The 72,089-nt window shown below is 35.7% G+C and overlaps 4 protein-coding genes across 6 annotated transcripts; 3 read left to right on the top strand and 1 right to left on the bottom strand.

The window, feature by feature from the left end:
- The first annotated feature begins 20,770 nt into the window (after positions 1-20,770).
- LOC140893590 (uncharacterized) lies at positions 20,771-55,025 on the top strand. Of its 3 annotated transcripts, XM_073302672.1 has the most exons (35): positions 20,771-21,135; positions 21,283-22,052; positions 22,508-22,633; positions 22,710-22,795; positions 23,075-23,183; positions 23,374-23,469; positions 23,564-23,626; positions 23,723-23,782; positions 27,421-27,489; positions 32,831-32,915; positions 33,050-33,102; positions 33,175-33,273; positions 33,342-34,574; positions 34,980-35,960; positions 36,032-36,367; positions 36,870-37,128; positions 37,224-37,446; positions 37,539-37,929; positions 39,198-39,347; positions 39,456-39,677; positions 41,717-41,938; positions 43,371-44,024; positions 45,929-46,201; positions 46,284-46,631; positions 46,889-47,301; positions 47,647-48,073; positions 48,374-49,672; positions 49,838-50,098; positions 50,182-50,472; positions 50,564-51,034; positions 51,262-51,693; positions 52,742-53,020; positions 53,633-54,184; positions 54,272-54,481; positions 54,634-55,025. In XM_073302672.1, the coding sequence occupies exons 1-35, from the start codon at positions 21,078-21,080 to the stop codon at positions 54,751-54,753; spliced, it is 11,721 nt and encodes a 3,906-aa protein (XP_073158773.1). In that variant the 5' UTR covers positions 20,771-21,077; the 3' UTR covers positions 54,754-55,025. The 3 variants fall into 3 exon arrangements, with proteins under 3 accessions (XP_073158773.1, XP_073158775.1, XP_073158774.1); XM_073302674.1 differs by lacking the exons at positions 20,771-21,135; positions 21,283-22,052; positions 22,508-22,633; ... (3 more) ...; positions 23,564-23,626; positions 32,831-32,915 and having other exon boundaries at positions 23,763-23,782; XM_073302673.1 differs by lacking the exons at positions 20,771-21,135; positions 21,283-22,052; positions 22,508-22,633; ... (3 more) ...; positions 23,564-23,626; positions 23,723-23,782 and having other exon boundaries at positions 27,447-27,489; positions 32,820-32,915.
- A 1,125-nt stretch (positions 55,026-56,150) lies between these two features.
- On the bottom strand, positions 56,151-57,235 carry LOC140893585 (uncharacterized). Its single transcript, XM_073302663.1, has 3 exons — positions 57,105-57,235; positions 56,600-57,015; positions 56,151-56,481 (listed from the first exon to the last, which is right to left on the bottom strand). The coding sequence occupies exons 1-3, from the start codon at positions 57,187-57,189 to the stop codon at positions 56,182-56,184; spliced, it is 801 nt and encodes a 266-aa protein (XP_073158764.1). The 5' UTR covers positions 57,190-57,235; the 3' UTR covers positions 56,151-56,181.
- A 1,597-nt stretch (positions 57,236-58,832) lies between these two features.
- Positions 58,833-61,113, top strand: LOC140886570 (uncharacterized). Its single transcript, XM_073293211.1, has 2 exons — positions 58,833-59,135; positions 59,216-61,113. The coding sequence occupies exons 1-2, from the start codon at positions 58,967-58,969 to the stop codon at positions 61,087-61,089; spliced, it is 2,043 nt and encodes a 680-aa protein (XP_073149312.1). The 5' UTR covers positions 58,833-58,966; the 3' UTR covers positions 61,090-61,113.
- A 526-nt stretch (positions 61,114-61,639) lies between these two features.
- LOC140886571 (ferredoxin--NADP reductase, leaf-type isozyme, chloroplastic) lies at positions 61,640-65,695 on the top strand. The gene is made up of 9 exons (XM_073293213.1): positions 61,640-61,924; positions 63,401-63,635; positions 63,960-64,093; positions 64,168-64,246; positions 64,356-64,447; positions 64,570-64,647; positions 64,736-64,798; positions 65,076-65,310; positions 65,453-65,695. Exons 1-9 carry the CDS (start codon positions 61,820-61,822, stop codon positions 65,518-65,520), a joined length of 1,089 nt encoding a protein of 362 aa, XP_073149314.1. The 5' UTR covers positions 61,640-61,819; the 3' UTR covers positions 65,521-65,695.
- The last annotated feature ends 6,394 nt before the right edge of the window (positions 65,696-72,089 follow it).

Genomic DNA, 72,089 nt, shown 5'->3' with positions numbered 1-72,089 from the left:
AATCTGGACAGGGGAGGCCTCAAATGTGGTCTGGTCGTGTCTTGGGCTAGTCCTAAGTCAAGGTTATGATGTTGTGGTCGCATCGGTATAAATTGGGCTCGTTTTGAATAAGATTTGGCTAGGCTAAGGGTCTTTTACGTTTAAGGGTCGGAGCAGAAATTTTAAGAACAATGTGTGAGCTGTTAAGTGATGGAATAAACTGAACGTTTTGAACAACAATGGGTGCATGAGGCCTGGTCCTAAGTTAAATTTATGATGTTGTGGTCGCGTCGGTATAAATTGAGCTCGTTTTGGTTAATATTTGGATAGGTTAAGGGACTTTTAAGTTCAAGGTGTTGGTGCAGAATTTTAAGAGGAAAAGGGGCTGTCCGAATTTGGTTTTTTGGTCGATTTGCTTGGGCTGTCAAATGAAGTTACAAACTATTCCTATGGGTATTTTGTAGTGTTTGGAGGGTGTCGGTTCGAGCGGAGTCGAATTCGGTTAAGGTAAGGTTGAGTTAAGGGCTTTTCGGTTTGGTTGCTCGGGTTATGTCTTGTTTGTGAGAATGAGAACTAAAGTTGGGTAAACCACTTGGGGGCAGCCATTCACTCACCTAATACCCAAATTTTTTGTGTTGAGTCTCATTCCTAAAGTTTCATACTTGTGTGCTTGAGTCTTGTCTTTGAGCCGAGCAAGTGTTTACAAAGGAAGTCGTTTTTATTCATGCATGCTATTTTGAGTCGAGTCAAAGAAGGAAAAAGAAAAAAAAAATTGAACGAAGTGAATTGATTGTGACAAGACAAGGTATTGTTGGGTTGGGGATGCCTCACTCACTTGCCAAATAGACGGGTAGAACGAGATCGGGAGACATTCCGGGATCCCTACCAAAATAGACGGGTAGCGTGAGATCGGGAGAAATCTCGGGATCCCTACCAAATGACAGATAAAGGGGTAAGTCGCGTCGGGAGAAATCTCGGCGTCTTGCCGACATAGTGCACTGCAGTCATTGATCGATCCAAACAGAGGGTCACAATTCAAGGATCTAAGTTCTCAAAATCAGTTTTTAGTTACAGACAGAAATAGTTTGACTCGTCTTTATTTACTTTCAGTTCTAGCCAATGTATGAAGTTCAGTTAAGTTAAGAAAGTTCAAAAGGCTCATAGCGTGAGTTGGCGTGAGTTCATTATTTACAATTAGTCTCATTGTCATTTACCATGCAGCTTTTCAGTTTAAATTTCAAAGTATTATATGTACAGTACTTTAAGTATTGCCACATGTATTTTTAACTCTTGTTATTTCACTGCCTATACTTGTTGAGTCTTTAGACTCACTATGCTTGCTTGGTGCAGGTTAGATTATTGTTAAGATCAAGGGGCAGGATTATCGAGTGGACTGCGAGCGGGCACGACACATCCCTCCGACCTATGCTAGACTTTCGCAAAGAGTTTACTTTCATACTTTTAAGACTTTCTTTTGTTGAATGGTTAAGTGTAAGCTTAAGGATTTATAGAATTGTTTAAGGGCATGTAAAAGTTAAAATAGTTGAAATTTTGGATGTTGTAATTTCAGAAGTTTATTTTTATCATGATTGTTTTCCTTTTTGGTGTCTTTTACTAGTCGAATTGAATTCTCGAGTTGAGACAGGTGGGTTGTTGTATTTTCAAACAAGTCATGGCAAATTTTTTTATAAATCAGTATTTTCTTTATTATTTAATTTAGTTTAGAAATTAGGGTCGTTTCAACTACACATGGTGGAGGAAGGTATTTCATGACAATAATAGATGACTACTCAAAAAGAGTCTTGACTTATATACTGAAGTCTAAGGATGAAACTCCAACAAAATTTGAGGAATGGCTTCTGGAAATGGAAAACAAAACTAACCAAAAGGTAAAACATATTTGGACAGACAATGGAATGGAGTATCTGTAGTGACCTGCACCGTGATCACCTACTAATCAGAAGCTTAACCATGCATTTTTTTTTAAAAAATCAAATAATCTGAAATAACATCGAAAACCATAATTAAAATATCGAATAAAATACTGTTATACAACCATATCGAAAATTCAAATGTATTATCTCAAATACATTAAAACAGTAAACTTAGACATCACCGCTGGCCCTCCAAAGCCTAAGTCCTCCTGGAACCATCCGCCTTATCCAAACACAAACATGCTCCATGAAATAGGGTGTCCAAAAACAAAGGACGGGACGTGAGCATAAACGATCAGTACGAGAGTATGAGTATACGGTATTATAATTTATACGTGCATATATGCAAATGAACTGGGTACCAAGACACTCAGGTCAAGAAACTGGCTCATAGACCGAGCCCAGGGTATATAGCATGTTGTCCCATCGCCTCAGGAGGTGGCTCATATACCCAGTGGATAATGATGACCTGATACTAGTGCAAGTGTCCAACCATCACGGTGACCTGACACAAGACTTACGTATCCAATCATCCACAAACTCGTATGGTGAGCGCCCTACTACATGATACCTCTAGAATAAAGACTCAATATACTCATGTATGCAACATACAGTAATGACATGTTGTATATGAAAACATATAAAACATGCAATCACATAATACATGCAAACAAAAAATACATGCATACTCAATCTAGATATCTCGAATAATACTTATATACCTCACATACTTAGGCAAGCTAAACCAATTCTATGTCCAAGTCCATCGTCCGAACTACAATGCAAAGTACTCATGCATTATAATCTTATTCTAAAAATCTTAACTAAGCTAATAGCTACTTCTAAACTATTTATAGATTCTAAGGTTATACCTTCGTTCTTCGTCAGCCCTTTGATTTCGTTAGCCCCAGAACTTAGGCACAACTCTGCTACGACTTCCGGACGCCTTGCCAAGACCCGACCCTAGCCAAAGAAGGCTAGAAAACTCTAAAATATACTAATAAGTCGAGAGAGAAGCTATCAAATTGGTGAAAAATTCTGAAATTCGGGACTCCTATTTATAGGCTAAGATCGGTTGCTCCGATCTGCAAGTTTGGCCACGTGTCACAATCTCGTGACATCTGTCCCGCCATCACATTGGACGCTCCGATCTCCGTCACGTGTCAGCTCCAACTTGACACCTCATTGGACACCTAGCAACGGGTTCGGACGCTCCGTTTTTAGATCGGAAGGTCCGATCCTGTCCGAGTTCAATTTGCAATTTAGTCCCTGAATAAATTCCTTAATTACATTTAAGCCTCTTAATCTTGTAAAATGGAATCGGGCTATTACATTCTATCATATCAGTTTAATAAGTTGTGCAAAGAAAGAGGTATAGCAAGACATAGGACAGTAGCAGGAACACCCCAACAAAAAATGGTTGCAGAGAGAATGAACAGGATTCAACTTGAAATGGTGAGATGTCTACTAATCAATGCAGCCTTACCTAAAAGTTTCTGGGGTGAAGCTGTGTCTACAGCCTGCTACTTAATTAATAGGTGTCCATCAAGTGCTATAACTTCAAGAACCCTATGGAAGCATGGAGTGGAGAACCATCAGACTATAAAGGCTTGAAAGTGCTTGGATGCCTAGCATGTGCACATACTAGACAGGATAAGCTTGATGCTCGAGCCTTGAGATGAATCTTCATTGGATATCCCGAAGAAATCAAGGGATACAAGGTATGGAACCTGGAAACAAGAGGGTCTAAGTGTTTCAATACTAGAAATGTTGTCCTTGATGATTCAAAGATGGGCTATCTCTGGAAAGACAGAAATCAAGAACTTGAAGATATTGAAGGTAGTAAATCTTGTTGCTCAAAATACTTGATCATAGAGTATTTTCAATATATTTACAATATTTTCACGAGATTTATTGTAGTGTGCGCATGTACTGCACATAACACTTAATCAATTGACATAATATTTACACAATATGTTGAAGATATCCCCAAAATATGACACATTTTTTCTTAAAATCAATTGTCGTAATAGTTGGTTGAAGATAAATAAATCAACTAAGACAATATATTTATAATCTATATGCATATAATCTATTTTTTTATCAAACCTGTCTTGATTATATATTCTTGAAGTTTTTTTAATGCATATCTTCGTAAACATCATGTTACACTTCATGGGGCCCACATTATTTATTCATTCCAGATAATATCGGGATTTTCTACTAATTTGAGCTAATGATAGTGATATCAAATTTGTAAGCCAATAAGAATTCATAAAATCTTCTGGATCTTTGATTCAAACACCTTCATATTTATCGACTCAAGAACTTTTTGGGCTTCTTCATTAATATGTTTGTGCACTATCAATAGTTTATCAACTATTTATAGTATTTGAATGTTCAATCCAATCAGTTATATCAAACTCTTAAAGTATTTGTATCAATGATACTTTTGAAGCTCTTTAGCTCTTCTATAAATATTGATTTGTAATATACTATTTAAACCTTTCGAACATTCATATCAACATACGATGAAGAATTTTGGGTAGATATCAATGGTCTCCGATCCACAAACTTATATCTTGCTTGATAGATATCAATAAATATTTTATGTACTTCATGTACGATGGTGATACGAGATACTGATTTACATTTAGTACAATACTTGATTACGACGCATATCTCAATATTTTGTGACATTCATGATTCATATATCTCTCCATATGAGATAATATTTTTTTTTGAAGAAATAATCAATAATAGTATATCAATTGTGTTCATTGACACTTTCACATTCATTTAAAAGAATTGACCACATTAATTAATAATTAGACAATTTTCATAATTGTCTTTCCTTGAACAAAATACTATAAATAAGATATTATATTAGAAGAATTGGAATTGAAAATTCATACGTACCTTTTCGGATTCTTATATTCACCAAGTACATATTTTATCTATCACGAATGTCATTTCACATTGATTTTTTATTCCTACATTTTCAAAACATGTAAAATAATAATATGTGATTAAAATATTTTATTATTCATTCAAAAAATGATAGCATATAAAATGATTTTGAAAAATTCAAAATTTATATCCACAATCAAAATTGATGAATTTAAAATCTATAATAAAAATTTATGGAATAAACATTTAACAAACCAATATATCCTTAAACCATAAAAATTCTCAAATCATATAAAAAAATTATCACCAAATTGCATAATCAATATCTCATGCAATATATTGACCAATATAATAGATTCACAAAATTTTTAGATCTTATTTTATATCATCAAAATAATTTATATGAATCAAAACAAAACACATGCTAGAGTTTTCCACAATTTAGTTTAAACAAATACAAACTTAATTTATCAAAATAAATTAAAATAAAACGAGTTGAAATTAATCATAAATTGATTCATTGACATCTAGTCTACCATCAATTCATCATCTTTGATGCAATATAGATGATGATTTCAATTGATTGAGTTTAACATTTATTTTCTTTATCGGTTGAATATCAAATCACTTTCCATAAAACACAGTGACAAATAATATATAATGTTTTTTTCTAGATCATTCACAACAAATATATAATTTGAATCGATATAAAGTCAATATCTTTTGATATATATATATATATATAATATATTTAATAACATTTTCTTATTAATATTGACAATTTTAGATCATATATCGAGATTCTTTAAGAAATTTCGATGAATTTTTTTATTTATAAGATTCTCATAAAATCATTCAACCAGAAGCATTTTAAATTAATAATCTTCAAGAATATTTCTAAATCTTGGATCTTATATTAATATTTTTCATGAATATTATCAAATATTGCATCATTTTATCAATATTTCAATATTGATACAATCTTGCATCTTTTTATCAATATGTCAATATTGAAACATTTTGACATAAGATTTATTTCTTCAATGATATTTATTGATATTGGATATCATTTCAGATATCAATCATGATTTATTCAGTTTCTCGATATACAAAATCATATATCACATATTTATCATGAATCTATTCATATTCTCATTATGTTATATTATAATCATGAATCTCTTTCGATATATCAAAATCATAACAACAAATATCTCAAATTTCTCAATATGTTATATCATGATCATGAATGTCTTCAAATTATGAATGTAAAATCATGTTTTGCTACTTTATAGCCATCAACATATTCATGATAGTTCATGGACACCAACATATCAATTATTTTCATTATGCTATTTTTAGAGCACCAATTAATATCTTTTATAAAATTGAGTATTGACAACACGTCGTGCTTTCTGATAACATCAATAAAACGAGAATTATTTTCATTTTCAATTGGTTTTTATTCTTAATTGGTTATAACATCGTGTTGATAACTTGTTATAAATCATAATAAAAATAGAAAGATGAGTAGATAGAATTCATATGAATCAATACTCAGGTGCAATTTTCATTGATCCCAATCGCCATAAAAAGATGAGTAGAGAGAATCACCACAGAGAGATGAGTAGAGAGAATTCATACGAGTCATTACTCAGGTGCAATTTTTATTGATCTCAATCACGGTATAGAGATGAGTAGAGATAATTCATACGAGTCAATACTCGGGTCCAATTTTCATTAATCTCAATCGCCATAAAAGGATTACAAGATATAAATCTTTACAGATATTATCTCAATCACAAATCTTTAAAATCTAACTAAATAATATAATCATCTACATAATAATATATTTATAACACATGTGAATTCTTTTATAAATATTTATTGTTATACGGTTGTATTATGTATTTATTTATTTTGTACTTAAGATTTTATACATTTTATGCATTTTTGTGTAATTTCATTAACATTGGAATTATTTTCAATGAATTTATTTTATTTATTTGTTATGGTAATATGCTTACTTAGATATAGGAAACAACATACCGTCCAAACAGGATTAACCGCAACCCTCACTACCACAACCGCAACAACAACAATGGGAGCGATCCGTCCAAAAATGATTAAGTAATGGTCAAAATTGACTTTTGAATTTGATAAAAACAAATTAAACAATTTTCAATAGTTCTTGTATCAATTTGACATTTTATCAATAACTCGTGTATCAAAATAATTTTTACTCTCAAAATATTATAGCATCATTAGTACGCAATGCTTGCATATTTACTATTTTATAAAAGTTGAGAGACCTTTAGAAACTGCTCATTGAAGGACATCATATTTTGTTTTCAATTTTACCTCTCCTTCACGTTTGCTTCTACTTTTTAATTTTTTCCTATCCACCCACTTCTCATTCCACGTCTCACACAAACTACTTCACGTTCTCTCTCTCGGTTTCCATGCTATCGAGGTTTTATTCGGATCCAAATTCACGCTTCCTCTACCAACGCTATTGAGGGTTTCTTTAGCTCCAAATATACGCTTCCTCTCCCAATTTCCACGCTTCTGCTCGCTACGCTTCGATGCAATCGAGGGTTTCCACTGAAATCGGTACTTTTCTTCCTCTAAATCTTTTTTGTTGATTTTAATTAGTGATTTTCTAACGTTCCGTCTTCCATCTGTCACAACCGTCGCCCATGGTCCAGAATCATGAGTAATCAAGAGCTGTGCTGGCTCGAGGGTCTCCGCTGAAATCAGTATTTTTCTTCCTCTAAATCTTTGTTGCTGGTTTTGAGTAATGGTTTTCTAACATGTCGTCTTCCATCCGTCACAACCGCAGCCTACCGCGGCCAATGGTTTGGAATCATGTGCAATCAAGAGCTGTGCTGGCCCAAGGGTCTCCACTGAAATCGATTTTTTTCTTCCTTTAAATCTTTGTTGTTGGTTTGAGTAATGCTTTTCTACCGTGTCGTCTTCCATCCGTCACAACTACAGCCTATCGCCGCCCATGGTCCGGAATTAATTAATCAAAAGTTGTGTTGGCCGATACAGATGAACAACATCCCCTGGTAAATAATACATTTATTTTCTCCCCAATTCATTGGTTATTTCAAATTTTATTCATTCGTTATGTTTTTTCTGACCCATCAACTATTTGTTGTGAAGTTTTTTGGTGGATTTTGTTCTGTCCTATCAAGTGTTTATCGTGAGATTGATGCGAAGCTAATACTTAATGTGAATAGATCATTAATTGCGGTGTATGTTAAGAAGTTTACATGCTGCTATTTTTTTTTATTTTCTCACTAAAGCCAGACTTTGCTCTTTAGAAAAGTACATTTCAAAGCAGAAACATTCAAAGTTGCAATTTATCGTTTTGGGGGTGGTACTGCATCTTCTGTCATGTTATCAGTTTAAAAAATATTCATATCAACGCCTTTATTTTTCACATTTTATCTTCATTGATTTCATTAATTTTCCAATTTGTACCGCCACAAAAATTTTATTCATTCACAATTTTATTGCTGAATTTAATCTTCATTAACAATATATTTTTTTAATAAAAAACCATTTAATGTTTAATTAGGCATTTTTCCAAAAAAAATTAATTTTTATTCAATGTTTGTGTTTCGCTTGCATTCTATTTTATTCAAGTGCTATCTGATGTAAACTGCATTATCGAAAAATATTGGAACAAATATATTCCGATTATTTCGCAATCAGTTGAATTTTAAATTGTTTTTTTTTCAAAATGTTCATACCTTATTTTATTTTATTTTTGATTTTTTAGGCTTCTACTCAATCTGCATTTAAATTTTAAAAATTTTAAATTAGGAGTGAGAAGCCGTCATAAAATTTTATTCATTCTCAGTTTTATTATTGAATTTAATCTTCATTAACAAATATTTTTTAAAAACCATTTAGTGTTTAATTATACTTTTTTTTTCTAAAAAAATTTAATTTGTATTCAATCTCCGTATTTGTCTTGCATTCTATTTTATTCAATTGATATCTGATGTAAACTTCATTATCGAAAAAGATCGGAATAAATCTATTCCTATTATTTCGCAATTGGTTGAATTTTAAATTGCTTTTCTCAAAATTTTCATATGTTCTTTTCTATTATTGTTGATTTTTTAGGTTTCCACTCAATCTGCATTTGAAGTTTAAAGATTAAAAATTAGGAGTGAGAATCATAACAACTCGGAACACTATCTATTCTGGTTATTTATCGAACAATTTAAATAACGATCTGTATTTTAAATCATAACAGGTCGCACTAAATATTTTATTCTCACAATCTGCACGATTCCCTCGGCCGTTCCACTCAATATTTTATTCTCACAATCTGCATGATTATGTAATCGCTCATGTTCTCCTCCCTCTCCCAAATATTTTCTCTCTCAATATATTTTCACGAATTTGTATTTCCTTCACTAATTTCTCTTGCCTCTCATGAGATATGTTAGGAATTCGTCGTCCAACCAAGATCCGACATTCTTCAATCTTCCTTGGATCTAATCTGAACCTGCATAACCAAAGGCAAAGAAATAGAAAAACCAAAGAACAAGAACAATAACGAGATGGATATTACCGGTGCTCAGACGCTACGATCTCTCCAATATCACCAGCAATCCACGACGAAGACCAGAAAAGATTCTCACGCTCAAACTCACGACCACTGCCCCAAGTCTCTACACACAGTAGAGAAATCTATGCCCAACGAGAAAGAAGAGAAAAGAGAAGCAGCCCAAAGAATATGTAGTGACCCAAACCGGATCCAATATCTAATCAGAGTTATAATAAAGCGCATGCAATAATACTTAAAGCGTAAGGAGCGGATAATTTAAAATACAACAAATTCAATCGGCAGAATACAACCGACGATAACATAAGTGTATAAATACCATTATACAACCAAATCAAAGGTTCAGGGTAAAAAAATTTCTACCCTCTAAAACCTCACGCTCTCGGATCCTCAATCCTGCTGAGAGCCGCCTGGACCGTCCAGCCTCAAACCTGCCCCGCCACAAGATACACCACAATACCCAAATACAGGGGCGTGAGCGAATACGCTCAATACATAAGCAATGATATAAGTACAAATATGCGCACATAGATGATTTAAAATCACAGGTAAAACACTGCTCAAGGCGCCAGTAATATATAGTACCAGCTAGAGAGCGACTCCGCGAGATACTCGTATATTCTATATCAAGGCTGAGCCAACCCCATCCTGACCCGAATCCAAAACAGGATACAAGTCCCATATGAAAACTGTCATACCTGACTCGAATCCAACATGAGATCACTGTTCCCTATGGAGACTGTCAATGACTCACATCTCTCGGGATGCAGTCATACGTAAAATCGTGCATGTGCTAAGGCGGTAAAACATGTTAAAACATGATAAAACATATAGCACATACTCATACAACATATATGAAAATATATCACGCCGACTATCTCGGTCAGTACTTACGTACCTCTAACAATTGCAGGCAATTCCTAGCATCACTAGTCTAGATCCCACGCCTACTAGTCCAGTCTGCTGCTACTACAATGCAGTTACCCATGCATCAATAATTAATCTCTAAAAGCCTTAACTAAACTATTCTATACTCCTAAATATTTTTAGGAATCCAAAGTTATGCATGCGTCCGTCGTTAGCCCTTTGCTGTCGCTTGCCTCAAAACTAGGCCACAGCTCCGCTACGACGCCTGGATCGCTATGCCACTTCCGGATTCCCCATAGGACGCCTAGATCTCCCCAGATCTGAGTTAGAAGGCCTAGGAATCGAGAGAGAAGAGAGGAGAGGTGCGAGTGAAAATGAATTTCGGCTCCCTTATTTATAGCCACAGTTCGGAGCCTCCGAACTCGACTTCGGACCCTCCGAACTGGTTCGGATCCTCCGTTCCTGACTTCGCATCCCCCGAAGTCCCATCAGTGACCTCACCCGTGAAATAATATCTTCGGAGCCTCCTAACCTGGTTCGGAGCCTCCGAACCCTCCGAAATCTCGGAACCTTCCCGGTCATCTTCAAGTGTTTTGGATCCATTTTTGGACTCCTTAGACCCTTTTGAAAATCCCTTAATCATGTTTTACTAAATCTAAACATAATCACACGATTTAATTACTCATTAATCAGTAATTCTGGAAACGGGTCACTATAGAATAGCACAAAGCTAGTCTCTCTCTCTCTCTCTCTCTCTCTCTCTCTCTCGACAGCAAAAGAAAAGGGAATGCTCTGGCGGCTCTCCCTCACATCAGACAAAGCAGAATAAAAGGGAATGCTCTGGCGGCTCTACCTCACATCAGACAAGGGCAAGAGGGAATAAATATAAGGGCTTAAGATATGGGCTGGGAAATAACATAAGTTGGGCCAAAGCCCAACAAATCTCCACCTTTTGGCCCAGCATCGGTTCACTGGTTTTGGAGAATCACCTAAAGCATCATCATCGCCTCACAACAGAACATAAAGTTAGTACGCATCAAGACATGTAGCAAACACAAAGTAAGGTACAAGCTACAACACAAAGTTCACAAATTTCCCAACAAAGTTCACAAATTTCCCAACAGAATCTCACCTTTTGCAACCACGTCAAGAAGGTACTGCAATCTAACATCAAAATATTTCATCTCCCAATCAAACTGAAGCATAAACGCATGCATAATACTCATAACAGTAAACATTATGATAGGAGAAAATATTTCAGCCAGTTGCGGTAGCCTAACATTCTGTCTATCTCTATCCCTGGTTAATTGACAATCATTTAGATCACAAATATCATTTTTAGGCACATTTTCAACAATGTCCTCATTCACATCAGAATTATCAATAACATTTTCACACAGATTTTCAGGCACTTCATCCACACTAGTCACATTCTGAACATTTTCATAATTAAAACATAAACCAGTTAAGTGCTCCACCTTGCTTGGAGAGCGGCAGGTGCGAGAATGGGGGAAATGAGAAACTTAACTCTAGATTGTCTACCAAGAACACGAGAATCAAATTCAGCATGACAAACATATAAGTTTCTCCTTTTGGAGGCTTTGAAAATTATTAAAGATCCTTTCAAAATTTTCATCACTCTACTACCCCATTTACCATGCAAACCATCTTCTTCTAATGCAGCACAAGAAATCAGATTATGGCATAAATCAGGCACATGTCTCACATTTTTCAAGGTGTTACATAACCAGAATCAAATTTCAAAGAGACGTCACCAAACCAACAACTTGACATGATTTTATCATTCGCCATACAAACTAACCCATGGTTCACTTCTTGATAATTAGAAAATATGTTTTTAAAAGGAGACATATGGAACGTGCATGCAGAATCGACAACTCATTCGTTTTCACTCAAAGAAATAGAATGCACAGAGTTCACATTAGGAACATCACATATCTCAGTCACCGTAAAAACATCACCCAATTTTTTACTACAAGAAGCCATGTTAGCATTATCATCATGCTGATTTTTCAAATTTTGATTTTGGTTTTGCATAGGCCTATAACAATCTCGAATGAAATGACCAATTTCACCACAATTATAAAATTTTCTATTATAAGACCTCGACTGGTATCTTGACTAGAGATGGCAATGAGGCTGGTTCGGGGCGGGTTTGGGCAAACCCGAGACCCGCCGCCAACCCGTGGACCCGGCTAACCCGTTGGACCCGCCAAATTAAATATAATTTAAATTTTATTAAATAAAAAATTAAATAAGTTAAAAAATTAACAAATCATAATTAAATTTATTTTTTAAATTTATATTAATAATATTTAGGACAAAAAAAATTCCTACAAGTTAAAATATATCATTTTTTTATTTAATTGATAATTAATAACAAAAGAAAAATCATAATAATATATTTTCATATTAAAAATATCATAATATATTAAAATTATTTAAATCCAAAAATATTATAAACTCAAATTAGAGATAAAATATTGATTATATAATATAAATAATATAATTATATATTATTAATATATATACATATATATTTTATATTTATATTAAAGTATATTTAATATATATTTTTGGCGGGGCGTGTTCGGGGTGGGTTCGGCCAAACCCGAGACCCGCGCCGGACCCGCATGTGGACCCGCTTGGCCGGATCTAAACCCGCCCCGCCGGGTCGGGTTCAATGCAGGGACGGGTTTAGACCCGACCTATTGCCATGCCTAATCTTGACTTACTCTTACCTCGATTTTCAACAGAAAGGTTGTTTGAAGATCTTTGAAAGCGATTTGTGGACCTTCCTCTCACATGCATAACCTCACCCGAATTATTATTACCCTTATTAGTTTTTAAATCTATTTCTTTACTTTTCAAACCATTCACAACAGTTTCTAATGAAATCTTATCTAAGGTTGCGTTTACTTGCTATGATAAGTATAGGATTACATTAATAATCTTAAGCAATCACATGTTTACTTGCTTTTTGAGGGCCCGTATTAACTCATAAAGTTCATCCATAGTTATCTAATTTAAAATTTAAATCTTGATGATTTATCATAAATAAATGGTGTGATAAATAATCATTATGTTTCTAATTGAAAAAAATTACACTAATATCTTTAATTTACTTTCCAAAAAAATAATATATGAAAATCTCATTTAAAAAAATTATATAACATGGATATAAATTTCAAATACTTTAAGATATATTAATACATTTAATTTAATTTAAATATACGAAATGTCCATTTAAAAATTATAAAACATGAAAAATATTCTAATAATTTAATATATGATTAATACATTTCATTATAATTTATCCTTATTCATGGGAACTTTTTTTTAACTCAATTTATTAATTTTTTTTAAAAAATAAATAATATTTATACTCAATAATTTTGGTCAATTAAAATAATTTACATATGGATTAATAATAATTTATATTTTTCAATAAAAAATCACAATCCCAATTTTACAAATAAAAACTAAAAATAAGATTATATATTATACACAAAGGGCAAAATTGTAACTCGTCATTTAATCATAGTATCAATCACAAAATTGATCCATTAAAGTAAACATGTGATTGTTTATGTGTCATTATTCAACATCCTATAAAATTAGTTTAATAGTATTAGTATTATTTATCTATATATAATTAATCTTACTAAGTAAACACAGCCTTAATGGCAGATTTCACATCACTGTAAGAATCGGAAATAACATTTAAAAGCACAATAGTGGTGTAATCATCAATATGCTCATCTCCAGTTTGCTTAATATCTTGAACAATTTTGGTAAACACATCCAAATTTTCATCTATGTCTTTATTCAAATCAAGTTTGAACCGGAAAATTTTTTCAAGCAAAAACAATTTACTAGGCAACGATGTCACAGTATAAAGTTCTTCCAATTTTTCCCAAAGTTCTTTAGCCGATTTCAGATTACCAATTTTCCTTAACACATAGTCAAGTAAATTCAAGATTATCGAAGAATAAGCAAATTCATCTATTTCATATTTTTTATCATCAGATTCAGTGGCAGAATATGAAAGATTTATCGCTTTGAAATTTTTTTGTTGAATCAAAATACCTTTCATTTTCTGTTGTCATATTGAAAAATTTGTTTTACCATTAAAAGGTACGAGGTTATATCCAGTCAAAGACATTTTTTGCACACAAAGAAATAACAAAGGGCAAAACCAACAAATTTTCACACAGAAAAACAGTAAAGCACACAAATCAGATTTTCACACAAAAATCTGATAAAGCAAGACCAGCAGACAGTAAATACACAAAACCACCAGCAGGCACAACAGAAGCAACTTAAAAAACACAGCAGTGAAAGCACAACCAATGCAACAACTAAGCACGTAAATCCTAGGGTTCTACCAGCACGTAACCTCAGCACCTAAATCCGCGGCCAGCGTGTAAGGTCCAAAAAATTCACTAGCTTAATCACAATTAATTGATTAAATTATATGATTTAATGCATGCTATTTAGAATATTTAAATTGTTATGTGAAATTATGTGATTTATTGTAATGCCTGAGATTTATGTGATGTGTATGATTTTTTTTTAAGTTTTCAGGTTGATATTAATTTTGGGTCGTAGGGACGAGCCTAGCCTTAGCTTGGGTTAAGAAAAATATATTTATTTTAAATTAAGTTTAAAGGGATGCAATGTATTTTTATTGAGTGAGAGAGTAGAATTTTAAAGGATTTTAAATGTAATTAATGGGCCGTGTTGGAGCCCATTAGTCACAAAAGAAATAAGCGTTCAGAATTTTATTTTGAACTCTCATTTGAACGCTCCCTTCTCAAAATCTCTCTCAAACACTGCGATCTTCAGGCTAGGGTTCGTCGACTTCTCAAGGCAAGATCGTTCCGCAGTCCAGGTTAATCTCAATCAGACGATTCAGACAAATTTTTACTGATTTTGAAACCCATTCAAGAATATAGATATTTTCAAGGTAAAACCGTAGGTGTTTGATTGATGATCTATTCATGTTTCTTGAAAAATTTTATGAGTATGTTGCTTGATTGTGATACGCGAAACATTTCTGATGTGTTCGATTCAAGTAAATTGAGTTTTGATTGAGTAGAAGGCAAGAAATCAGATTTTTGGGCAAAAGTTTGAAGGAAGGTTTTTGATGAAAGATCTTTTGAGTTTATTGGTGTTTGGGCATGTTTTTTTTTTTTTTTAAAAAAAAGTTTTCATGATGCTGAAAGATATTTTTGACAGAAAAGTGTTCCCAAACATCGTAGATTTCAGAAAAGTGCAGAAAAGTTCAGAATTTCGGAAAAGAGGCGTGACGGCGCGCCCGCACAGCTTGAAGCGGCGCGCCCGCGCCTGGGCATCGCATGCCTGCGCACAGGCTGCGAGCCCGCGCAGCAGAAGCAGCGCTCCCGTGCAGCACTGGCGCAAGTATGCAAGCGGGCGGCGCGCCCGCGCTACACTAGCAACGCGACTGCGCAAGGTTGGCACGCCCGCGCTATAGAGACAGCACGGCTGCGCCGCAGGCTCGATTTTCCCACCTCATTTTACGAGTTTTGAGTCTTAAGAATCATATTTTCAGTATTTTAATGTATTTTAATTATTTTTAAGAATGTTCATGAAGAATTTTAAAGTTTTCAAGGTCCGAGACGGACGGAATGCCTCACGTGAATCGGTCAAGTTATGTATTACATGATTATGTGATTTTCTCATGAAATCTAATTTCTCATGAAATGTTTTGAAGGATTTTAAGCATATAGCATCACGAGAAATTTTATGAGAATGTTACAAGATTTATGGAAATGACATGATATGCTACGATAAGATGAATGGTATGTTATTTGAAAAATATTTTGATGATTTATGCGTCTTGTGGTGATTATATGGGGTATGCATTTCGGGATAAACTCCGGAGCGGCTATTCAAACATGGCTCACGGGATGGTTATACGGGGTATGCACTTCGGGATGAGCTCCGAAGCGGCTATCCAAAGAATGAATGTTTACGGGCGTAATGTCATATGCTTGTTGATCAACAGAAAACTATGAATGACTCGTTATGACGGTTACCATACTACTCATACTTCATCACCCCAAATATTTTATGTTATTGTTACACATACAAAATGTTATTGCATGAAAGCTTAAGTTAATGTTTTCTCTTTTAAAGTTAGAAAATCCTTTTTATGCATTTTCTTGCTGAGTTTTTCGACTCACTATACTTGAATGGTGCAGGTAACGAGGATGTGGATGCTTTTATTGATGATTATGTGGGCGAACATGAAGAAGAGGCAGGGGTCGGTCCAACGGGCAATGCCTGAGTGCGAATGCTTTAGAATGGAATATGTTTTAAACAAATTTTGAATCTTATGTCGATGACCATATTTGGCAAAGATTTTTAAATACTATTTTATTTTGTGCACTTATTATACGCTCTTTTTAATAAAGAAGATTATGCTTCCGCAAAATTTTTATTTTTACCAAATTTTAAGTATGTGTGTTGAGTAACGCTCCGATGTTCGATTTTTGAAATTGGGACGTTACACAGCGGCTACTACTAAAGCAATAAAAGTTGTTCAAGGTCAAGCCAATATACCAGCGCAAAACTCCCTTACTTAGAGTTTTGATCCCCACGAATCAGCGGCGACGGCAGACGGCGGGCTATCCAAGGCGGCGATGACGAACCAGTGGGCGGCGACTGACCAGTGGCGGTGGACAGACGGTGGCGGACCAGCGACAATCAACCCGTGGCTCTGATACCACTGTTAGGAATCCGCCGTCCAACCACGATCCGACATTCTTCAATCTTTCTTGGATCTAATCTGAACCTGCACAACCAAAGGCAAAGAAACAGAAAAACCAAAGAACAAGAACAATAACGAGATGAATATTATCGGGGCTTAGACGCCACGATCTCTCCAATATCACCAGCAATCCACGACGAATACCAGAAAAGATTCCCACACTCAAACTCACGACCACTGCCCCAAGTCTCTACACACAGTAGAGAAATCTCTGCGCAACGAGAAAGAAGAGAAAATAGAAGCAGCCCAAAGAATAGCACAAAGCTAGGAGAAGAATAGACACTTAGCCTACGCCCTCACCCTCATGCTCACAAGCTCTCTCTCAATCTCTCAATCTCTCTCTCTCTCTCGATCTCTCGGCAACACAAGAAAAGGGAATGCTCTGGCGGCTCTCCCTCACATCAGACAAGGGAAAGAGGGAATAAATATAAGGGCTTAAGATATGGGCTGAGAAATAACATAAGTTGGGCCAAAGCCCAACAAGATATCTTTCACATAAATTCCCTTCATCTGAATCTCTCTGAATGTTCTTGGTTCGGATTTATGAATTTCTAAATATGATTCTCTTACTGTTTATGTTCCTTACCCTTATCCAAATCTTTTACAAAAGGTAATATATCAAACTCTCTAATTGTTTTTTATTTATGTTTTCGCATTTGAATACTGAAATTTGGATATTTGAATACTGAAATTTGGCTTCTTTTGTTGGGAATTATTTTAAACTTTTATTATTCAATTTTTCAGGCTGCTGCCGTATGCGACACACTAATAAAATAACTTATTTCAGAAAGCATGTAGGTATTTTTTTTGGTGCATCATTATATAATTTTTTGGCCATTAATTTTATGATAGTTATAGAAAATTATCCAATTTATTCACTGTTGGTTTTCATATTGATGCATAACCTAAATAAATATACTGTTTGTGTGGTAATACTTTGATTTCTTTGTGTTACTTTTCATGGTTAAATCCATCGTGAATTCTTACTACAATGTACGGTTGTTTTCATATTGATCCATATCCCAAATAAATATGATGTTTTCGTGGTGGTAGTAAAAAATAATATTATAATTTATTGTTGCATGATGTTTTTCAATTTTTTTTTTAAATTTAGTGAAACGATTTTAGTATGCTCATTCATGCTTTTCACGTAGCTATTCTATTCGGTAAATCCAAAATTATTTTAAGCATTAGACAAAATATTTAGTGTTTTAAATTGATTTTTTCAATTTTTTCATACGTTATGTTTATTTTATTTATTTATTGCTGATTTTAGGATCCCACTCAATATGCACTTGAAGTTTAAAATTTGAAAATTACTTCAAATTTTAAATTAGAAATGAGAATCATAAGAGATAGGAACAGATTTATTTGGATTTCTCAATCAGGTCAAAATTTAAATCAGGGATACAATCTATATTTATTTCTCAAATTATTTACATTTTTTTAAAATCAGTTTACATATTTTTTCCCCATATTTTATGACCAAATTTGTTCTTACGTGTTGCCTCATCTCTTAAGTTTCTGGACTTATTTTATAAATGCTATAAAATTTACAAACCAATTCTTATCACTTTAATGTAATAAAATAAATTCTCAGTATAGAACTGTTATTCTTGCAGTTCTACGAGCGTCACAAGTAAGAAGACAAGTTCATACCAGTTGGTTCAAATAGTTATATCTCATGATAATGAGATACAGTTAAAAGATTTATATTTAGTTTTTTTAAAAAAGTGAAAATTAGGGAATGTAAATTTGCTTCAATGCGATGTTGAATGTGAATGTTTTACTCTTTCAGATAATTTTTTAAAATAGCGATAAATATTCAATTTAAATCATTTATCGTTTTTCTATGTTTCCATATGGATGTTGATATTAACCGCAATACAATAATTGTATACAAAAATATTGTGTAGTACACCGATGAGTATATTTAATATGAGTAGATATCACACATAATATTTTAATAAACACCTCATCGTATCATATTAAAATATATATTAAAATTTCATTATTTTATACACGCAGCGCGTGCGCCACGGTCTCTAGTATAAATAAAATTTTCAATACATAAATTTTTTTTATGTCAATTATTTTTCACGTCATTTCTAGAACTAATATTTTAGAAAAATAGAAAACTAAGATTCAAGTTATCGAAAGAATAAAAAAATGACAAATAAATATCAAAATGTTTTTTGGCGAAAAAAGAAAAATAGGAATCAATATAAATTTATTTTGGACTTCACCAAATTACCGAATAAATTTCAAATTATCGATAAGAATAATAAATTACAAATACGTGTCAAAGTTGTTTTAACTTTTAAGCGTAGAGAAAAGATGTCAATGTAAAATTCATCATGGGCTTCTCTTTTGCTCTCCTCGGATCTGTCGATTTCATATTCCTAGTTAGGGATGTAAATGAGTCGAGCCGAGTTGAGCTTTTGAGTGTTCAAGCTCGGTTTATTTATAACCGAACTCGAGCTTATTTAACGAATATATTAATGGCTCACGAGCTTTTATCGAGCCTAAACGAGCTTAATATATTTAAATATAAATTTAAATATTCATTAAATTAATTAAAAACTAAATTATATATCCGAAAAAAATATAAATATTATTAAAATTTGTAATTTTATTCTAATAAATTAATTTTTATAGATTTTTCAATATTTTTCATAAGTAAAGTGTAAATTTATAAATTAAATATCAATACTATTATTTTTTCGTCTAAGAGATGACTTACGAGCTTATTAACGAGCCTGTTCACGAGCTAACGAGCCTGTTCACGAGCATGTTCACGAGCTAACGAACCGAATATTGTAAAACTTGAGCTTGGTTCGTTTGCCTTAACGAGCCTCATTAAACGAGCTCGAACGAGCTTTTAACGAGTCGAGACCCGAACAACTCGCGAACTGTCCGGCTCATTTACATCCCTATTCCTAGTGATATGATTATAATTTTCTTATATTTTACTATATATATATATATAAATATTATCATAACAGAGACCCTTTAATTAACTAAATCTCAATGAATTGATGAAGTTTGATATTAAATTACGATTATATCATAACATAATTTACAACAAAATCAAAATTATTAGACAAATTAGTCATTTTATATGGTCTCCTTTTTTTAGCCATTAGAAACAATTACCAAAAAGACACTCTCTATATTTGTTTGTATTTTAAAATTTTAAATTAGATAGTTTTTTTTTTTTGAAAATGATTTAAATTATATAGTTATGACTTAAACTTTTGAAAATCTAACTAGAAATAACATGAAAATAAATTTAATATAAAAAAATTATGTATGTACTCTTATCGCGTGCTTGACACGCGAGTATAAAATGAAATGAAAAGCATACATTTCTCATATTCATGATACGAATTTCAATTTGACTTCTTGGTTTATACAGGGTTGAGTAGATGCTATCCGCAGGGTAATGCCATGCGGGTGACGTGACGGCTTATGATTGGTTAAAAGTGGGCCCACGTGATACCCACTAATTTTGACAAATCATGGGGTTACACGTCACCCCTGCGGGCGGCATGTACTAAACCGTTTATACTTAGAGAATAAAATATAAAATAATAATAATAAAATATATATTACAAGTGTGCTGAAATAACATCGACTCCAACGGCCTATTTAAAGAATCGAAAGCAGAAGTGACCTTAAATAATTCCCGGCCGAGGGAGGGACTGTTCTGCACTAAGGCTGGGGGGTGTGGTGTCTTTTCTTTCTTTCATCTTCCCCGTTTGGAGTGATCGCTCAATCCCAAAACCTAACCCTAGTTCCATTTATTGGAATTAACTTCCGGAGTCTTCATTTTCATAATCTGCTGTTCTTCACTTACTTGAATTAGGGCGGACAAGTTCTTCCCATTTTATAGAGCTAACGAATCATCCCCCACTTTGTTTTTTTTTTTTGGATTTTTTTTCTTCTGGTTTCTGGGGGTTGATTTCAGGAATCGTTCAACATGAGTCCCGTACAGAATTTCGAGCAACACTCTCGTCACCTCATAGAACCCGACCTCCGTATGCCAAGTTTCCTTTTGCGTTTATTTATGCATTTGCTTGCTACATGGGTTTTGCTTTTTTGTTTTCATGGAGTAATTTGTGTTTTGGTTATTGACGCTCTCTCTCTCTCTTTTTTTTTTTGGGTTTTGTATGTATTTGGTGCAGCAATTCAGACGCGGCTGCAAATGGCAAATGAGGTGCGGGACAGTCTCGAGATATGCCACACGGGGGAGTATTTGAATTTCTTGAAATGCTATTTCCGTGCGTTTTCTGCTATCTTGTATCATATCACTAAGCCCCAGTTTGCAGATAATCCTGAACACAAGCTGCGTAATATTATAATTGAAATTCTCAATCGGCTACCACACAGTGAGGTTCTGAGGCCCTTTGTTCAGGAGCTGTTGAAAGTTGCTATGCATGTGCTCACCACGGATAACGAGGAAAATGGATTAATTTGCATTAGGATTATTTTTGACTTACTTCGGAATTTCAGGCCAAGTTTAGAAACTGAAGTACAGCCCTTTCTGGATTTTGTCTGCAAGATTTACCAGAATTTTAGGGCTACCGTTAGTTACTTTTTCGAGAGTGGGGCTATGATTTCACCACCACCACCCCAACCCTCCACGTCAGGCTCTATGGGGCCATCTTTTAGTGGTGATGATGTTAAGCCAATTGAAATTTCTGATCAAATTGGTCCCTCAAATGGTTATATTGGGACTTCAGGGCAGCTTAACCCAAGCACGAGGTCTTTTAAGGTTGTCACAGAGAGTCCGCTGGTTGTCATGTTTTTGTTTCAGTTGTATGGAAGACTTGTTCAGACTAATATTCCACATCTCTTGCCATTGATGGTGACTGCAATCTCGGTTCCAGGCCCAGAGAAGGTTCCTCCCCATTTGAAGAATCATTTCATTGAGCTGAAGGGCGCACAAGTTAAGGTAAATATTGCATTGTTTTATCCAAACTGTGCAAGTTATTATCTGAATCTCCCACCAATTCAGGATATAGTTAGTTGCATCCATAAAAGCCATTCAATTTTAGTGTCAGTAAATTTTGTCAATTTTTGCGTAGTAAGATTGATGGTCTGCAACTTTACTTGTTGCAAACCATTTGAGGCAACTGAAACCTGCAAGGTAGTTCCCTTAAAGGGCTTGTCAATGGTATATATCTGGTTATGCTGAAATTCAAAGTAATTTTTACTGATATTCAATTATTGATTTTTCTCTGTAAGAAGTTGAGGTTTGGAAATTGCTCCCTGTTTCCATTTTTAAAGACTGCCTGGTTTCTGATACTTATGGTCCCTCACGCAATCAATGGTGCTCTCATTAGCCTCATTGCCTTCAACGTGACATGTATTTTGAACACTCTGTCTTCGTTAATTCTTCATGTGCAGACTGTTTCTTTCTTGACTTACCTCCTGAAAAGCTTTGCTGATTATATCAAGCAACATGAAGAAAGTATATGCAAAAGTATTGTGAATTTGCTTGTCACATGTTCTGATTCTGTGACAATTCGGAAGGTTGGTTTTGCCTCATTGTTTGGTTTTAGATTTTTTATTAACTTGAAAATTGATGTGTAAGAATTGTTTGCTCCAGGAATTGTTGGTAGCTCTAAAACACGTACTAGGGACTGATTTCAAAAGGGGTTTATTTCCTTTAATCGATACACTATTGGATGAGAGGTATACTTTCTACTTGATAAGACTAGGCATATTGATGACTCTACTTTCCATCTCACCATTGCAAGGGCATGGTTTTATTTTCTAAGCTTACTGCATTATTTATGTCTAATCCATCATGTTTGTAGGATAAAGTGTTATATCTGATTTCGCAACTAATAAATTCCGTTTCACATGTTAGCTTGTTTGGACAGCAATTGGTGGTGTTGTCTTCTTTCTCTTGCTTTAGATATTCATCAGTCTACTTTATGTTCACATTTTCTGTTTTTTGGATCACATCAGAGTCCTTGTTGGAACTGGACGGGCATGCTTTGAGACCTTACGGCCTTTGGCATATAGTCTTTTGGCAGAAATTGTTCACCATGTTAGGGGAGATCTTTCTTTGTCTCAGGTATTAATTGTTTCTGGTATCTAATGGTGTAACCAGGGAAATTAATTTGTTTTTTCCTCCCCTTGTTAAGCAAAAAAATAAAATAAAATAAAAATGCTCAAGCTTTTCCTGCTTAATTCAACCCGTTTATTTTTACTGGGAACTTTACATGCTTGGACTTTGTTAATTCTTTTGGTTACTTGTGCTGCAGTTATCACGGATTATTTACCTGTTCTCGAGCAACATGCATGATGCCTCATTGTCCCTGAGCATTCATACCACTTGTGCTCGTTTGATGTTGAATCTGGTAGATATTCAAAATCAGTCTTTTCATACTTTGGCGTCTTAACCATGTTAGTCATACCTACAGTGAGTTTTAAATTTCTATATGTTTTCTCAAGGTGGAACCAATCTTCGAGAAAGGTGTGGATCAGGCATCCATGGATGAAGCCCGAATTCTATTGGTAATTAACGTCCCTTCTTAATTTCCTAGAGAGAATCTGATGTTATAGCATGTGGTGGGTATCATTTCTTGATAACTGACTTGACTTGTCTCCCAGGGCCGAATATTAGATGCATTTGTTGGGAAATTCAACACTTTCAAGCACACTATTCCTCAGGTACTTCGACTATGTTTAGGTTCAATTTTTTTAAGAAAAAATTTTTGGATCTTTGTCGCGGTTACAGCTCATTTTATCCAACATTTACTTATTTTTAGAAGAAATTCACCTATTCCGTACATCTTGGAATGCTTTCAGTGTTTTAGATCCCAACTGTTCATGTTATCAGTTCTTAACCGGGCTAATTCAGTGATACGCCTCTGAAAGCCTGAGAAAATGCGAACCGTATTTGCATCTCTTTATTCTTTTGCATGGACATTTATTTTGAACTATTTCAGAGAACAACCATGAATTTTCCTGTTGAAAACCGTGTTTAAATTTATCATCAAAAAAGAAAAGAACATGATTTTAATGTATCGTTGTTATGTGGCCTACGGATATATTCCATTTGTTGCATGATCAAAGTAAGTCTCAACTTTCAGTTTGGCCATAAAACCTTTGAATTCAAAAAAAGATCGTCAAAAATGGAATCCTTTGAGAATTGAAAGGAAGAATACTTTAATGTAATAACGTTTTAGCGCCCCCTCCTTTGGTCTTCGAATCTTGAGGTATTTACATAAGACTAGCAAGAATTATTGGATGTTTGGATTTCCTCAGAGAGATTTGATTTTCAGTGATGAAAGACAAGTAATTGTTGTCCTAGTATTTCACTGCATTCTTTAATGTGCCTGAAGAAGAAATTGTATTATCATAATAGTCTGTCACAACAGTTTCTCTTTTAGCCTACAGTTATGCTGCAAAACTTCAACATAATTTGGCTCCGTTTTTTTCGATAGGAAATGATGTTATGTTAATTAAAACTGCTAATTACAAAAGGCGAACAAGTGGTCCAAGCAAGACAAAGAAAAAACCAAGATTGCATTAACAACAAATAAGACTACAATCCCTATCCCTAACTAAATCTAAAACGAAAATATATTAATTCTCCTTATGTGATCCAACTAGGGGACCGAAACTTAATCTTGTCCCAACATTCTTCAAGCGTTTCTTCTTGACTGTAAAAAATCCTCCTGTTCCCTATTTTCTCTCCAACCAAACCGACCAACAAATACAATGAACTATCACCATCCAAAAAATTCTACCCCTCTTGCTTCGGTCGCGTCCAAGATCTATTACAAATAAATCCCATCGTTGATCTCGAAGCTACCCTAACCAAACCCACAAAAGAGCAATGAAAAAAATGTGATCCTGAGTCTCCACCTTCTATCCTGCCTAATTTATATTTAGCTTCCTAATCCCTTTCCTCTTCTCCAAGTTATCGGTTCCAATTATCGTTTCTAGAATTCTCTTGTAAGTGGATAGGACCAATTTATCCAGGCCCATGATAACAACTCATCATTACTTATCCAGCCCATTATTCTGAAGTATCTGACATTTGTCCAATTTGTCTTATTTGAGTTGGGACGAGTAAACAGAGACTTTTAAGTAAATTTGTCCTATCGAAACTTGTGCATTTTACCAAGAGATGATGCTTGATGTCTCATAAAGATATTTTGTAATACTCTCTCATTGCTTTCAAAACAAATGTTTTTTTAATGATCATCTATCAAATTTATTAATATTTTAATTAATTTAATGGGCAAGTTCTGGCCATGTTTAGTTTTACTTTGTGAAATCTTTTTGTTAATGTGCAACTGGCACAATGCACCCTCTTATCCACACATTTTGGCACAATGCATCTGAAAAGTGGAGTTTTGGCCTTAAAAAATATTAATGCATTATACAAACTCATATAACTCAATAAACAATTGGGATATGTAATCATAATATCATATTGCCTAAAAGCCAAGTAAATATCACTTAAAATTTTTAAGATATGTTTTATTTTCTTGATAAAATTTAAATGTTGGATACAAATTTATGATAATTTTATTTCATCCAATTATTATAATCAATTATAGATTCTGAGTTAATTTGTTTGATAAATAGCTAAAATAGTGTATATACATACATGATCCAATGTACGTTGATACAATTAGTAAACATTAAAACCAAATTCAATTAATTTGTCTTTTATTGTTTATATAATTTATTTAAAATAACTAAATTAAAATGCTACTCTTAATTCATACATTTTATGTGACCCTTTGCATTTTTGTACTTGGTATTACCTATTTTCTACTTTTGTTTGGAATTTTTTTAGAATATTTTGTTCCCCAGAAGTTATAAAATATCAATCCAAAAAATTATATAAAACCAAATAAACATGATCATGAAGATGCTTATACGTCCTTTGTGGTTGATTCAACATTTATTTAATTGCAAGTCTTTTGAAGTAGAAATTTTTTCTTATATTTAACTAATCGAGTACGAGTGTAATCTAAATTGGTTAAGCTATTTAGTCGAAGCATGATATTCATCTAATAATAATAATTTATAAAGAAAATAAGTTATTTATTAAGTTATAAATTAAGCTTGTTTAGTTTTTATTCGAAAAGATAAAACTTTCAGATTATTTATTCTTTAATTTAATTGAACAATGTTAAGTACGTAAATGAATAAATTTTCTTGAGGTAAAAATCCCCTCATATGGTTGGTGTATTGTGCCGAATTTGTGTGTTTAGGGGGTGTAATGTGCTAGCAATATGATTCTAGGATGCGTTTATAGTGCCAAAGGTGTATGTTTAGGGGGTGCGATAGCCAATTACCCAATGTCTTGTTCTTTGTCTTGAAATAAAACCAAACCTTTCCATCCCAGTTTCGTTGCTTCATTAACTAATTTTATCTTTAATTAATATCATTTTTAATTCAAACTTCAACTTACTCAGTATGTTCTTTTATTATGTCATTTATTATTTATATGAATATTATAATTCATTGTTTGATATATTTTAAATCATGAGTTATCTTACATCTCATTGAAAGGGTAAGTTTATCTGATTTGACATTGTCCACCAAAGACACTACTATGTGACAGGATATCTACGATAAAAATACCTTATCTATATAATAAAACCAAAAAATAACCACAACACATTTCCGAAAAGCATATGCTCCTAATAAGCATGTTTGATTTTTTTTAAAAACAAAAAACAGCATGATTTCTAGTTGTTTTTATCGTCATGTGTTATTATTGTTATTATTAACCAAATAATAATAATAAAATAGTAAAGGCTTGGTTCCTGTATTTTGAACTCCGTATTTTGAGCTTCGACTCAGCTAGTTGAAGAGCCATAGACTAGCAAACTAAAAGCTTGAAATAATTTGAGCCTAGTTTGCTATCTGAATTCTGATAATAATTTCCAGAGAATTGTTGAAACTTGAATGAGAGATTAAAGGTGGCAAAATGGTTGATGTGGGTCATATTCTTTAAAAAATAGTGCTTTTGGAACCAATGTGGAGAAGTTTGATGTATGGCAACTTATATCTCTTCCAACTTTATTTAATATTGTGTAAGAAGGCATCGATCACTTTGAATGATTACACATGATTTATACTTTTATGGATTCCTAAAGATGGTGGTGTACAAAATGGAATGATGTTACTTTTGGATTTGCAAACTTATGACATTGTTTACGCTTATAAATGCATCAACTATGTTGGGATTCATTTTTGCTGTCTCTGGTTGCTTTTATTGCATAGCAGTTACTTGTAGCTAATGACTTATTTCATTTCCCATGTTTTAATCTGCATTAAAGCTATTGGAAGAGGGAGATGAAGGAAAAATTCGGCCCACATTGAGGTCTAAACTTGAAGTGCCGGTGCAGGTAATTTAACTCGATACTTTGAGTTGATCTTCCCGTCTCATCAGTACATCTTTTTGATTATTTTTTTTATGGATTATATTCTCCTTTTTGTGTGTTTTTTAAAGCTCATAATTTATAGCTGGTTAGATTTGATGGTTGAAATGGTTGAGAAAGATTTCAAGATATATTGCTATTTTGTATACCCAAATTGAATTTCATATTGTTGTCCGCCTGTTAAATCTCTTGCCTATATGTTCTGAAGTCTCTTGATGCAATTATTTGTGCTAATTATTTCGTTCCATATTCAGTGAGTAGTGACTGAAAACTTCAATAGAAATATCTCTTGTTCTCAAAAATTCTAAAATTAACCCTAAGGAATAAAAGTGGGCAGCTTTTCAGCCTGTTAAAAGCGACTGAAAATTTCTGGTGTTGTATAGAAGTGGAACAGCAATCATTTCATTCCTTATTGGTCATAGTTTTTTTTATATTCTAAAACTTCCCAAGTACAAGGCTGTTATCTGTTATGCCCGTTTGTGGATTTTTTCATTCCGAGTAAACCTGCCATCGACCACCAAACGACTAGGGTATGGGATCTTGGAAACATCTCTTGCAGGGTTAGCAAGGGATGGTACATATAGAAGTACTTGGAAGCATATATCTAGAACTTACTCGGCTTTTCACCAAATAGTGAGGACCGTTGTTAGAGGGGGGTACAAGGGTTAGATTTTGGGAGGACGGGTGGTGTGGGATTCATCGTTTCAGGATTTATTTCCTTGTTTCAGATTTCTTCTGCTCATAATATGTTGTTTTCTCATTTTGCTTGGTCGGTTATTTTGTCCTCTTCTTCTTCTTTATCGTGGAATTTGCATTTCCGTAAGATAGTTGGGGGATGTAGAAGTTGATGAGTTGAGCGTTCTCTCGGGGGCTTTAGAGAGGGTTAGGTTGAGTGAAGGAGTGGATAATATCAGAGTGTGGATTGGGGATTCGTCAGGTTTATTCTCAGTTAAATATTTTTATGAATCTTATTTTTTTCGGCTAGTAGGTTTCCTTTGTTTCTTCTTTTCCACTCTAGTTGGAAAGTTCCGATTCCACCAAAGAATCAAGTACTCTTTTGGACTGCTGTTTTGGGTTAGTTGCCGACTTGCAATTCCATGCAAAAGAGGTGGCCCTCTCGTGCTCTCCCCCACGAACCGGTGTGCCCGTGCCCTTTGTCGGAAAGAGATTGAAACTCAGAACCACATGCTCATTTTTTTTTGCCATTGTACGACTTTTTTGTGAGCCAGAGCTTTGGGGGAAACGGGATTAGTGTGGTTAGTACCAAGATCCACGCAAGATCTTCTCGCTTCGGATCTTGGTCGTATTATAGGAAAGATGGGGAGAATTTTGTGGACAGTAGCAATGCATTGTATTTGTTGGTCGGTGTGGTTAAAACGTAATAAGAGAATCTTCGAAGATGATGAAGAATCGATTGATGAGTGCCGAGACAAGATCAAGATTCACACATCTACTTTGACAGGGAAGAACATAGAATTTAGAGACATTTCTGTAATGCTTCAGATACCACGACTGTCCCCACTTGTACCTAGGCGGGTCTTTCGAGCATGCTCATGTCCTGACTCACACGCACGGGTGTCAAAATGGGTTGGCGGGACGGACCGACCCACAACCAGTCGCAACTCACCATTAGGCGGGGTGGCCGACCCACCTTTAAGGCGGGTTGGGAAAACACCAACCCAACCCAACCCAACTATTTTAAGTGGTGGGACGGGCTAACCAGGCAGGCTTACGTGTAATTTAGCGGGTTTTGGTGGGCCAACCCGCAACCAAGTACCACCACAACCCATCATTAGGCGGGCCGGGTGGGCCTGTCCATCTTTTAGGCGGGTTAGAAAATTATCGACCCAACCCACCTATTTTGTATGGCGGGGCGGACCAACCCGACGGGCTTAGCCCATTTTGACACCTCTACACGAACTCTGAGAAACTTTCCGGGAGTCATCAACCTCGTAATTGCCCAGAGTCAAGCACCCTTAACTTTGGAGTTCTTATGTGATGAGCTTGCGAAAAGAAGGGCTTACGATAATGTGGATCTCCGATTTTTGGACTTTGTTCTCATGAAGAAGGGCTTCGGTGACAGGTGGAGGAGATGGATCAGGGGCTGCCTCGACAATGTTAGCTACTCGATTATTATTAATGGCAGGCCGTGTGGAAAAATCAAAGGCGAAAAGGGCTTGAGGCAGGGTGACTCTTTATCTCCTTTCTTTTTTAATTTGGTGGCGGATGTTTTGGCTAGGTTAGTGGATAAGGCTAAGTCCTTGAACTTTATTCAAGGGTGGGTCATAGGAAAAGATAGTGTAGAGGTTTCTCACTTACAATTTGCGGACGACTCTATATTTTTTGTGAAGGATGAAGAACACTTGAGATTTTTGAAGGACGTTCTGAATACTTTTTGTGACATGTCAGGGCTAAAGATCAATTTAGAAAAGAGTGCTTTATTGAGCATTAACTACGAAGCAGAGGTGGAGATGGCCAGGGAGTTTGGATGGTGGAGTCCTGGCCAATCCAATACTTGGGGGTTCCTCTGGGAGGAAATCCAATTAAGGCATCTTTTTGGGAACCGGTGTTATTTAGGATGTCAAAAAAGTTAGCGAGTTGGAAGAAATCTTTCCTTTTGAGAGGAGGAAGACTTACACTGATTTCGGCAGTTATGAACGCCATACCGTTGTATTATTTGTCGCTTTTCAGAATACCTAGGGGGGTGGCGGCGTCCATGGAGAAGTTAATGAGGAATTTTTTGTGGGACGGGCCGGATGGGGATAAGCACTGTCATTGGGTAGCTTGGGATAAGGTTATCATTCCAAAGAATAGGGGAGGATTGGGGATTGGCAATATCGGTCTGCGGAACAAGGCCTTGTTGGGCAAATGGTGGTGGCGTTTCTCTAAGGAGGGGTACACGTTGTGGAGGAGAATTGTTATTAGCGAATACGGCATGCAAGAGAATGGCTGGGACGCGGGATTGGCAAGGAATAACACGTTTCGTAGCCCATGGAAGTTCATCTCTAGGATTTACCCGGCTTTTTTACAATCATTGAGGTTTGCAGTCAAGGGGGGGAGATAGAGTTAAATTTTGGGAGGATTCTTGGTGGGGAGCTGCTCTTTTAAAATCCTTTTCCCAGTGCTTTTCCAAATTTCTAGAGCTCATAATAAGCCTATCTCACACTTCCTTTCTAGAGAATCTTTTTCACTCATTAATTCGTCCTCTTGGAATTTGCATTTTCGTCGCGATCTCAGAGATGAGGAGATGGGTGATCTAATCAATTTGTTGGAAGTTTTGGGCAGGGTTAGTCTTAGGGAGGGAGGAGAGGATATTAGGTGTTGGAAATGGGATGTCTCAGGTGAGTTTTCAGTGAAATCTTTTTTTCATTCTTTTTTTCCGGAAACTCGGTTCCCAAAATATGATCTTCTTCAATCGATTTGGAAAGCGCCGATTCCTTCAAAGGTAAAGGTGTTCTCTTGGGCCGCAATTCTGGGAAGGATACCGACTTGTGAAATGATCCAAAAGAGGTTCCCAAAATGTTTTCTTAATCCGAATTGGTGTGTGCTTTGCAAGCAAGTGGGTGAGTGTCATGATCATATGTTGGTGCATTGTCCATTCACATCATCCTTATGGTGGTTAGCGTTGAAGGATTTGGGATTGTCTTGGGTGACTCCGAAGATTACGAAGGAATTATTCGCAGCAAATTTGGGGAGCTATCTGGGCAAAAGGGGGAAAATTCTTTGGGCAGCCATAACTCATTGCATTTGCTGGTTCGTTTGGCTAGAAAGAAATAGGAGGATTTTTTAGGAAGAAGAGGCTTCGAGGGAAGAGATTTGAGATAAGATTAAGTTGAGAGTAGCAGCTTGGTTACATAATTCACCTCTCTTCGAATCGTTTTCAGTTTCAGAGTTGTATAGGGATTGGAGTTTGGTTTTCAAATAGTACTTTCCTAGATCTTGTATAGTGAATATAGTGGATCACTGGTCCACCTTCCTATGTAACTATTATTAAGTTTTAATATCATATATGTTTTTTTATCAAAAAAAAAAAAGTTCCTGTTAAATCTTTTGTACCATTCATTCTTGTGAGATCTATTCATTCATGCCACCCGTCCCCCATTTGTTGGTGGGATTTTCGTATTTCAGGTATTAACTACATATATTGCGGAGCATGTACCACCCTAGGATATTTGGTTTCGGGTGCCACGTTTTCGATCTTGGATATTTTGAGGGATTGTAGGTTTATTTGTTGTTGATGTGGTAGGGCTTTTGTTCATCCTTTTGTCTGCGGTGAACTTCTTGTCCGCTTTTTGTAATTATATTATTATTAGTTTTAATAATAATATATCACCGTACCTTATAAAAGAAAAGGTTTTAGAATATTGGCAAAGCCCAGTTTATGTTCGAAGCTCCTCCATTTTTGTGAAGAAGTTTGTTTACGTTCTTAAAGGCTGTGTGATGAATTTGGATCCTCATTTAGCTGATTGCTGGTCATCACATTATAGAAAACTAATCCGTGGGTGTCTGTTTCCGTGGCCAATTCTGCTCTTCTTGCTTGTACATGATGGTTTGGCTAGTCTACTCAAACTGAGTCAAACAGAAATTTTCCATTGAAAATCTGACCTCTAGGTGATGGAATGGGGTGTGTTTTTTTTTACCTTGAGTGCGTGAAAGAACTTCATTTGCTCAGTTAGGCATAGCTTTAAGTTGGTTGAGCTCCAGTGGCTTTGGTTATTCTGCATCGTTTACCAGTTTCCATCAAACAACCAAAGGTTTTAAACATTTAAAGAGTTTGCAAAGTTTGGCTTGTTTTACCACCCCAGCTTATAAGAAGCTGAAACTAGACTAGATTCTTAGCTGTTTGAGAGGACATCCCCGATTTGTTTTAGTTCTTGTTAAACTAAGATTAAACAGAAGTTTTTGTGGAAGGTTCTAAACATTTAAAGAGTTTGCAAAGTTTGGCTTGTTTTTACCACCCCAGCCTATAAGAAGCTGAAACTAGACTAGATTCTTAGCTGTTTGGGAGGACATCCCCGATTTGCTTTAGTTCTTGTTACAGTTAAACTAAAGATGAAACAGAAGTTTTTGTGGGGACCTAATTAAGAAGTAGACGGAGAGTTTTCGTACAATGATAGCAATTTTGACTTTGACTTTGACTTGGGCGTTTTCAGCAGTATGATTTGTCATTTGTTTTCTTTCGTTTTTTCTTTCTAAAAAATGTATTATCTTGAACCATTATGTCAAATCATATATGTGTATTGTCTGAATTTTCTCTAGAATTTCTTTTAGTTTTCTTTTTGTTTCCTAATCTTTAGTCATGATGTAGCAAGCTGTCTTTAATCTGCCCATGCCCGTTGAGCATTTCAAAGAAGTCAACGATTGTAAGCATCTGATAAAGACCTTGGTTATGGGTAAAAGTCTTTTATCCTTTCGCTATCCCAATAAAAAAACCAAACACTTAACAAATGGAATAAATTTGACATTTTTTATGGGACAGGAAGACTCATGTATGTTTCAGTGGCTCACCTTTTGACGCAATTTGCAGGAATGAAGACAATCATCTGGAGCATTACTCATGCGCATGTACCACGGTCACAGGTTTGTGAGTTCTCTCAGTTTTGTAATTTTTCCAATGCGCAGCTTTATTATGGTTCTATCTAAACCATATAGGTGTCACCCTCCACCCATGGGACCACTCAGCAAACGCTTGCATCTACGTCGTCAGGTTCCTCAATGCCACAGCCGTTCAGAGGGATGAGAGAAGATGAGGTATTGTTTTTCATATCACTTTTCTATGCCTAACTTAGTGTCATGAACTTATGTTTTGAGTTTGATAGGTTTGCAAAGCCTCTGGTGTTTTGAAGAGCGGTGTTCATTGTTTAGCATTGTTCAAAGAGAAGGATGAGGAGAGAGAAATGATCCATCTGTTTTCCAACATTCTGGCCATCATGGAACCACGTGATTTAATGGACATGTTTTCTCTATGCATGATGGAGCTTTTTGAGTGCATGATTTCTAATAGCCAGCTAGTCCACATCTTTTCTACTCTTCTACAAGCCCCGAAAGTTTTTCGTCCATTTGCAGATGTTTTAGTTAATTTTCTTGTTAGCAGCAAACTTGATGTTCTAAAACATCCCGATTCACCCGGATCAAAACTTGTTTTGCATCTCTTCCGATTTTTATTCAATGCTGTCGCAAAGGCTCCTTCAGACTGTGAGCGTATTCTTCAACCTCATGTGCCTATTATAATGGAGACTTGCATGAAAAATGCCACAGAGGTTGAGAGACCAATCGGTTATTTACAACTTCTTCGTACAATGTTTCGTGCTCTAGCGGGTGGTAAATTCGAACTTTTACTTCGGGACTTGATTCCGACGCTTCAACCATGCTTGAGTATGCTGTTGGCTATGCTTGAGGGACCTACTGCTGAAGATATGAAAGAAATTTTGTTAGAGCTTTCTTTGACATTGCCTGCAAGGTTGAGTTCACTACTACCTCACCTTCCTCGTCTTATGAAACCTTTGGTTATGTGTCTCAAAGGAAGTGATGATCTCATCAGTCTGGGTCTAAGGACACTTGAGTTTTGGATTGATAGCTTAAACCCTGATTTTCTGGAACCAAGTATGGCAAATGTCATTTCCGAGGTTATTCTGGCGTTATGGTCCCATTTAAAGCCTGCTCCATATCCATGGGGTGGGAAATCATTGCAACTTCTGGGGAAGTTGGGCGGTCGCAACAGACGTTTCCTCAAAGATCCTCTTGCACTTGAATGCAAGGAAAATCCAGAGCATGGGCTACGATTGATTCTCACATTTGAGCCTTCTACTCCATTTTTGGTACCTCTCGATCGGTGTATCAATCTTGCTGTAATTGCTGTCATGCATAAGAATGCTGGCATGGATGACTTCTATCGCAAGCAAGCACTTAAGTTTCTTCGTGTATGCTTGTTTTCTCAGCTAAATTTACCTGGACTTGTTAATGACGATAGATTAACAACAAGATTGTTGTCGAGTTATCTAGGCTCTTCAGCTGATCCATCCCGGAGAAGAACCACAACATCTGATAGCAAGGTAACATCACAACGTAATGGTGCTTTTGTTCACCTATTCATTGTATCCTTTTACTTTATCTGCATGCCTCATGTCTCTGCATATTTTCTAGTTAGTTAATATTCTAGAGGTTAATTATTTCTCTTTATTTATTGTAGAAAGTTTATTGTTGAATTATCAGTTTCTGTGAGGTTTAGTATTGGTCCATCTAGTATTCTACCTTTTTTTCTTAGTTGCAGTGCTCTTTATAGTTTCTATGCCTTTTATTGGTTGGACATTCCCTGCTCTAGCTTTCCCAATTGAGATGCCAGAGACATTTCTGTAATTTTCTGTTGTTGATTGATATGATCAATGGGTCACTGTGTAGAACTTCTTTCTTGGAATTATGTTTAGTGATCCATCAGTTAAAATAATGTTTTGGTGCAGGCTGACTTAGGTGTCAAGACAAAGACCCAGCTTATGGCCGAGAAATCTGTATTCAAAATTCTCTTGATGACTTTAATTGCCACAAGTGCAGAACCTGAGCTGCATGAACCCAAGGATGAATATGTTGGTCATATATGCCGTCATTTTGCCATAATATTTCATGTTGAAAGCTCAGCATCTCAGAGTATGATTTCATCCACTTCTCTTAGCGGTCCTTTGCTTTCGACCAGTTCCAGTTTGAGCTCAAAGTATAGGCATACCACTTCTCTCAAAGAATTGGATCCTACAATATTTTTAGATGCTTTGGTTGAAGTACTGGCTGATGAAAACCGGTTGCATGCTAAAGCTGCATTAAATGCATTGCATATGTTTGCCGAGACACTGCTGTTCCTTGCTAACTCGAAACATTCCGATATAATGATGGGCAGAGGTCCTGGCACTCCTCTGATTGTCACCAGCCCATCAATGAGCCCTGTATATACACCTCCTCCAAGCGTGCGTATTTTTGTATTTGAACAACTTTTACCAAGGCTGTTACATTGTTGTCATGGTAGCACGTGGCAAGCTCAAATGGGAGGTGTTATGGGGCTTGGTGCTTTGATAGGAAAGGTTACAATTGAAATTCTATGTCTTAATCAAGTTCGTATTGTTAGGGGTCTATTGTATGTGCTTAAAAGGCTTCCTACGTATGCTACTAAAGAACAGGAAGAGACCAATCAGGTGCTTATGCAAGTTCTTCGTATGGTCAATAATGCTGATGAAGCAAACAGTGAAGCACGAAGGCAAAGTTTTCAAGGTGTTGTGGAGTATTTGGCATCAGAACTATTTAGCCCCAACTCATCTATTGAGGTGAAAAAAATTGTACAGTCATCGTTGGCACTTTTGGCTAGTAGGACTGGGAGTGAGGTTACTGAGTTGCTTGAACCTTTTCACCAACCTCTTATCATGCGGCCACTGCGGTCTAAGACTGTTGATCAACAGGTGAATTTGGTGGTTATTGGGGATTTGATATTTTGTGTTAATGTTACTAACTCGTTTTATGCTACTTCCAGGTCGGCACTGTCACTGCTTTGAATTTCTGCCTTGCATTGAGGCCTCCCCTTCTTAAGTTGACTCCAGAGCTCATTAACTTTCTGCAAGAAGCTCTACAAATAGCAGAGGCTGATGAAACTGTTTGGGTTGTAAAATTTATGAATCCAAAAGTGGCCACGTCCTTGAATAAACTTCGCACTGCTTGCATTGAACTGCTTTGCACAGCCATGGCCTGGGCAGACTTTAAAGCTCAAAATCACTCCGAGTTGCGAGCGAAAATAATTTCTATGTTCTTCAAATCGTTGACAAGCAGGACCCCTGAAATTGTAACAGTTGCTAAGGAAGGGCTACGCCAGGTTTATTAGACTTATTTACTCACGTTTTACATTTTTTTTTCTCTAGCTTGAAAGTACATAATATTTGCGTTTGATTTGGAAAAATAAATTTTATTTTGAGGTGACTTTGTCTATGTAAAAATGTATTTTACCATTTACTTAAAAGATCTTGACATGATTGCTTGTTCTTCATGGTTTGTGCTTATTCTTCCAGTTGTTTCCTTTATTATCCTTGAGAAAATAAATATAAAATTGTTAAGTTTTTTAAAATTTTAGCTTCCTCATAAGATATCGATAATAAATTTTTTTTTCTAGACCTGTACGAGTCCTTATTGTTAGAATTGAGTGACACTTTGCTCAAGTATTGTGCCTAATATTAATTTGCAATAGCTTTCCGGCATCAAATGCGTGTAAATGTTTAGTGTATATGAACTTCAATCTAATCCATCTTAATGATTTTCTTAATTTGTTTTTTTTGTCTGTCTTTTTTTTCGTTTTTTTCCCCAATTCTATCCTGTTTTAGGTTATTCTACAGCAGCGAATGCCAAAAGAACTCCTCCAAGGCAGTTTGAGGCCAATTTTAGTTAATTTGGCACATACCAAAAATCTCAGCATGCCTCTGTTGCTAGGTCTCGCTCGGTTGCTCGAACTCCTATCTAACTGGTTCAACGTTACATTGGGTGGAAAATTGTTGGAACATCTTAGGAAGTGGTTAGAACCTGAGAAACTTGCCCTATGCCAAAAGTCCTGGAAGGCTGGAGAGGAGCCTAAAATAGCTGCTGGTGCGTATTAAATGTACCGCACGACCATTGATAGATATCCTTAGGATGTATTGCTGTTTTAAATTTTAATGATATTCCTCTCCAACAATTTGCAGCTATCATTGAGCTCTTCCACCTCCTTCCTTCTGCGGCTGGAAAATTTCTTGACGACCTTGTAACTTTGACGATTGACTTAGAAGCCGCCCTCCCTCCTGGACAGTTTTACAGTGAGATAAATAGTCCATATCGTCTCCCACTGACAAAATTTCTTAATCGTTATCCGACAGCTGCTGTCGATTATTTTCTTGCTCGATTAAGCCAACCCAAATATTTCAGGAGGTAATGTCAGGATAGAAGATGAAAATTTGCTCTAGTTTAAGTTTGCTATTGATAATGTTTGTGTATTTATTGTGTTTTATCTTTTTATCCAGGTTGATGTACATAATAAGATCGGATGCAGGCCAACCCTTGAGAGAAGAACTTGCTAAGTCACCAGAAAAGATAATAGCTAGTGCTTTCCCCGAATTTTTGCAAAAAACCGATGTAGCAACTACTCAAGGATCTTCCAATCCATCTAGTAATTTAATGAACGATGACAGTCTTGTTGCCCCCACATCAGAAGAGTCTGTTCATCTGGCCATCACCTCTGGTGCAACATCAGATGCGTATTTTCAGGGTCTTGCTTTAGTTAAAACTCTGGTTAAATTGATGCCTGGCTGGCTGCAGAGCAATCGTGTGGTGTTTGATACACTGGTTCTGTTGTGGAAGTCCCCGGCTAGAATTTCCCGTCTACAGAGTGAGCAGGAATTGAACTTAATGCAAGTAAGTTAAAATGGCAGTCTGAAATCTGAATAGTCCATCTTGAGAGCTTGTTTTTGTTATTTATTCGAGTTTGAATTATTAGCATGGTCGCAATATCATGTATGTTTTCCTTCGTATATGCTTTTAGGCTTTTTTTCTCTCACATATAACAGATACACCTGAGGTAAGTATTCTAGAAAATGGTAATGGTGTCTGGTTTACTGGTTTTTATCAGTTAAACCTGTCCTCAAGACAATAATATGAACTAATTGGTGGTTTGCATTTGTTTGCTGGCATTATATAAAATGAGTTTTAGTTAAGCATGACCTGTTGAAGAAATGGTGCACCAGTTAGAAAAATGGTTGTGCTTACTCAGTTGAAAAATGTAAGATCTTGAAGTTTGGTTGGTGGTTCCAGATTGGATACACATGTATTTCTAGGTATCCTGATTGGATACATATGAAGGCCTTGACAGATTGGTAAACACAGTAATTTTTATTCTTGTTTGGGCATGATTTGACTGTGGTTAAATATTAATATTTAATATTGGTTTATTCTTACCGCATGCAGACTTAAAAATGTTGGGAAAAAATTAACATATTAACTAAAATGACCAAAGAGTTACAATGCTTTTGCACGAGTGTTTGTGTGGAAGCTCAAAACTCTTCATTATTTCATTGTTAATTTGTTTGGTAATGTACTTTTGTTCCTTCAAAGGGGCAGAAAGGTTTTGTGGTTAGTTAATTGACCAATCAGGCTCTACTTTATTATTCTTAAGGGCTAGGCTGCAAAATGAGCAGTAATTGCTCCTTGTCAGTAGACTACATTGTCCTATTAACATTTCCTATGAGTGAATAGTACCTGTTTTGCTACGGATCTGTCTTCTCTTTTGGGCAAAAAAGGGAAAATATTGTGGTCTTTGGTGGTTCATGGTATTTGTTGGTCAGTGTGGTTGGAGGAAATGGAAGAATATTTGAGAGTTGGGAAGAATCGGCGGAAGAGTGTTGGGATAAGATAATACGGAATGCTATGTGGAGTAGATCTTTTAAAGATTTTCAGAATATTGCAATTTCGGATTTAATGAGAGATTGGTCTTTTGTTTTTTGTTGATATGAATAGGGAGTCGTCATTTCTTTTGTAACTAGCGGATATCTTATCCGCCTTTTGTAAGATTTTATTATAGCATATAACATATATGAGTTTCCTATCAAAAAAATAGTACCTGTTTTGATCTACAATATTTTTTACTTGCCAAATTACTGATTGTTGAAATCTTCACACGTTTGCAGGTAAAAGAAAGCAAATGGCTTGTCAAATCTTTCTTGAACTACTTGCGTCATGATAGAATGGAGATCAATGTATTATTTGATATTCTAGTCATCTTCCTGTTTCAGACTCGCATAGATTTTACTTTCTTAAAGGAGTTTTACATTGTTGAGGTATGTTACGCAGTCCTGATGACTATTATATAAAATAAATATCAGTTCGTATTGTTTTTTGTTTCACTATGCTTAAAAGTTGAACAGCGGTCATCATATAATGCGCAGGTTGCTGAGGGCTATCCACCCAACATGAAGAAAAACATTCTACTTCACTTTCTGAACATTTTCCAACTAAAACAGTTGAGTCACGATCATTTGGTAATTGTGATGCAAATGCTCATTCTTCCGATGTTAGCTCATGCTTTTCAGAATGGTCAAACTTGGGAAGTCATTGATGCAGCCACGATCAAGACGATAGTTGACAAACTTCTTGATCCTCCAGAAGAGGTAAGTAGTAGGCCTTTTATGATGTGGTTCTTTTATATGATTTGGACTCATGATTTTCAACTACTTCAGCCATTTGATAAATTGTTGCTACCGGAGTCCGTAGAAGATTGAGCGTGTGCGATATCATCCTGTCCTTTAGTATAGATGCCATTAGTTGGTGCCAGTGCAGTCTTATCACAAAATTGTTGACGGGCTACTTCTAGAATTAAAAATATTATTAAACTGAAAGGGGAAAAAAGGGTTTTCCTCCCTACTTGCACCCACTCATTCAGCCTCCAGCTCTTCCCCATAAATCCCTGACAACCTTTCCCCTTGCTGCTCACACCCAATCAGCTGCTGTGCCTTTCCCAATATAACCGAGTGTTGTTGGATTTGGAATCCTTCGACCCCCTTCTTTACATACATTTTTGCATGTACATAGACGAGCACAGATATCTGTTTCACGTACATATTCGGTGTGAGTTGGCCTCATGAGATTGTGTATGAAACTTTGGAAGAGCATCAGCAGAATGGTGGGTTGTGTCACTGGGTGGGGAGAAGAGGGTGAGAGGGAACTTGTTTTAGGTGGGGTGGTAATGGCTGGATTATTTAGAAAAATCTTGATATATAAAATACTTTTGTCCTTGTAAATCTCGTGGTACTGAATGAGGACATTTACTTGCGCTAGCATGTATCACACATTACTAATTAGATATGAATTTGTAGAGTTAATCCCATATACAAATAAATGAAGACCAACTGTTTTATTATTTTCAAAAATTTGGATTTCCATGCACATTTAATTTCCTAAAATAAATGCAATAGGGATTGGTTTTTGCATCTCTACATAGTATATGTGTCAAATATTCAGAGACACCACATACACAAAAATATAAGATTGAGTCTTTCCAAAAAAATATATGAAAAATGGAGTATAATTGATGAATAATAAAAAGAGTAGTACATAAAAATATATATAGAATAGGTGCATGGTGTGTGCCTGACAACATCTTGAATCAATGCAGCATGTTCCTGTCAATAAAGATGTGAAAAATCCATTTGTCACTGCATGCATGAGGTACCACCAAATACAAGAATATATGTATGAGTGTCTATCTAAAAGATGGTTATGACGTGATGCCAGATTGCATTGAACTACCCACCTTCTCCAATAAATTATTCTCCAATAAATTATTAGAAGCCAACTCTTTCAAGCAAAAACCGTTCATGGCATCCATCAACATAAAAATGGATGTCCTCCTAATGGTCTGCCGAAGAATAATAACGTGGGAAGGAAATATTGTAAATTATAGGGGTGGAGTACACCCTATTAAAGTTGAAGTTATGAGAATTGAATAGATGCAATTATTTGTTCAATTGATTTTATTTTTAATTGGTTATTATGATGAAGAGAAACCAATGAGATTTTGATTCGATTTTCCATTTATCTCCTTTCCATGTTTAGTAAACTTTCAAATATACCCTTCTAGTGTCGTTTGGTTTACATGGATGAAGGGTTTATTCGGTCTTTTCCAGTTGGAAAACATTGTCCAAGATCCACACTTTTACAAGGTCTACACACACACACACACACACACACTCTCTCTCTCTCTCTTTTAGTGTCCTTTGATCGACATGGATGATGTTTTTATGCGGTCTTTTCACAATTGGAAAACATCGTCCAAAATCCACACTTTTATAATCTATATATATGTATATGTAAGCCTTGTTCCCCGCTCCCTGGTGTACAGGAAATCTATGAGCAAGTCGCCCACAGAAACCATGCACACTAGGGTGCGGGGATCAAACCTAATATTTATATATATAGATTTTTAGTTATTTTCTCCTGTTGTGCTTTACTACTATCGACATGCTCAAGTAAAACCAACTGCTTCTCTTATTACTCCAATATTGACCAAATGAGGTTCTCGCATTGTCATCGATATTTTGGTCTTAATTATGGTTTGATTGTAGCTGCAGTCAATGTCCAAACAAGGATGTAAATGTACAGATTTATTTCATTAACAAACCGAGTGTTTCATTCTTTTTTATATTTCTAGATATCTGCTGATTATGATGAGCCCTTGAGAATAGAGCTTCTGCAGCTTGCCACTCTGCTTCTCAAGTATCTTCAAAATGACCTTGTTCACCATCGGAAGGAACTTATTAAATTTGGATGGAATCATCTCAAGCGTGAAGATAGTGCTAGTAAGCAGTGGGCATTTGTCAACGTCTGCCACTTTTTGGAGGCGTACCAAGCCCCAGAGAAAATTATATTGCAGGTGCTTCACCAGTATATTACCATGTACCGCATTATTTAAATATTGCCCTCCTAAGGTTTTCTGAACCATATAATTACGTAGTTGAATAGTAAAAGAACCAAAACATGTGACTTCTGAATACGTATGCTTCATAAACTGTTGATTATTATTATTATGAGTATTATTATTTTGGGTTTGTGCGAGACTTCGATAATGGGAAACAAAGATTACAACTTATGGATCAGGTTGGCATCATAACATGTGACATATAAAGATGAAATTGTCCGAGGTGCACTTGCATGTTTTTTGAGCCTATGAATATCAATTATTTTTCACAACAAAGTTCATAGCTGGTTTGAAACTGCTTATGTAGTCAGCTTTTCGTCACCATATTGTTGTATTGATGCAAATGACAAAGTTCCTCTTTTAGACTATATGAAAAGTTGTTTTAATTTCTTGAATTGACCTTTTTAACCATCATTATGGAACTATGATTCTTGAGCCTAATCAAGCATTACTGAAAAAAGATTGGTCAAGGTTGAGTTGAATTCTCCTATTTAAAAAGGAAACACCATTCTTTTCTTTCTCAGTCTAGCTGCTGTGAGTTTAGGAACATATCCTGGAAAAATTAACGTAATGCTCCACAGCTATTATATGTAGAAAATGGTGAGATATTAATTTGACATGACTGAAGGATATCGTAGCCCACTAATCATATCCTTTGATGAGAATGGATTCAATTAATATTGTATTCAGTTCATGTTTAATGGGAATATTTTCTTTAGAAAGAGATGCAGGGAAATTCTATTGGCACTGTTAGCCATTTGGTTGCAGAAAGGTATTATGACTGGCTGGTTGTCTAGACTTTTTTTTTGGATAAGAAACGAGATCATATTATATATTATATTATTTATAAAAAGGATCATGTGATAATTACAAAAAGCGGATAAGATATCCACATACAGAACCCTTAATACCCACTAAATATCAACAAGATATAACAATCCAAATCTCTGACTAAATCTAGACTGGCTGGTTGTCTAGACTAATCAGGGTGGTTGAATAGAATGCTTTTTGGAACACTCGTTTAAATGTTTGGTTCAATAATTTTCAAGCACGCGGTGGTGCACGTTCTAATATAACGGTCCTTTCTACTTTTTCTATCCACTTCTTGGGTAAATTAGATTTGTTCAAGGTTTTGTTTATTAGTCTTATGCTTTTATGTCTCTATATAAGTAAATGAGGCACGACAATTCGCTTTGGAGGAGTTGGACAATTAATAAATTAAATTGCATTATAGTGCCTGGTAGTTATACTGTATGCATCGAGTCACCACAACTATGTTCTCACCTTGAGCTATCAGTATAGTTATTTAATGTTGCTACTCATTTGCATTCTTGTGATTGTTACTTCCAGTCTATTGAGCAATTGTATTTACGGCTTAAGAATACAGGTCTTTGTTGCCCTTCTGAGGACTTGCCAGCCAGAGAATAAATTGTTGGTCAAGCAAGCACTTGACATACTCATGCCAGCACTTCCACGCAGATTGCCTCTTGGCGATTCTCGTATGCCAATATGGATACGTTACACTAAGAAAATTTTGGTTGAGGAAGGTCACTCGATTCCTAATCTTATTCACATATTCCAGCTCATTGTTCGACACTCGGATCTATTTTACAGTTGTAGAGCTCAATTTGTTCCCCAGATGGTAAATTCTCTCAGTCGTCTTGGACTTCCTTATAATACTACGTCAGAAAATAGGCGCCTTGCTATTGAACTTGCTGGGTTGGTTGTCAATTGGGAAAAACAGAGGCAAAGTGATCTGAAGAAAGGAACTAATAGTGATGGCACAGTTCAGGGTGCTGATGTACTGCATCTTAATTCTGCTGGAGGGGATCCCAAGCTTTCTGTTGATGTATCTTCATTTTCAGAGGATTCATCTAAGAGAATAAAAGTGGAACCTGGTCTTCAATCTCTCTGTATCATGTCACCTGGAGGTGCCTCTTCGATTCCTAATGTTGAGACTCCAGGGTCTTCTGGGCCACCTGATGAAGAGTTTAAGCCTAATGCTGCAATGGAAGAGATGATAATCAATTTTCTTATTAGGGTATGTCTCAAGTTTATATTTGATTCATAAATTTATTGAGGAGAGCTTGCGATTAACCTGGAGTAGAATTTCAATCTCACAATTTGCAAATGGCAGTCAGTAGAATCTATTTTCGCGTGTGATTATCAACGTTTTTTTATTTACGAGTTAGTTGCATGTTTTCTTTTCGATTTCCTATTTTCGAGGTAGTCCTGCTATCAGCTTTTGCAGATGTGCTATTTGGCAGTTGGCACATAATCTTATTTATATATAGTTTTGATCCTACGCACTCTAGTGTGCAGGATTTTCGTGAGCGATCATTAAAACCCACTAGTGTGTTTTAGTGGTTTCTAAAATACAAAAAACAAATCTCTAAAACAAACTAGTGGATTTTAGTGGTCGCTCACGAAAATCATACACACTAGTGTGCGTGAGATCAAAATATATACGTGTGTGTGTGCATATATATATATATATACAGAATAATGCCTTCTCCAATTTGTGTTACTGTTTCCAAATAGGTTGTGGTCGTTGGAATTTGGACATATGGGAATGTGAGTCATGTTGCTGTTACTTCTAATATACTCGTGGAATAATTTTGTCTGTTTAATGCATTTTTTCACCGAAGCATTAGTAGTACCATGAATAGAGAGGTCATTAGTGATATATGTCCCTCGAAAAGCAACTGCACATAGATTCTCTACCGTAAATATGTGATTCCCAACTAAATGTTCCTGAATCTCAACTTTAGCTACTCTGATTGTGACATGCCATGTATCTTTCTGTAAGTTGATTCACTTTTCTGAAAGATATTCACGATTAATTTTATCTGTTTTTCCTCATTTACTTGCTTATGTATCTGGACTGCACAACCCATAGGAGTAGTTTTGACAATTTGGAAGAATCGCTTGAAGAATGCTGGGACAAGATCATGTTTCTGAGCCCAAGTTGGATTCGGAAGCATAAAGAGTTTAAGACTTTTTCGATCTCCGAGTTAGTTAGGGATTGGAGTCTTATTTGCCGTTAAAATGATCAGGGTTATTGCTTCGTTTGTGCGGACCTCTTGTCTGCTTTTTGTAATCGATAGTTTTAATTAATACAAGATCGTTTCCTTTAAAAAAAGAAAAACGTATCTGGGCTGGCTATTGTCAGCTTATTAGTTTGATAAGGCTTCATAATCTCCATTTTACATACTATATCCATGTTTAGTGTTTCTTTTTTCCCTGTAAGAATAATCATGTTAGTGTGCCATTGTAGGCTTATGATAATGTGGCTTGGAATTTTCTGGATTTTGTTCTAATGAGGAAGGGGTTTGGTGAGAGAAGGAAGAGATGGAACAAATGTTGTGTTTCGAACGTGTCATTCTCGGTTATGATTAATGGGAGGCCAATGATGAATTTCGAGGACTGAAAGGGGTTAGACAAGGGTATCTGTTGTCACCTTTTTGTTTAATTTGGTGATAGATGTGTTGGGGAGATTGATTGATAAGGCTAAGATGATGGACCTCATACGGGGTTTGGAGCTAGGTAGAGATAAAGTAGAGATATCTCATATTCAGTTTGCGTATGATACACTATTTTTTTGTCAAGAGGGAGGGCCACTTGAGGTTTTTGGTAGACGTTGTGAGATCTTTTTGTAACATGTCAGGTTTAAGAATCAATTTGGAGAGGAGTGCGTTGTTGGGTATCAAGGAAGAAGTGGAAGAGTTAGCCCGTCAAATTGGTTGCAGTAGGGAGAATTGACCCATTAAGTATTTGAGGGCACCATTAGGAGAGAATCTATTTATAGCGTTCACGTAATTAATATAATATCGTTTCTTATTAAAAAAAAAGTTATTGTGCCATTGCTGGTCATGACTCAAGAGACAAAGTGTGTTTTATGTGGTGTTATCTAGGCTGATAATTTCCTTTCTCCCCCCTAATTAGGTAGCGTTGGTAATAGAACCTAAAGACAAGGAGGCAAATAAGGAGGCAAGTCTCATGTATAAACAAGCTTTGGAGCTTCTCTCACAAGCGTTGGAGGTTTGGCCCAATGCTAATGTAAAATTCAATTATTTAGAGAAGTTACTCAGCAGTACACCATCATCTCAGTCGAAGGATCCATCTACTGCCTTAGCCCAGGGTTTAGATGTGATGAACAAGGTTTTGGAAAAGCAACCCCATTTGTTTGTGCGAAATAACATCAACCAGATTTCTCAGGTATGTTTCTTTGCACATCATGATTTTATGGTTTTTTGAAGGCCAATTTTTTATGGCCCTTGTATTCATCTACCTTTGGCAGATTCTGGAGCCATGTTTCAAGTTCAAAATGCTGGATGATGGAAATTCCTTGTGCACTCTTTTGAAGATGGTTTCTGCCGCATTTCCTCCTGAAGCAATTAGCACAACTCAAGAAGTGAAAATGTTGTATCAAAAAGTGGAGGAGCTTGTACAAAAGCACCTTTCAGCAGTTGCTGCCATTCAGAGTTCAGGAGAAGATAACTCAACTAGCATGATTAGCTTTGTGCTTCATGTCATAAAATCTTTAGCTGATGTGCACAAAAACCTTGTCGATCCTTTCAGTTTGGTTCGTGTCCTTCAGCGCCTTGCACGAGATATGGGAATATCTAGTGGTTCTTATACCAGACAAGTAAGTTTCTTCTTTCAGTAAGCGAATCTTTTTGTTTTTTGCATTCTACTGTTTGATGTTTTTAGCTGATATCTCACCATCATGATTGAACTCATGACTACATTCTTAGGATACGTTTGTTGTTTTTATACCCGGAATGTCTTAAGGTTCATATCTTAGTTTTTTATGTTATTTATAGTTCATATAGTGCATTCAGTTGTGTTCGTACTACATCATCATATGATGCATCTTTAAACACCACATTTTAATGCTTCCAGGGCCAGAGATCAGATCCAGATTCCGCTGTGACTTCCTCTCGTCAAGGTGGTGATGTTAGGAGTGCAATTGCAAACTTGAAATCTGTGTTGAAACTTATCAGCGAAAGAGTTATGAGTGTTCCTGATTGCAAAAGATCTGTAAATCAAATACTCAACTTGTTGCTATCTGAGAAGGGCACTGATCCTTCTGTACTTGTCTGCGTTCTAGATGTGATAAAAGGTTGGGTTGATGATGATTTTGGTAGATCAGGATCATCCGCTGTGCCTAGTACATTTATCTCTCCAAAGGAAGTAGTTACATTACTCCAAAAGCTTTCACAAGTGGATAAGCAGAACTTTTCCCCGGGTGCTGCCGATGAATGGGATCGGAAGTATCTTGAACTGCTTTATGGGCTTTGTGCTGACTCGATTAAGTGAGTGAATTTTTGGGTTTTTTCCAGACAAATTGGTATATCTGTTACCGTATTATTAAGGAAGAGCACCACATAATATCCACCTTGGTTTGTTGGTGTGTTTTTATTTGATCTTCCTGAAATACCCTTTTATAATGGAAGAGCACCATAATATCCACCATAATAGTTTTTAATATGTAAAAGCAATATAACATATATTGATTATGTAAAATTAGACTAATATAATTATATTTTATATAAATAATTATATACATAAAATTAATCTCTAAATCAAAGTTTATATGCACATGCATAACGTGTGCTAAAAATAGCTTTTAACACTATATGAACTTAATTGACTTCCAGGTATCCTCTTTCTCTGCGTCAAGATGTGTTTCAGAAAGTGGAGAGGCAGTTTTTACTCGGTTTACGGGCAAAAGATCCGGAGATGAGGAGGAAGTTCTTTGCACTTTATCATGAATCCCTTGGGAAAACATTGTTCTCTAGGCTGCAGTACATCATTCAAGTTCAAGATTGGGAAGCTTTAAGTGATGTTTTCTGGCTTAAACAAGGCCTCGATCTTCTTTTGGCAATATTAGTTGAGGACAAACCAATTACGCTGGCTCCAAACTCTGCGAAAATTCCTCCTGTTTTGGTATTGGGTGAAAATTCCAATTCTGGTCCACAGCCAATGGCTCTTGATAATTTTGAAGGCTTGGATGAAGCTCCTCTGACGCTAGATAGCTTTATGTTGAAGCATTCGCTTTTTCTGAATGAAATGAGCAAACTACAGGTAGAAATTCGTGTGTTTGTTGCCCTTGTTCTTTATTAATGCCGTCTCTTCCTTAACTTTTGTTGGTAAAAGAACTCAAGGTCGAAGTTATGTTTGTGAATCATTCCATTAATGCACTTCAGTAAGCACAAAGGTGTTTGCATAGTTAGACAGTGGGTTCTCTCACTCTTCAAATACAATGCTGCTTTTGACTTTCTCACGCCTAGTTTGGCTTTGACGCTATTTTTTTTTTGGTACTAGAATTTGTATGCATCAGGTAAGACACAATCTATAATAATTATGAAATGATTTGCATTATAGGTTCTGGATCTTATCATCCCACTAAGAGAGCTGGCCCACACAGATGCAAATGTCGCTTATCATTTGTGGGTTTTGGTGTTTCCTATTGTTTGGGTAACCTTACAGAAGGAAGAGCAGGTGGCACTAGCTAAGCCAATGATAGCTCTATTATCAAAAGATTATCATAAAAAGCAGCAAGCCCATCGACCAAACGTTGTACAAGCTCTTCTGGAAGGGCTTCAATTAAGCCACCCACAGCCACGGATGCCCAGTGAACTAATCAAATATATTGGAAAAACTTATAATGCATGGCACATTGCATTAGGACTGCTTGAAAGTCATGTAATGTTATTTTCGAATGAGGCCAAGTGTTCTGAATCCCTTGCGGAGCTTTATCGGTTACTCAATGAGGAAGATATGAGGTATGGTTTGTGGAAGAAACGATCAACATCATCGGAAACTAGGTCTGGTCTTTCACTTGTTCAGCATGGTTATTGGCAACAAGCCCAAAGCCTTTTCTATCAGGCTATGGTAAAGGCAACCCAAGGCACCTATAGCAATACAGTACCAAAAGCTGAGATGTGCCTTTGGGAAGAACAATGGCTCCATTGTGCTACACAACTTAGTCAGTGGGATGCACTTTCTGAATTTGGGAAATTTGTTGACAATTACGAGATACTTCTTGATAGTCTGTGGAAACAACCTGACTGGGTATATTTACGAGATCAAGTTATTCCGAAGGCTCAAGTTGAAGAAACTCCAAAACTTCGGATTATCCAAGCATATTTTGCTCTTCATGAAAAGAACATCAATGGTGTACAAGAAGCTGAAAACATTGTAGGAAAAGGTGTTGATCTGGCTTTGGAACAGTGGTGGCAATTACCTGAGATGTCCATTAATGCCAAAATTCCTCTACTGCAACAGTTTCAGCAATTAGTTGAAGTTCAAGAATCTGCTAAGATAATTGTGGATATTGCAAATGGAAACAAACTTTCTGGAAATTCTGTTACTGGTGTTCATGGTGGCTCATATGCAGATCTTAAAGATATCCTTGAGACATGGAGATTGAGGACACCGAATGAATGGGACAATATGTCTGTTTGGTACGATTTGCTTCAATGGAGGAACGAATTATATAATGCAGTCATAGATGCATTTAAGGAATTAATAAACACAAATTCACAACTTCACCATCTTGGTTTCCGAGACAAGGCGTGGAATGTCAATAAACTTGCCCACATTTCCCGTAAGCATGGGCTGCATGATATCTGTGTTTCAATCCTTGAAAAGATGTATGGACACTCTACTATGGAAGTTCAGGTGCAGTTGATTATGTTTTACCTTTTATTTTATTCTTATACATACTGCTGCCAACCCTTTATAGGTTATGGTGGAGAGCGAATGGTGGGAGAGGTGGTAAATAACAATAATGCATTGGTCTTCCATTTTTTATCTCATTATTTAACGTCAATTAATCATCTGCAGGAGGCTTTTGTAAAAATAAGAGAACAAGCAAAAGCGTACTTGGAAATGAAGGGAGAGCTAACGAGCGGTCTTAATCTGATAAACAGCACTAACCTGGATTATTTTCCGGTCAAACACCAGGCTGAAATTTTTCGCCTCAAGGGTGATTTTCTGTTGAAGCTTGGTGACTGTGAAGGTGCCAACCTTCAATATTCAAATGCCATTACCCTCTTCAAGAACTTGCCCAAAGGATGGATTAGCTGGGGAAATTATTGCGATATGGTAAGTGCTCTTGTGTTTTGTTATCTGTTTTCTCTGTTTTCGTGGTAACTCGAAATAATTTATCCTGATCTTTTGTTGTGCAGGCCTACAAGGAAACCCATGAAGAGAACTGGCTAGAATATGCTGTGAGCTGCTTTCTTCAAGGTATCAAATTTGGGATTCCAAATTCTAGAAGCCATCTAGCTCGGGTCCTCTATCTTCTTAGTTTTGACACACCCAATGAACCTGTGGGAAGGGCATTTGATAAATACTTGGAGCAAATACCACATTGGGTTTGGCTTTCTTGGATTCCCCAGTTGTTACTGTCCTTGCAAAGGACAGAAGCTCCACATTGCAAACTTGTTTTGCTTAAAATTGCCACTGTATATCCTCAGGTAGATAGATTTTCTTGAAAACGAGGGTCTGAAAATCTAATTCCCAAATTGAGTCGTCTAAGTATTAATTCTCTCACGTTTTAAATTTTAGGCACTATATTACTGGCTTCGAACGTATCTGCTTGAACGCCGTGATGTTGCAAATAGATCTGAATATGGTAGAATGGCTATGGCCCAGCAGAGAATGCAGCAAAACGTAGCTGCTGGGTCTGTTGGGTTGCCTGACGGAAATACAAGAGTGGCTGCTCAGGGTGGGGGCTCATTGGCTTCAGAAAATCAGCTTCATCAAGGAGGTCAGTCTGCTGGAGGTCTTGGATCACATGATGGAAGTAGTTCTCAGGTGCAAGAACCTGAAAGATCAATTACCGCTGAAAGCAGCATGCCGTCTGGGACTGACCAGTCATTGCATCAAAGTTCATCTGGTAATGATGCCGGTCAAATTGCATTGCGACGTAACAGTGCCATGGGATTAGTTGCCTCTGCAGCCAGTGCATTTGATGCTGCAAAAGACATAATGGAGACTCTTAGAAGTAAACATACCAATCTGGCTAGTGAACTTGAGGTAGGATCTTTGTTTAAATATTTGTACCGGTCACTTGTTTTTTACTTGTCATGTTCAATTTGAGCTGGAGGGAAATTTATGTTAGGTTTGGCTAGCAAATTGTGTAATAAATCCGGAAGCCTTTCTGATTCCATCACATCGTGGTCTCACACCCAACTAGAACAATATTTTGAACTTTGCTTTATGAAGTTAATGTTTGATGTGGTTGCGAATGTTTGCTTTTGCAGATTCTACTCACAGAAATCGGCTCTCGGTTTGTTACATTACCTGAGGAGAGGCTGTTGGCAGTAGTTAATGCCTTGCTTCATCGCTGTTACAAGTATCCAACTGCTACGACAGCAGAAGTTCCCCAATCTCTCAAGAAAGAGCTTTCTGGTGTTTGCAGAGCTTGCTTTTCGGCAGATGCTGTTAATAAACACGTTGAGTTCGTGAGAGAATACAAGCAAGATTTTGAACGTGATCTTGATCCAGAAAGTACTGCTACATTTCCAGCCACCCTTGCTGATCTGACTGAACGATTGAAACACTGGAAGAATATACTCCAAAGCAATGTTGAAGACCGTTTTCCTGCTGTTCTGAAGTTGGAGGACGAAAGCAAAGGGTTGGAAGAATTTTATGCTGTTGATGTTGAAATTCCAGGACAATATTTCACTGATAAGGTACATCAAGTCAACTTAATACTTGTTTTTACTTCAAAAATATATACTATAATATTGGCCACTTGTGAATAGGAACCTCATTCCGTACCTCAATCCATTGCGGGCTAATTTTCGTGTAGTTTTCAGATGAACTTCCATGTTACATTTTTAATATATCAGATCAGACGTTGAACAAGACTACTAGGAGGAATGTCCTCTTGTTTTGGGTCCAAATTTGTCAGAATTGAGCACGTTGAGTCAACACATTTTGAGCTAATTGCATGACACTATTTGTTCGTTTTATACTGCAGAATAGATTGATTAGCATGACCTGATTAAGTAAATTTTTGGAGATTTTAAGCTTGAGGCATTTAAAATTGAGCATACTGTGTTAAAGTAGAGAACAATCCTGTACTATTTTCTTCTCAAAATTGCTTCTTTTTCTCACGCATATTCGTATTTGACGAATTGTATGGCATGAGTGGTTGATTCATTTTGGTCAGAACAAACACATGCTTTCTCGTTATTGTCACAACCACACTGTTTGGAAATTAAAATTAATGATTAAGATTTGATGGCAGTGCCTGTATGATGCCAAGTTCTTTCATTCATTGTACTCCTCAAAATGATTCAATTTCATGCTCTTAAATTTATGGGTCTGGGAATTTTACTAGCCATTCGAAACTGTTATAACAAAGTATTTTCAAATATTAGGCTGCAGTGAAATTATTGAAAGTTAGTAGTCTTCTGGGGTAAAAAAGGCTGAGAAACAAATTGTTCTTTTTCTTTTGAGAATACATATGGCTCTTTAATATTTGGGTTTTCCGAACAACTACTGTCCGCTGGGAATTGTTGACTAGTAGCTATATGTAGACAAGAGGAAGTAAAGTTGACCCTGTTGAATAAGCTGTTATGATAGTATTTTATGTAACTAATAGGTGCCAATTATGTTGTCGGGTGATATGAATGCAATGCAGCTGGTTCGAAAATCACTTTTATGTGACAGTGGATCCTGGATTGTCTTGTTTTTGTTCCCTAGTGTTTTCTTTTTTAACTCTTTGTGGTATAGGAAGTTGCACCTGATCATACTGTGAAGTTAGACCGGGTGGGAGCTGACGTTCCAATTGTGAGAAGGCATGGCAGCAGTTTCCGTCGGTTGACCCTGATGGGTTCCGATGGCTCTCAGCGACATTTCATAGTTCAGACTTCTCTGACTCCCAATGCTAGAAGTGATGAAAGAATCTTGCAACTCTTCCGTGTAATGAATCTAATGTTCGATAAGCACAAGGAATCGAGGCGTCGTCACATTTCTATCCACACCCCAATCATTATTCCAGTGTGGTCACAGGTACGGTGTTAGTAATGAGTTTACGTATTTTCATTTTCTTTGGGGCGTATCAATTGGCTAAAAGACCTGAAAACAATATGTGAGGTATGATACCTGAATTGCATGGATTAGTTCCACCATCAAACAAGATAACAGGGGCAGTTCTCTCTCGACAATTTGACGGAGATTACTTTACCCAACTGAAATGAAAGGTGGAAGGCTGACTGCAACTGAGATCAGTCAGCTGAAATTGTTCTTGTATATAAAATATTGTTTTTACTGGTATATTTTAGTGGTAGATGTGTTATTTGTGATCCTTGGAGTCTAAAAGGTATCATCAAATAACTTCCCAAAATTTCTTGTATAAATACCACCTCAATTGCTTTACTGGCTTAACGAATGTGTCTTAAAATGTGACTTAATTTTGTATTAAAATCTACTAATAAATTTCCTGCTCACGTTTCAACTATTTCCATTTTATTGTCGATCATTTCATTACACTTGGGGGTTCATGAAGACTGAAGTGTATGTTGACACAACAAAAAATCTCCCTGGTTTTGCTTAAACATGAGAGCTTTTCATTTTGACCATACCAGTAAGACAATATGATTCATTATTGTATTTCATGCGTAGGTCCGGATGGTCGAGGATGATCTAATGTACAGCACCTTTCTTGAGGTATATGAGAATCATTGTGCTAGAAACGATCGAGAGGCAGATTTACCGATCACATATTTCAAAGAGCAATTGAACCAGGCCATATGTGGTCAGATATCTCCTGAAGCTGTGGTTGACCTCCGTCTTCAAGCATACAACGATATTACAAAAAATTTTGTTACAGACAGCATACTCTCACAGTACATGTATAAAACTTTGGTCAGTGGAAACCATTTATGGGCATTCAAGAAACAATTTGCTATTCAGTTGGCTCTCTCAAGCTTTATGTCCTTCATGCTACAAATTGGCGGAAGGTCCCCTAACAAGATTCTGTTCGCCAAGAACACGGGAAAAATTTTTCAGACTGACTTTCACCCTGCATATGACGCGAATGGAATGATTGAATTTAATGAACCGGTGCCTTTTCGCCTGACGAGGAATCTGCAGGCATTTTTCTCTCATTTCGGTGTAGAAGGTCTCATCGTCTCAGCCATGTGTGCTGCTGCTCAGGCAGTGGTTTCACCCAAAGTGTGTAATTTTGATTATTTTATTATATTTAGCTTTTCAAGTGCTTCTAGATATCGAAATTTATCGTTTTAAAATATTCCATTGCAGCAAAGTCAGCATCTGTGGCATCATTTGGCAATGTTTTTCCGTGATGAATTGATATCTTGGTCCTGGAGAAGACCTCTGGGGATGCCTCTTGCTCCTGTTGTCGGAGGTGGTGTTTTGAATAACGTTGACCTAAAACAGAAAGTCACCACAAATGTCGAGCATGTAATCGATCGAATCAATGGAATCGCCCCACAATACATCTCCGAAGAGGTATGCTTTACGCTTCCGAAATGCTATAAAATTTGTGCCAGTTCTTTACAGTCGTGGTATCTCATTGGCTTGTTAAATTAGTTGTGCTGCTGAAATATCTGTTTATCTTTTCTCTAAAATTCTCCCCGACTGGTTTGAATCTTGACAAATAGGAGGAAAATGGTATTGATCCACCGCAATCGATGCAGAGGGGTGTTGCTGAGTTGGTTGACGCTGCTCTCACTCCCAGGAACTTGTGCATGATGGATCCAACTTGGCACCCCTGGTTTTAATTTTATCTTCTTTTTTTTTTTGGGAAGGCTGCATAGGTTCTCAGTCAAAGAAATTAGATGAGGTTAGGTTGGAATTTGTAACATCTGTAAATCAAGGTTAGCTGATCTCTGTAGTTCAACTCTCCGATGTAATAATGCATTGGGAAGTTTTGTAATGTGCAAATAGTAAGCTGTGTATATATAATATACTAGAAAGAACGGATGCCTTGCACGTACAATCAAGCAGTTTCAGTTAAATTAAATTTAGTTTAATCCAATTAATGAAAATGACAATTGCATATATTTTCAATTACTGTCAATCACTTATATATACGTTATTGTTGACTTGGAGAAAACAATCACTATTGTAATGCTTTTTCTCTTTAAATATGTACCGTTATCTTAAACCATAAATCAAACGGTGAAACAAAAGTGCATTATTCACTTGCCTTCATGTAATAATACAAATTATTGTTGGGGTAGCATCGACCGATCCCGCATTAAGTGAATTTACTAGTGTTGATTGGTTGGCAGATTCAAAATTGTTAATAATTAAAGGGAAAATCGTTTTCTTTTTTCTTTTTTTTTTTGACATGAGAACCCGCAATCATTACTTTTGTTACGCACTAGGTACACCCTCGGACTAACGCAATAGACTGCAAATTAGGTTAGTCAGGTAAATCACACTAGGCAAGCCCTGTTGGTAGGGGAAATCGAACCTTTGACCAAAAGTTCACCTACTCCACCAACTTGGACGCCCTCTTATCGTTTTCTTGGTCACATATATTGTGTTTTTGTTAGTATGATTGTATATGTTCTCAAATTTCAGGTTTAGTTCATTATTTTTACATTTTTAAAATGATTTTAGTCATTTTTTGATTTGATGTTGTCATATTAATATAGTGTTGATATGATGCTGACATATACAATGCTACGAGAGCATTTCACTTGAAAGTTGATTAAAATTACCAAAATAAGAAAATGTAATACTTTAACTGAAATTTCATAGTATAAAAGGTCAAAATCACTATGTAATAAAAATTACACAACCAAATTCAATAAAAACTACCAGACTAAAAATATGGCTCCAATCAAATAGGTCTCATTTTATTCTCTCCTATTAGAATAAAATGTCGCAGGAAATCATATTAGCTGTTGTATCAGCTGAAAACAACACTACTCAGAAGTTTGCGGTTCAAGCAAAAACAATTAATTAAAAAGAGCGATATGAAGGAACTTTCTCTAAATCCATGATCAATGGGCATCAAAATTAATAAAAATCATGTACTTATTAAAGAAAAATAGAGCAAAAAAATCATATAAGAAAGACGACATGGTGTCACAAATAAGACAGCCATTAGTAACAAGCAAAGCAATATAACATGTAATTCAGATGGAAGTGGAGATGATGATGATTCCATTTACACTCAAGCGCAAAGAACCACACTGCTAACTATTAAGCACTTCTTCCTCGTCTCCAAGAAGCTCCTCATCACTGCTGTATACAAAACGTATGTGCTTCCCTGTAAATTTAGTCGCCGCCCCATCAACGCTGATCCGGCTCATTTCTTCACAAAGTTCATCAAAAGTCCCATCATCATCATCATCATCATAGTCTTTTTCTTCTTCTTCTTCTAAAGAATCAGATAACTCTGATTTCTCAGAGAACTCTTGCAGCAGAGACCGAATGATCAGATTCTCGGGTTCAAATTCTTCTTGGTTCTTCTTATCTGACATCTCACCAACCATCTTTGCACATAAAACAGGAACAAGAACGAGAAAATAGAATCATTAACACAGTAAAATTTCGCCAAAACTCAACAACATTCTTTTCTTTAACAGAAAAAGGCTAATTTAATTACAACACCTGAGGGATCAGATGCTTGCCATCAACCATTAAAACTTGGGACATGTTTGAAGGAGTAGGAGCTGCAACCCTGAAAAGGGGAGTGTTGATAAGGCCTGGAACGGTAAAGAAAGGCCGGTTTTCGATAGTAATCCTTGAAATCTCTGCTTCTTCGTTAACTTTCTGCAAAAGAGTTTTTACTTGACCTCTTAAAAGGACCTCACCAGAGCCAGGAGTTCGAGTGTAACATGATTGACTTCCATATCTTTTCTTGGACATTGCCGATGATGGGGTCTTAATCTTTCCCACTGCAAGGCCAACAATCGGTGAATCATTTGTCACATCGACAAGGGCTGATTGATCGCGTTTCGGTTTTTTACCACTCGTCTGTCTTGATTTTGCCACACTGTTTTCAGATTCCTCAGCTCTGCCTTTGGCTGGAAAGACAAAAAAACTAACTGAGCGATGAAAAGTTATCGAAATAAGAAGAAAAAGAACATCAATTCAAGAAAATATCGGTACGTACTTGTCAACATTAAATTCTCATTGTTAGCAGAAGAAACCAAAATATGTGATACTGTCACTATTCTTGTTGATAGTGGAGTTTCCATTAATGGATACAGAAATTCTTGATGTGGGTTTCGACGGATAATCAAGTTTCTGTTAGATCGCTGGCAGTAATGACGAATGGAGGGAGAAGATTGGAGGAGATGAAGCTCGGCGAATGGTTTTGTGGAGAGAGGAATAGGAATAGGACCGTTGGAGCCTTTCTTAGGAAAGTAGCCGTTAGATTTAAACGGATCTCGGCGTATTGTTTCGGACTTCATTTTGGTCAGCCCATTTTTAATTGGGCTTTTCCATGTAAATCCAATATGCATGCAACCCAGCGGATGTTTAATTTAGGCTCGGACCTGACCTGAGGCGAGTGAGTCTACTGTCTCAGGCCTGGGTCCATGGGAGTGCCAACATAATATATCCTACTGCTATTACTCTAGCTGGCCCATAAAATATATTCACTGTCATAATTTAAGAGAAGCGAAGCATTCTTTGCCTTCTCCTCTTGGTCGGACCTTTCTCCCCAATTCTCAAATCTCAAGTTTCAATCGTATCACATGATAATTGGAACAAGTTTCGGTTTCAAAACTTTCACCGCTCTCTTTTATTATTTATTCTTGGATTTCATAGATCATAAACGGTATTTATTTAATTTTTTCTGCTTTTTAATTTTTCGAGGAATGTGTGATTTTTTATTCATGGACATGATTAAGATTATATTTGAGGTACCGTTTGATTTAAGTGATGAGATAAATAATACATAGATAAATAATATAATGCAATAAAAAATAAATAAGAAATGATAATTAATATATTATTTTATTTGATTGATAGATTATAGCTTATTTGATTTGATTGAGTAAATTTTATATAAAAATGATAAATTATCATTTTGTCATTTTAAAAATAAATAAAATATGAATAATATTATTTATAAAATGTAATAAAATAATTTAAGTTCAATGATTTGATTGATGTAAGATAAATTACGATTTAATTGATTTAAAATAAATAATTAATATATAAATAAATAATATGACAAGAAGAACGCGAGATTGAATAAGATAAATTATACATAAATTAATAATACCGCATACCAAACTGTAAAGAGTTTTTTTCACCACTCTCTTATATCTATTTCAAAATGACGAGTTGATGAATGACCCAGTAGAACAAATTGTTCTTTTTACACGATTTTTTAATTAGAAAACACTATACTAATCTGGTGCTTCGGGCAAAAAATCACTGCCCCGTATTATATCATTTATTTTTTTGTGAATAAATTCTCATGAGCTTGGGTAGATTTCAATCTAGCATATGGGTAATACCCCAATGATAGATCTAATGTCTCTTGATTTGCCACGTCAACGATATATAATTAATTACGCTTATGTGTAAAAATACGAACCGTTGGATGCATGATTTAGGTATTACTCATATGCTAAGATCTAATCTACCATGACCTTGATGCATGCACACAATGATTTAGTGATAGTTTACCATATTTAGAAATACATTCTAATTTAATCCAGTCATGTCCACAATGATATATACAATTTTATGTTTGTATTATAATCTCCATTTACATGCATCTGGCTTTTATGAATATTAACAAAAAAAACACAATGGAAATTAATAGATAATATTCGATATAGTTAGTACAAGGTAAAGTCCCATTGATAAAGATGGCGGGTTGCCGTGTGGCGGCGCGTTTCATCGATTGGGAAAGAGACATGGAAGCCTCCGCTGAGATGAGTGGAAATTGTCCGAAGACTCGGGCTGATGATATTTCTTCGTTAATCTCATGCCCAAGAATATTCTTGGTAGTACATCATGTCGAGGGTGTACGATAACTGGGAGAGGCTCGTGGAAGCCACGCTCAGAGAAGATCATCTTCGTCAACTTGCCCTTTGTTCCAGCTTCAGCAGCAGCTGCTGCTCCTCCTCCGATCATTCCCGGAGTCTCGAGATTTATCCTCACCCTGCTGTAGCAGATGTGCCTGGTAATGTAATCTGTACCTCTCCCCTTTTCAATTTTATGGCCAATCTGAACAGCGTTTATGGGCACTTTTTGGTTATTCAGGGCGATTGGTGGAGCAATTGTTAGAGAAGCCAATCACGTTTCCGCACAAATTGGAGAAAGCTATCTCCTTGGCGGATCAGGTGATACGCGCGGCGGATTTTGCCATCCTTTTCAAGCGAGAATGCGGGGAGCTTAAATCCAAGACTGAGATACTCGCCTACCTTCTGCGCCTGCAGGCACGTGCCCGCAAGCATTACTTTGCTCGCCGCATCATTAACTACACGGAGCAAGTCCTGGATGAAGCACTGGCTTTGCTGCTCAAGTGTTCTGCCAATGTCCTCAAGCGCGCCTTCACTGTTATACCAGGTGCCGCCTTCACCAAAATGTCTTCTCAACTGCAATCATCTATCGTCGATGTCGGTTGGCTCCTAAAAATTTCTGCTGGCTATGGGGGCCACCTTGGATTACCTCCATTCGCCAGCAATGACCCGATCATCTGCCTTATATTGGAGCAGATCGCCATCTTGTCCATGGGTTCGATGGAGGATCGATCCAATGCGTCTGGGTTTCTTGTTACTTTATTTCGCGAAAATGATAGGTTTGGAAAGTTGTTTATTGAGGACGGTGGAGTTTTACCCTTGTCGAAATTGATGAAGGTAGGTGAATTAGAAGGGCGGGAGAATGCCGCGAGGGCGATTGGGTTGCTTGGTAATGACCCTGAAAATATCAAGAAAATGATGCAGACTAACGTTTGCTCAGTGTTTGTAGAAATGCTCAAAAGAGGCCCGATGAAAGTTCAGGCTTTAGTTGCTTGGGCTGTGTCGGAATTTTCCGCCAATTACCCCAACTGCCAAGAATTTTTTGCTCGGCTTGGCATTATTCCGTTGCTCATTAGCCATCTCGCCTTCAGAATCAAGTACCACGATGCCATCGATCCCGTTTTATTGATGAGCAATACTGCAGCAAATGATGTTGAGATTCGCAATGATGAGGATGTTGCAAGCTATGTCTCCAGTCCATTGCGGACTGAGCAGCCTAATCTGGAGCCAGATGTGGTTAAGGGTGCCAGGGCCTTGAAGGGTAACAATGGTTTGATTCAGAACAAAGTTGGCGAGAGCAATGGCGACAATGATGCCAAGGTAAATCCAGTGCATATTTTGCTATCTGGAGATAAGGCTCAAGAAGTGGAGGACCCTGTGACTGAAGCATATACAAAGACGATGGCTTTAAGAGCCCTTCGTTACCTTGCTAAAGGGAATTATTCCATTTGCCGAAGCATATCAAAGTCAAGAACTTTACGAATCTTTGCTGTTCTTTTGAAGAACGGACCTGAAGAAGTTCGGCACAATTTGGCTATTGTATTGATGGAGATCACCGTGGTTGCAGAGGGTGATGCAGAGTTAAAATCGGCATTCAACCCCAACTCTCCTGCCTGCAAAGCACTTTTTGATCAGCTCTTTACAGTCATTAACACACCCGAGTCAAAACTACTCATTCCTTGCATTAAAATAATCGGAAATTTGGCTCAAAATTTATGTGCGGAAGGTACCAGAATGATAGGCCCCCTTGTAGATTTACTTGACAGAGGAGAAGCCGAGGTTGATAGTGAAGCTTGTGCCACTCTCGCCAAGTTTATTTGCCCCGAAAATCAGCTACACCAGCATTACTCTAAGTTAATCATCAGTGCTGGAGGAGTGCAGCACCTGGTTCAGCTGGTGTACTTTGGAGATCAGAAGGTTGTTGAAAGACGTGCATTGACAGTGCTGTGCCACATCGCATTGCATGTTCCAGACAGCAAAGATATTGCGGAGGTGAACTTACTCGCCGTGCTGAAATGGGCGGCAAGCAATGTCCGGTTACTGCAAGATGAATGCTCATTGTTAGTAGAGGCCGAAAGGCAGTTGTTACTCTATCAATCTTCAAGACACCATTGAATTGATTATTTTTATTTTATTTTATTTTTCCAAATCTTGTTTACTTTCATTCTTGAGTAATTTTATAGGATGCAGGTAGTTCATTTTTTGGGAGTCAAGTGGTTTACATTAGATTTGTCATGTAAGTATGAATAAATTCTGTTGGTTGTAAACAGTTTCAAACTCATCAGGGATTGCATGATGGGTAATCTGAAATCCATATATCATCAAATTTATTAATGGTAAAATAAAATATAGATGCACAAAAACATATGATCAATCTATTTTACCATTAATAAAAGGTTGTATTTTTCTCAAAACAACACACCAAAACATTGACACCAATATTTAACTATAAAACGAAATGTTTTTATTTATAACCAAAACAATTTCGAAGACTATATGTCTATTCAAAGCTTACAACACAAATTTTTTTTTAAGCAAAAAAATATCTCATGTTGCTCCAGGATGTCCAGATAATTTAATTTCAGATAAATCGATTTAGATTCTATATTCACAAATTCAGACAAGAATCTTTCCTTTAATCCTCTGAGACCGAAATATTACACCAATTTCTTATCCTCACACCCGCCATGCAATTGGCCTTCGAATCTCCTCCACCCAATCAAATAATCCTCAAATCCATTTCTTCTCCAATTTTTTTTTTGTTTTCACAGCATCACTTAATCACCCCTCTCTCTTTCTTCTATTTTCCACTTTTTGAGATTTAAATTCTCTGCTTATTACAGGTATGGCTGCTGCAGTCAGTGCTGCAGTATCTCTCCCTTCCTCCAAGTCGTCTTCTCTTTCTGCCAGAACATCCATTGTTACCACAGAAAGAATTAATTTCAACAAGGTTTGATCCTCATTTGATCTTTTTTTTAAAAAAAAAAATTCTTTACTTCAAGAATGTCTTATCAAGATACGGGTTTTGTTTTTCTTCAAGTACCATGTATCACTTATGCTGTATTGTATGCTCTATATCCAGAATTTGCACGTCAGTCGATGGGTTTTTGCAGTGTATTAATCTTGTGGTGGCATAAATTTAGGCAACGTTTGGGAATTTCAACAAGGGCAAGCTAGTGTATTTGAGTGGACTAAAGCTTTACGTATAGAAAAAATGGGCCAAAATCCCGGTTCAGTCTTAAATGTTTGGATACATTTCCGGTTTAGTCCTAAATGTTTGGATGTTACCGGTTTGGTCCTAAATTTTTTCCAAAAGTTCCCGATTCAGTCCTAAATGTTAATACGTTACCGGCTTGGTCCTAAATGTTTCCCAGAAGTTTCCGCTTCAGTCCTAAATATTTTTACATTGCCGATGTCGTGCCAAATATTTCTCAAAATTTTTTCGGTTTGATCCTAACATCTACTCGTGTGTTAAAACTAACATCGCGTAGTGTTATATAATTTATAATTGAGTTTTATATTATTTATTATATATTTAACATTAAATAATTTGTAAATAAAACACAAATTTATTAGAGTTTTTATCCAAATTTAAATCAATTTTACACATTGTTCAAAAAAAAATATTAAATTCATGATGCTACAAAATAAAAACTTAAATAAAATAAACGAAACTTGAGGAATTAAAATTTAATGATGTTATTTCACATTTTTATTAATTTTGTTATATTCTCATTCATGATGCTTGCACATTTAAGAAAAAAATTGTAGGTTGGAAAAAGATATATATCTTTTTAAAACTCTTTTTATATTTTAAAAAATACTATTTGAAAAAAATTTACTATTGAATAAAACTTAATTTCATATCACTACTTCAACGGTGGTCAAATACTTCATTATATTTTCTCAATTGTTAACCATAAGTATTCTTCTCTTGAAAAATTTGTTGAAAATTTCAAATATTTTGTGAAATAAGTAATCCTAGTTATTTGCTAAAACATTTGTTTATTTGTTGAAAATTTCAATTGTTTATCACGCTTTGTTTGTAGATGAAAGTATCAAACCGAGAACTTTTGAAAAATATTTAGGACGAAATCTGGAACGTAAAACATTTAGTACTGAACCGGCAACTTTTTAAAACATTTGGGACCACACCGGGAACATAAAAACATTTATGACTGAATCGGGAATTTTGGAAAAACATTTCGGACGAAACCGGGAACATTCAAATATTTAGGACTGAACCGGAAATATGTCCAAATATTTAAGACTGAACTGGGATTTTCCCCTTTTTTTCATTGCATTGTATATTGACGGAGTAAAGATAAATTATTTAGGCCTTTAGATTTCAAGATTTTCCATTTGAACAGTGTGCTCCATTAATCTGCGGCTTCTGAATTTATGTTACTAAATGGATCTTGTGCAGGTTCCTTTATACTACAGGAATGCGTCATCAGGTGCTCCAGTGGTGCTCATCAAAGCTCAAGTTACCGCAGACTCGCCTGCCAAGGCAGAGAAGGTTTCAAAGAAACAGGAAGAAGGGGTGATAGTAAACAAGTTCAAGCCTAAGGATCCATACACTGGCAAGTGCCTTCTTAACACCAAGATCACAGCGGACGACGCTCCCGGTGAAACGTGGCACATGGTTTTCAGCACCGAGGGTATTTTTCCATCTGTGGAAATTAGCATGTTGTTAAATGTATACAACAGTAGTCGATTCAAGTGATTTTTTTTTTAATGAATTGTCACTTATCTAACATGGCAAGCGAAATTCTGTACAATAAATTCTGCTAACTACAAAAATAATGACTCTAGCTAGTTACAAGATAGTCTATTGTGTATCTCACACATGACCTGCCCAATACGAGTATCACATTTGACATATTATGGGTCATTTATATGAATCATGATGAGATGGGTAGTGCAGTGTTGAATTTTGAAGCTGATTTTTCATGTTGAAACGTGTCCGACTGTTTTTCGAACAGGGGAGATACCTTACAGAGAAGGACAGTCAATTGGGGTGATTGCAGATGGGGTAGACAAGAACGGGAAGCCTCACAAGCTACGGCTGTACTCGATAGCAAGCAGTGCCCTTGGCGACTTTGGAGATTCCAAGACTGTAAGAACTCGTTAATATGATAGGTTGTTAGCAAGAAGAAAGTAAGATTCTAGGAATAATTGTTCTTTATGCAGGTTTCTCTGTGTGTTAAAAGGCTCGTCTACACCAATGACCAAGGGGAAATTGTCAAAGGCGTTTGCTCAAACTTCTTGTGTAATGACTCGATTCCATAGACAATTGAAAATGATAAAAGCTACACTGTACTTACTTATTTTGTCGTTAGTGAGCGAAGTTTTGATGGTATGGAATCATTTTTCTTCAGGCGACTTGCAACCAGGAGCTGGAGTGAAAATAACTGGACCTGTAGGCAAAGAGATGCTCATGCCAAAAGACCCCAATGCGAACGTCATAATGGTGTGTTATGTGCTATTGCAATCATGAATATTCGAATAAAATCCATGTATTTCTTTGATAATTGTTGTTAGTGTTTATAGTTCACGCGGTATTTATTTATATAATTGGAATTCACTGTGTAGCTTGCCACTGGGACTGGGATTGCTCCCTTTCGTAGTTTCTTATGGAAAATGTTCTTCGAGAAGTATGATGACTACAAGGTAAAACCGAATCCAACACAGTTTCTATAGTAAGAATCTTATGGCTGTCTTGACAAAAATTTATACATTTTCGTATCTCGTATTGCAGTTCAATGGATTAGCATGGCTTTTCTTGGGAGTTCCTACGAGCAGCTCATTACTCTACAAAGAGGTAAACTTACACCCCCAACTCCTACGAGTTTTGAAGCTGATCGACGAGTCGTATTCTGCTAAGTGAAGGCTAAAGTTTTCTGGCTCGATCATCTATAGAGTATCAATAACACTCTTCGCCTATTATGCAAGTTCAGAACAAAATATGTGATGTTGCTTAATCTAGAGTCTGGCCTAGAATTCATTTCGATAGCCCATTTCATGGCATGACGTGAAGCTGACATGACATTTTATGAAAAGCAAATAAATAACCAAAGCTTGTTTGGTGGATTGAGCAGGAATTCGCGAAAATGAAGGAGAAAGCCCCTGAAAACTTTAGGGTGGACTATGCAGTTAGCAGAGAGCAGGCAAACGCTAAGGGGGAGAAGATGTACATCCAAACTCGAATGGCTGAATATGCAGAAGAGCTATGGGAACTGCTCAAGAAAGATAACACCTACGTCTACATGTGCGGGCTGAAGGGAATGGAGAAGGGAATTGATGACATAATGATATCCTTGGCTGCTAAAGACGGTAAAAAAAATATGTCATGTTCAAAACTCTACAACAATCATTCATAAACGTTTGTGCGCAAACACATTGCAGCAGCAACGGGTGTATATGTCACGTTCATCATCCGATGCTCGTTTCTTAGCTTGCTTTTCCTGTTTTTCAGGTATTGATTGGATAGATTACAAGAAGCAGTTGAAGAGATCGGAACAATGGAACGTGGAAGTGTACTGATTCTTGATTTTTCTTGTGTTTTCTGATTTCATCTGTGGTGAATTGAAGAAAAGGTAACTTTCTTGTGCTGTCGACCCTTTGATCATTGATTTTTTGAGGGCCATGATTTACAAGAATTCGAGGAACAAAACAGATTTCAAGTCATATAATGTTAATATAAGCTTTACTTCATTCATATGTTTTACATATACATATACAAATTTTTACAGCGCAGATGTGATCTTGGGATCAAAGTGATGTTTTCCTCTGTCTGAACAAGATGATTTACTTGCAAATAAATATCCTGATATAATTTTAAATTTATTTGTAAATCAGTGCTCTGATTAGTTAATTCAATTTGTCTTTGGATAGGAAATATGAATGTTATCTAGTTCTGCAAATAACTTCTATTTTACATGCATATATTTTTCATAAAAATGCTATTTAGAAAAAAAAAAATTAAAAATTACTGGTATGAGTATAACGTAAATTAGTTCTGAAAATCTTCATACACCAATTTATTATTTATAAGTGCGAAAAATGGTATCAAAATTTGAATAATAATTTAATTAAATTCAATTATTATAAGTCATTTATATGAATAATAATTGTCTTAAATTATAAAATAGTGTGTATTAAAATTGTTGTACTTTAATAGATTTGAGATTATGCATGATTCCAAGACAATACAAAAAAAATTAATCATGGTACAAACATTTCTTATGATGATTATGATAACTATTGAACGAATTATCAAAAAAATTTATGATATTAGGATAGAATGTTATTTTAAAATGATTAGTTGAATTTATAATTTTATTTGGTTATTATTATTATTATTATTATTTTTTATTCTTTTTGTTGGAAAATGTACTCTTATTTATATTTTAATAATTAGCAAAGAAACTGTGATAAAAGAGTTGAAATAATAATTAACTAAGAAGAAGCTAATTAATAGCTTAGTAATTCGATGACTATTTTATTTATGTATCATGAATTTTTGTTTGAAATAATAAATTTCAAATATTGACAATGAGACATATAGTATGTAAACTTGCTATTTGGTGATTCGAATTTATTTAATTATTATTGTGTAAATGTTACATTTCAAATATTTGCAATGAGAAGAGTTTATTTCTTTTATTTATTATGGTAATTTATGAGGAAAATTGAAAAATTATATAAACATCATTTGATAATATTATTAGAGTTTATTTTGAATTAAATAATTGGATTTATTATTTTATTTGGTTATTTTAGGGAACTATATTTCTCGTCCTCTTTATTGCAATTTTTTTTACTTTTGGTCCTGTTAACGGTGAATTTATATTTTCAGTCCTGCAAATTGAATATTTTTCATTTTTGGTAATTTTACGATGTATTTTTATTTGTAGTCGTGTGACTTGTATATTGTTTTTATTTTTGATCTTTTAATTTGTATTTATTTTAATTTTCGATCTTTTTTTATGATCGGTAGACATGATAGACTATGGTGAAAAAATAATCAAAAAATAAAAATAACATACAAGTTAAATGACAAAAAATAAAAATAATATAGAAGCTACATGACTACAAATGAAAATATACCGTAACATGACCAAAAATAAAAAAATATGAGTTATAAGACTGAAAATACAAATTCATCATTAATAGAACAAAAAATGAAACATAAATACAAATAAAAACATCAAAATTGTATTTTTCCGTTATTTTTATATTATTTTTTTGTTGAAAAATGTATTTTTATTTATATTTTAATAATTTATAATAAAAATGATATTTAAAAATTTTAATTAAATAATTAAAATAATAAATAACTAAAATGAAGCTTAATAGTTTAGTAATTTTTTACTATAATAGTTTAGTAATTTCATGATTAAGTTGTTTCTTTATCATTAATTTTAGTTTCAATCATGAGTAAATTGTCCTAAAATCCCTAATACCCTTTCTAACTTTATTATAACTCTCTAGCCAAAAGATTCTTTACTATAACTTCCTAGGACCACCAAACTTGAATATTTTAATGTTTAATTCTTGTACTAGATTTATGTTAATCTATGCTTGAAATCTATAGGTTCTATGCTTAAAATTTAAAGGTTTTATGATTGAATCTGAAGATTTTGTGTTCATTTGCAGTATAAAGAATTATCTGCAAAATGGTATCAGAGCTTTAGGTTAATTATTCAGACGTAATATTATTCGTTAATTCATGCTTTTCTTTGTTGAGGAGAAGATTTTTACAAAATATGACTTCAAACGAAGGTTTGAATCAAGAGGATTTTATTCATATGAAATCCTATAAACAAGTTAATATATTCGCAATAGATTACTTACAATATGTTGTGATTAATGCTCTTAATTTTAAAGAGATAAAGAAAAATTATTTTTAACTCTCAATTTTTAGAGATTACCCCAGATTCTTCTAAACTCTCCGGAGATCTTAGAGAAATTCAAAAGACGGTACAATATTACAACAATCAGCTATATGAAATACCTCGGCAAATTGAAGAAATCCTTAAGAAACAAGAAGAAATTCTTGGAACTCTAAAGGATCTTCAAAATAAAATCATAAATCTAGAACACACTTCGGGTTCTAGAAAATGAAATACAGGTGGAAGGTTACCACTCTCATTTGGTACCGAACCTTTGTTACATCAGAAAGGTAAAACCAAAATAGTTCAAAAACCTTTAACCGATGATGAAATGATGATTAATCTTATAAAAGCAGTATCAGAGAAAAACACTATCTGATGACTACTTTAGAAAGATTAAATCTCGAGGATCTACAAGATCTTGCGAATTCTTGTGCGAATCTCAAAGTAGTAGATCTAAAAATGAATTCACCTGAAGGTGAACAACCCATAGGGAATCCCCCAAGATATGTGGTTAAAACAGAAGAACCGCATAGTGAGTTCCAGGTTGGAGAAAATTCACATCCAGCAGGAACCAGATCAAGAAGGAGTAAAATCCCACTCCATCAAACTCCTTACGGAAAAACTGTTTTAGATCCAATACCTCCTTACGGGGTTATGTTAAACCTTGATGTTTTGGACTTCAAAAACAGAGAAGATCTTATAGATGATTGGACGTCAGCTATGAGAATAGCAGCAGGGACATTAGATCTCAATAAAAAAAGATTCATTAAACTTCTAGAAATGAGTCTAATGGGATCTGTTAAGATCGCATGGGAGATGACTATGCCAGAAAATAAGGAATCAATCTTAGCAGGAGAATCCCTCAACGAGATTGGAGGAAGAATGGCCACCCTATTTAAAGCACAATTCATAGGGGTAGACTATTTCAATAATCAAGATACAAAGAAAAAGAGAAGATATACTCAAGCTCTTTATAGCCTCGAGTTACATGATATCTGTTTAGTGGATGAATACATTATGTTATTCACTAAATACAGATGAAATTCGGGAGTCCAGGAAAATATAGCTATTCAGCTATTTTTCGCAAAAATGCCAAGTCCCTGGAGAGAAATGCTGATTAAAGAATATGTTCCAGGTAATCTTGATACATTGGCAAGACGTGCCTCCTTTTTGAAAGGAAAATTAGCAGAATGGTGTCATATGACAGCATTACAGAAGAACTGCAAGAAAATAAGGGGTATAGATAAGCGTACACCTTTGTGTTGTAGAGAAAATGATCTTCCAACGATTATTGAAAACAGATCACAGGAAATTAAAAGAAAGAAATTCAGAAATAATCCCTATAATAAAAGAATGAAAAGTTCTTGGAAACCAAGAACATTTTGGTCCAAACAAAAGGCCAGATCCTATAGATCGGGTAGAAGAAGTGGACCTACAAGAACATTCCTAGAAACAGGCTCTTCACAAAGCAGGGGAAGAACACCATCAAGAAGAACTTTAAGAAGAACTCATACAAGAGCAAGTGAAAGTTTCAAGGATTGCAACTGCTGGACATGTGGAGCAAGAGGACATATATCTACAAATTGTCCAGAAAACGAGAAAAAATGAGTTAAACTCTTTGAAGCAACACCAGATATGGATGATGCGGTCTTCTTTTAAGATCTAGTCCAAGTATATCAATTTGAGGATATCCCCTCAGATGAAAGCATATACGAAGAAGAGATATTGTTTAGTCGAGAAGTTTCTGAGGATGAATCAAAATCAGAATCAGAGTAAAGAGAAAGTGTTTCGGCATGAAACACATGAAAGTTTGGCTGGGTTCTTTAGTCAAACCACGATATCTCATAATATGGTCCAACGGATTATGAGAGAAAATCCAACATTACAGAAATACCAAAGATTTTCGGCAGGACAAGTTGAAAGAGTCTTAGGAAACCTAGGACTAAGACAAAGAAGACATAATTTGATTTATAAGGTATCCAGAAGGGAAATGGCGATTCCTATGGAATTAACCAGTAATCAAATTGAGATGCAATTAATTCTCTTTGAAGAAATTCGAGAGGAATTACAGAAATTAAAAGCAGAAGTAGCAAAGACAATGTCTTGGATTCATATTGGAGCAATCCAAATTATGATCAAAGCTACTTTTAAAGAGAAAATAGATTCACTCATAGATATCGTAGTATGCGATAAAAGAATGGGGAATATACAAGATGCGGTTCTAGGAACTATCTCGGAAAATTTGTGTGCAGAAAAAATTGTGGGAGTTATTTATCCAAGAATAGCCTACAATTTAGCTGATAGAGATTTTAGTCGAGCATTGACGTTGCATCAAAACTTCAAGAAAAAAAGATTAATGAATGAAAGTAATAGGCCATATTCTATTACGTATCAAATTTCATATGCTCTTTCTAATACTCACCATTCTGAATTATTTATTAGAAATGAGTTCATTGAAATTCCAGAGGTCTTTGGGAAAGTTGCTCAAGCAATATACCCGGAAAGAATCGAGTTTTCTTTAATTCAAGAAACAGACATTCAAATTCAAGACAGACCGGTTCTATACAAAGACCTTAAAATAGAACCCCAAAGGTTATCTTTCCAAGGAGACAGAATGACAAGCAGAAGATGGGACAAATCTCCTAGTCAAGAAATTCCACCAGAAGAAAAAGAGTTTTCTATAATAGGAAAACTTAAATCTCCAGAAGGATGGAAAGAAGTGAAAATAGTATTCGAAATTACAAGTCTTCGGAACCAGTTCCCTTGTAACTCGATTTACTATTTGGAACAAGAGGAAAAAGGAACTTACCAAAGAGTGATAAATATTAGAGAATTGGAAGTTCAAATCTGGGGAATTCCAGGAAAAGAAATGGATCAGCTCATTCTTGGTCTAGAATTCCTGGAGGACCATAAACCATGTAAACGCCTTGAAAAAGGAATAGAGTTCATGGCAAAAGAAAAGACTTGGAGGATTTAATAAGAAATCTACGAAATGGAAAACCAAGAGAATTGGATAAGGGACAATCCCTTAATCAGATTCGAAAACTCTGTTCACAAATAGAGGAAGAAGCAACTGTTGAAATTAGTAAGTCATGAACATGATTTACTAGAATGCATTGAAGAAGTAGAAAGGAGTAACCATACTCTACCTTTTGAAGCCTTAGGAAAACTAAAGGTAAATAGTCTTAATCGAATTACTGTGTTACAACACAGTCTGTTAAAAATGGCGGGGCCATTTAGTAATCCCTTTAAAAAAATGACAACAAGTCTTTTCTCCATATACATTCCGTTAGGGATGTTGTATGAACAATATAAGGCTGAGTACTTTGCAGCTTATATTGACTCGGGAGAAGGAATTTGTACAGCAAAAAGAGGAGTCTTCCCTGCAGAATGTGAAGAAGAATTGCCAAAAATTTCTGGACGAGATTTCTCTTGAAGAATTTTAATTCTTTGCAAAGGAATAAAACAAGCAGAGATCCTTATGGGAGGTGCAGGTCAAACACCTTGGTACAAGGTAAAAACACCACCAATCTATTTCCATGATACAGGAGCTGATATCTTGTTAGGAAATAACTTCTTACAAATGTTTAAGAAGTACACACAAGACAATGAGTCAAGAAGACTTATGTTCACTACAATTTGTGATCATAAAATTATCGTTCAAAGACTCAAGGTTGATTTTTATCGACAATTGCCGATAATATTTCGCAGTCAGCGTGGTGATAAAGGACAACTTTTTCACCCAAAAATGAAAGATCCAAGAAGGTTTGGAGAAACCATGTTAAAAATAACAACAGAACAAGAACTCCAAACAGAGGATATGGAGCTTCTCAAGGTAACTCTAAATCACAGAGATATAGAGTTAGAAAATAAGGTATCCCTTGAAGATGTCAAAAAGAGGCTCAAAGAAAGTTACAACGAGCATCCTTCGGCATGGTGGGATAGAAATCAACTCAAAACCAGTCTTACTCTAAAGAAAGGCAAAGAGTATAAATTCGTCAGATATAAGCCTATCCCGATGAACATAACAGATCAAAGGGATATGAGAATGATTATCAAGGAACATTTGGACCTTGTTTTAATCAAATAAGGAGTTTCACCATATAACAGCAAGGTTTTTTGGTTAGAAATCATGGTGAAATAAAAAGAGGAAAACCCAGGCTAGTTATTAACTACCAAGGTATTAATAAAATCCTGAAGTTTGATGGGTACTTC

This window comes from Henckelia pumila, chromosome 3 (genome assembly GCF_033568475.1).
Source record: "Henckelia pumila isolate YLH828 chromosome 3, ASM3356847v2, whole genome shotgun sequence".
NCBI classification, from domain to species: domain Eukaryota; kingdom Viridiplantae; phylum Streptophyta; class Magnoliopsida; order Lamiales; family Gesneriaceae; genus Henckelia; species Henckelia pumila.
The sequence above is the reverse complement of the archived record's forward strand: the minus strand, read 5'-3'. Positions and strand labels throughout refer to the sequence as shown.

Excerpts from the sequence above, each read along its gene's own strand:
- LOC140886571 (XM_073293213.1), top strand. The coding sequence starts at position 61,820 with ATGGCTGCTGCAGTCAGTGCTGCAGTATCTCTCCCTTCCTCCAAGTCG. Across the intron at positions 64,648-64,735 it reads AGAAGTATGATGACTACAAG|TTCAATGGATTAGCATGGCT; the intron begins GTAAAACCGAAT and ends CTCGTATTGCAG. Across the intron at positions 64,799-65,075 it reads GCTCATTACTCTACAAAGAG|GAATTCGCGAAAATGAAGGA; the intron begins GTAAACTTACAC and ends TGGATTGAGCAG.
- LOC140886570 (XM_073293211.1), top strand. The coding sequence starts at position 58,967 with ATGTCGAGGGTGTACGATAACTGGGAGAGGCTCGTGGAAGCCACGCTC. Across the intron at positions 59,136-59,215 it reads TGCTGTAGCAGATGTGCCTG|GGCGATTGGTGGAGCAATTG; the intron begins GTAATGTAATCT and ends TTGGTTATTCAG.
- LOC140893585 (XM_073302663.1), bottom strand. The coding sequence starts at position 57,189 with ATGGAAACTCCACTATCAACAAGAATAGTGACAGTATCACATATTTTG. Across the intron at positions 57,016-57,104 it reads TGAGAATTTAATGTTGACAA|CCAAAGGCAGAGCTGAGGAA; the intron begins GTACGTACCGAT and ends TTGTCTTTCCAG. Across the intron at positions 56,482-56,599 it reads GCAAGCATCTGATCCCTCAG|ATGGTTGGTGAGATGTCAGA; the intron begins GTGTTGTAATTA and ends TTATGTGCAAAG.
- LOC140893590 (XM_073302672.1), top strand. The coding sequence starts at position 21,078 with ATGAGTCCCGTACAGAATTTCGAGCAACACTCTCGTCACCTCATAGAA. Across the intron at positions 34,575-34,979 it reads CCACAACATCTGATAGCAAG|GCTGACTTAGGTGTCAAGAC; the intron begins GTAACATCACAA and ends GTTTTGGTGCAG. Across the intron at positions 53,021-53,632 it reads TTATTCCAGTGTGGTCACAG|GTCCGGATGGTCGAGGATGA; the intron begins GTACGGTGTTAG and ends TTTCATGCGTAG.